At 35.6% G+C, this 72,089-nt stretch overlaps 1 protein-coding gene and 1 pseudogene across 1 annotated transcript; both read left to right on the plus strand.

Moving 5' to 3' along the window:
• The first annotated feature begins 18,556 nt into the window (after positions 1-18,556).
• LOC143601751 (telomere repeat-binding protein 4-like) lies at positions 18,557-21,200 on the plus strand. The gene is made up of 7 exons (XM_077079066.1): positions 18,557-18,729; positions 18,816-19,527; positions 19,605-19,840; positions 19,940-20,148; positions 20,235-20,546; positions 20,640-20,703; positions 20,836-21,200. Exons 1-7 carry the CDS (start codon positions 18,646-18,648, stop codon positions 21,004-21,006), a joined length of 1,788 nt encoding a protein of 595 aa, XP_076935181.1. The 5' UTR covers positions 18,557-18,645; the 3' UTR covers positions 21,007-21,200.
• A 4,609-nt stretch (positions 21,201-25,809) lies between these two features.
• Positions 25,810-27,859, plus strand: LOC143601750 (scarecrow-like protein 9 pseudogene; annotated as a pseudogene).
• Positions 27,860-72,089: the final 44,230 nt, after the last annotated feature.

The raw sequence follows: 72,089 nt of genomic DNA on the forward strand, positions 1-72,089 counted from the left end.
GATGCCTCGGGAAGGCTGACAGAACCTACCGTCATTGGCGGGGGAATACTTGCTCCAACTCCACCCTGGAATGCGTCAACATCCACACCTACATAAGCAAAAGTGTTAGAAAAATTTATTTTAAACAACAAATCTAGACAAGAATTATGGGGGCACTTACGGGGTTTCTTGAGCTTGAACGCACGGACGAGCGGGGGCGAACCCGATGGAGCCGGCCTCTTGACACCGGTAACCGTCGTTGCCGCTGCCTCCTCGGAGGTGACACCTGCAGCCTCCGGAGCGGTGGTCTCTTCACCACCGGGCTTCCCCGCCACCTCTGCATTATCTGACTCCGAGTCAGATAGGACTACCCCGGGTCGGCCGTAGAGGCCACCTTCTCCTTGCCCTTCCCGACGGCAGCCTTTCTCTTCCGCACCAGTGGAGGACCTTCTGCGGATTCCTCAGAAGAAGAAATGTCATGAACTCCAGCAGCAGGCACAGCTTTGAGAGGTTCAGGGTAGAAGATAGGCTTACCTGGCCGTCGGTGGCTCAGGATCTCTTGGCCTGGCGGGTAAACCTCCACGAACCGACCCGCAGTCTGCTCGAGGATAGGCAACTCGTTCTCGTCCAGAGCACGAGTACCCATCCGCGCAGGACCATCTTCCTCCCGCGGATTCAGGAGCGACTGAAGATCGTTACCCTCTGAAATCAACAAGAAAGTTAGAAAAAATCGTAGTCAGCAAAAAAGAAACAAGACATACCATAAGGGGTAGAGTTCGAACCATATTCAAGGACGATCGGAACCTTATCCGCATTCGCCGCCTTCCACACCCGGCTCATCCCCAGCATCACCATCGCCGACTCCGGAAAACGGAAAACCGGGGACTGGACCCGGGAAATCTTCGAAAACCATTCCGCCTCCTCGTAGTTAAGGGCGGGAAGGTTCGGAAGCGCCTGGCCATTCTTAAACTTCATGGCGATGGGGACGGCTGCGAGCGGATATGAAGAAGAACTCTCTTCTCCATGAGCGAAGACTCCGCTCGGTGGTACAAATCTTTAAACCCTTTATACGGGTTGTAAGAGTGTACCACCCCTGGATGCACCTCCAAGTGTAGAAGGTCATCAGACGGTCAACAAAGGGCTCAAGGCCCAGTATCCGGCACACCCACTCAAAGTGCCGGACCTTGGCAATGGCCATGGGGTGCACCTCTGTCAGGTGCACACCGTGCCTCTCCAGGACACGGTACACAAACTTTGTCAACGGAAACCTAAGGTTTCCGTAGACAAAGAATGCAGCATAAACCCCGATCTTGCCACTAGGGGCATCGTACACAGTATGGTGGGGTTCAGGAAACTCAGGCTCGAGAGACTCGAGCATGAACTTCCTGACGATATACTGGTACAGATCGATAGGAAGAGAACACTGGCACTCGCCAGCAGTCTTCTGATCATCAGTATCATGAGAAGACATGGTGGAAAGAAGAAAGTGATTTCGGGAAAATGCTTGCCTGAAAAGGGGAGTATTTGCCGGAAATCACTAAGAAGAAGAAGAAAGGTAAAAGTGTGAATTACAGATAACTCTCTCCCCCTTTATATAGTAATCGCAATTAATGCGGTGAATTTAATGCGGAGGAGAGAGAAATCAAAGGTGCAATGAAACTATGACACGTGGCAAAAAGCAGGCTGGCAACAGCTGTTGAAAGGACGTGTGCCAGTAATTTCGCGGCCACGCGCCTGAAAAATCACGCCCACGCGCCTGAAAAAACGACTGGAATGACCATGTTCTGTCACGTCACCATAACTTCCTGCACGTCCTGGCACAGTCAGAAGAAACTGTCGCACGACGTTTCAGAGGTTTGGACTGTTCTTATCTTTTCACCAACTCTTCGAATTTCAAAATTCAAAATTCGAAAATATTAAAAAGTAAGCGGGAAAATATCCCTTACCCCTTGGCAAACAAGTAACCGTAAGACGGCTGCGGGTACAGTGTTAAGGCAAAACCCTTCACATACCTAGCACCCGCAGGGAATTGAAGCCAAGGAAAACTTGGCAAACAAGTAACCGTAAGACGGCTGCGGGTACAGTGTTAAGGCAAAACCCTTCACATACCTAGCACCCGCAGGGAATTGAAGCCAAGAAAACCTTGGTAAACAAGTAACCGTAAGACGGCTGCGGGTACAGTGTTAAGGCAGAACCCTTCACATACCTAGCACCCGCAGGGAATTGAAGCCAAGTACCCCGGCAACCAAGTAACTATAAGACGGGTGCGGGTACAGTGTAAAGGCAAAACCCTTCACATACCTAGCACCCGCAGGGAATTGACGCCAGGAATACCTTGGAAGTAAAGTAACCGTAAGACGAGCGCAGGTACAGTGTTAAGGCAAAACCCTTCACATACCTAGCGCTCCGCTGGGAATTGAAACCAAGAAGGATCTTCTGGGCAATGCTTGCGGAAACGGAAGTAACATCCCCGCATAGCGGGAACGTCGAGAACTACGTTGTTTGAAGCTCCAAGATGGAATTGGTGGTCTTAACATAATTGATCACTATGTTCAAAACTACCAAAACCTCATGGAAAATACATACAACTGGGACTCAACGCTCCTGACTTGCGAGGAGGTTACAGACCTACCCGCATCATACCCAGAGACCAAGCAGGAAACTCGGGCATTTCTGCAAGTGACAAGGACTTCCCATGGAAAACCTTACAAAACCCTTTTCAAAACCCTTTGCTTAAGTCCAAAAGTTCACCTCACTTTATTAAACACGCATGAGAAGAACATTGGACTGGGGGGACTTGAAGAGGTAGGTCCCAGCAGAGACCGGTTGGTCCCGCAAGACTCACCTTGAACAGGGTTGTCTGCGCAAAGACCATCTGCTCCCGCAGGACCCACCATGCTCATAGAATCTTACGCGCAGTACGCAAGCTGTACACGCAGGGAAAGCCGCCCAATGGTGAAGTACCCCGCCTGTTCCCGCAGTTGCGGATACAAGCCATCAGGGAAGGCTACCCGCAGACAGCAAGGCTACACGTACAAGATTAGCTACTTCAGCAGTCACGTGAAGGCATGAGCAAGGCGGGAACAATCCCGCCCAAATGAGCCAGTCTGATTCTGAAAGATCTTTTGTACCATACCTACCAAGGTATGGATAGGACAGACGATCTGACCAGAACAGCCCATGGGCCAATCACAGGGTGACAGCTCACCGACAACAGTGCGAGGAGGAGCACCCTCTAGTACTGTTTGTCACTATTAGCCGCTGCCTACTCACCAACTCTCACTGTGGAGCAGGCGCAGCCTACAGTTGGTGGAATAGTATTACTGTTGGCCGTAACCTATTCACCAACCAGCATGGCCTGCGTACAATCCACAGTCAGTAGGACGTGCATGGTCTACAGTTGGTGGAATAGTGCAGCCGACTTTATTACTGTTGGCTGTAACCTACCCACCAACCAGTATGGCCTGTGCGTAATCCACTGTTGGTTGAACAGGAATACTATTCAGCCGGCTGTACCTTCTAGAAAACCTACCTTCGGCTATAAATACTCCAATATCTTGGAATGGTAAGATCATCTACTATCTCATATAACTTGATAACTGCTCTAATAGTATTCACATACTTTTATATTCAAAGAGCAATATAGACTGATTCTCACGCCGGAGGGTGGTCACAAGGAGGAACCCCCCCTTCTCAGTGACGAGCTTACGGTGTCTGTTTTGCAGGTTCCCGGAAGTACAACCTACTCTGCTGGACCTAACCTTCGTGGGAAACATTATCTAGCCCCCAGATTACCCATAATCTGCCCGGGGTCACTTAGTGTTTCTTCACTTATAAATTATATACATATAACACAAATGTATGCCACTATTGTTGTCTAAAGTTCGTGTAAAACTCTTTTTCACCTATTTTGTTTAACTAAAGTCACTTCAAACCCATTTACAACTATTTTGTCTTATTTCATATATACATGAACTTTATATGTATCATTACCACTCCTTACTGTATACATGTATCCTCTGTGTATCCTAGTCACTTTTAAAGTATGTAAATGCACACCCTTTTGATGCAAGACGCCTTTCTATTGCCAAACTTAAAACATCTTAGTCATATTTTCATAAAAAACCATAAGCATCATATACTTTGAGCTCATAAACTCATTTATAATAATAACATAAATATATATATAAGAGAGATTTCTTTTGAGAACCATTTGAGTTTTAAAAACTTGAAAGAACTCAACAAAACAATTCTTTTTTTTATTTTTTTTACATATACGTAATATATGTAGGTTACATGTACGTAAAAAAATTACAGATTTTTTTACGAACCGAGTCGACTTATTAAATAAGTGTAGCGGACGTTTAAATTAGTGTAATCGCTGTACATCATTATTCTCTCACCCCTACTTTAATTTTTTAATCATATTTAATCTTAACAACATAATCTAATCCATTTAATTAAATGTGTGCTGAAGAATGAAATTTTTGAGAGAGATTATTTGAGAAACTTATTGAATTTTAAGAACTTAAAAAATATTAGTCTACCATTTTAATAAAAATAACAGTCTTTTGACACATTACTTGTCCCACCGATCGATCATGCGTTCATGCCCATTTCAAAGGTCCCATTTTCGTGAATATTATTAGCCCAACAAGTTTAAAAGACCATTTAACTGGCTAATTATCTTAAGTAATAAGTATTAGTCCACCAAGAAAAGAGAAAACTCAAAATTCCTCTAGAATAGTCAATTCTCATGTTAGAGATGCGCATCAAAACCGGCTTGGGATTCGAAAGCGGTTCCAAAACATATGATCAATACCAGGACCATTTGCGTGAAATCGGTCCCAATCATATCTCATCCACCGATTTGAAATCACTTTGAGACAAGGTTGCAAAAGTCGCTATGCATGCCCTAGACGGTCGAGTGGGAAGTTGGGTGTACTCAGAGTACTCGGGGAATATCCGGAGAGTACTCGAATATGGTAAATATAATAAAAACAGTGGCGGACCTAGTTCACAACTAGGGGTAACCTCCGCTACCCTTTAACTTTTCGTCGGCAATGCAAAAAAGTTTTTTTTATCGGTTTTCATATTTCCTTACCCCTAAAAAAATATTACGTTACCCATATTTGTTTAAAGCCCAGCCAATTTAAAAGTTCAAATCAATTAAAACCCAAACAAAGTTTAAAGCCCAAAGCAAATAAAACCCATAACCCTTTTTTTCTTTTGTTTGTGAACGAGAAACATAAAACAGAAACAGGCTCAACAGCCTCTTTAGCAATATGTTTAAATGAAGAGAGAGAGAGAGATGAAGATGATGATATCGATCCAAAACCAATTTCAAATATTCCAACTCCAAATTCAAATATTGTTGATGATATGTAAGAAAATAAAGATATCGGTCTACGTTCAAATATTGGAATGATATGCAAGAAAATAATAATATTGGTCTAAATATTCCTTTGGCTTCAAGCCCTCAATATGAAATACAATCGATTTGAATGATCTGTTGAAATTATGGACAGGTTCGGGTAAGCCAATATGGCCAACCGAGTTATGACCCGTGAGAGTTACACCTTGGACAATGAACTAAAATCCGCTTAAATTGTTTAACCGGTAAATGACGAACATAATCATGACGAAATTATTATTAATAATAGTTATAAATAATATATAGTTTATTTACTAATTAAATAAACTGGTTTGGGCTTTAAACGAAAATTGGACTTTGAGGCCCGGTTCGTATTTAATCATGATAATCATTTTTGATTTGATCATGTTATAATAATAGAAGAAAACGATTTCTTGTAGCAGGGGTCTTCCAACCTAAATATAATATTATATCTATATTCAACAAAAGGGTTTTAGGCCGGCTATTACGAATCTCGTCATCATTATATTTAAAAGGGCTGCTGTGTCCGCTGTTGCTTCTGGTTAGCCGCTGTCACGCGCCGCTGCCACCGTCTACGCGCCACCAGCACCCGTTCGCGTTTGGTTCGTTACCTAGCACCGTTCTTTGAACCTCGGTGTCTCAACTGGTTATTTATTAACCGAGGTAAACTTAAATATATCGTTAGTTATAATAATATATTTATCGTTTGACTCATACTCGTATTGTCTGTAACCGGATCCTGTCGGGTTTAGTTTCGGTGCTGATTAATTGTTTACTTTCCGCTGCCTATATTTATTAATTAATAGGATTAATTATTATTTGTCACGTTTATTGAACCGGGTTTAATAAATAAAATTTTGACTGATCACCACTGGTACCCAACATGATCTTCCTTTGGATCCCTCTGATAGACCACGTATTGCTAGTTATCATCCTAATTAAATAGACGACATAAGAAGAGCGTATATTGTTAAAAATGTTTTTCAACCACGATGTGACATTCCTCGATTTCGGGTCAAATGGTATTTATTTTGTATTTGTTTTTATGTTGTAAACCGACCCGATTTATATCCCGAACATTTCAAATATATAAAATATTGGATTTTATGTTACTAAAACATTCCCGCTTGTCTAATTTTAAAAACCCCTTTTACGGATTCGAAAACGGACTTAAAACGCTCAAGATACATCAAAAACGAACTTCCGGACGCGAACCGACGTGCTGACCAGCAGCAACCCCATTTTTGTTTGTTTTTTTTTTGTTGTTGTTTTGTGACTTGTCTTAACCTCTCTTGCATGCAAACCTTGATATCACACCTAATGCTTGACCCTTTCAACCCACCCTATATATAAACCCTATCCCATTCATTAATCCTTGCTCATTCATCTCTTTCTCTTCCAATTCTCAAGCATTCAAAGGTGCTCTTCATATTTTTTTGGCAGTCTGACTTTCCAAAGTCAAACTGACCATAGTCTTACATTATAATCAACTTGTTAACATTTATTTATACTTGAAGATTATTATACAACATATATAATAGTACCCTTTGTACCTTCTGTGGGCATTTCTCCGGTCTCGGTCGGTTAAGTGTCCGGCCTATAAGACAAAGCTACATGGAGGACTCGTAGTAGTCCTTGATTATATATATTTTCCGCATCTAACTATCAAACTTGTTATACTTGTTTAACTTCTGCTCATCTTAGTTCTATTTTACATTTTGAGTTCCATGGTTATGGGTTTATAGACACTAGCCTCGGTTATTCCGTAAATAGCTCCAAACCGGAAGCCGAACTCTTGTTTACTAGTTTGTTTAAATAGTTGTATAAACATGTTTTATGTAAGATTTGAGTTTCTAAAATCATTTTAATTAGTTCCATGGTTATGGGTTTGTAGAATCTAACCCTCGGTCTTATCCCGAAACAAGATCCGAACCGGAAACCGAACTTTCGTTTAAAGACTTTGTTGTTGACTTTTTGTATGTAAAACTTTGGTATTATTATTTATAAATTATTTTACAAGTTCTATGATGTTTGGACATGTGGTAACCATTCTTGGCCTTATTCCAAGATAAAAACCAAACCAAACCGAACTAAACCAAGTTTACTCGCTTAAGACACACAAGTGTGTTTTTAACCATTAAAGCTTATATATTTCTTTAAAAATACTTTATAAACTGATTTTAATTATTTTCACAAAGTACTCGGAATGTTGAATCCAACTTGATCTTATAACAAAGTTTGGACTGATTAAACCGAACACTCGCTTAACGAACGTTGTTAGTTTTAAAACAATAGAACTACATACTTGGTTAAGTCTCTTTAAGATTTATTGAGTTATCTCGTACATTTATTATTTTGGGAAAGTTGACTTTGGGTTTGGTCAAGTCACCAAGACCCGAACAGACCACCCGAACACTCGTTAAAACCCGTTTTAGTATCTATATTATAAAGGGACTTTCTTTCTTGCATTTTTACCCACCTTATTACTTAACATAGGTTGAGTAAAATTAAGGGGTAGATACTTTAACCCGGTTTCGAGCAAACTTACATTTTTAAAGGACTATTATTATAATTTCTTAAATATTTACATTTTAAACCTTAAACTTTAAATTGTTTACATTTCTTATAATTTATTTTCGTTAAAAGGCTTCCAAGACAACTTTTCTAATACAAGACTTCTTCTCCTTTAGGCTTCGTTTGTTAAACTCATCGTTCCGGTTAATCTCCAAATCATCAAATCTTTCAAGTTTATTACTTGAATGTGAGTACTTTCATCCCCCGTTTTCACTCTTTTATATTTTGGGGGTGACATTGCAAACTTATTCAAATCTAAATGATTTATACTTGAGTCTTAAACCACAAACTTTATTGTATACTTTACTTAAATAAATGCTCGATTTGGTGATTATATGCTTGAGTGCTAATGTGTTTACCGCTTTTGGATGGTTGATTCATAAATCCAAGTATATCTGGCATACCCTTATAGAAAGGTGTCGTTAATGTATTCTTATTAACGATTTCTTACAAAATCCGAGTATATTTGGCATCTCCTTATAGAAAGGTGTCGTTAATGTATTCTTATTAACGATTTCATTTATCTAAATTGTTGCTATTATTTATTGTTTTGTATACAAGTTGTGGAATTTCATATTATATATCTATTGTTCAAAAACTATGAAATGACTCACCAACCTTTGTGTTAACAAAATCTATTTATGCAATGTTACAGGTTTGACTTTAGGTTGACTCGAGGACTTGAAGAAAAAACGTTATCGAGGCTATTAGGATATTAGCAAAACGAACATTATATTATTTACTATGATTTGAATTCGGTTATTGTATGAACAAGTTATGTGACTCTTTGTGTTTTTATGAATTTAAATGAGTTGATTAAATATTGTCACTTAATAGTGTCGTGTGGGATGAACAATCGGTTGCGCCCCGACGTTTCCGTCATGTTCGGGGTGTGATAAATGTTTTTCAACCACGAGGTCATGACTTTAAATATACAAGCTATGCTAGTGGCCAGAGACATTTTAATGTAAAATGTTTTGATAAACACGATTGGTTGGAATATAGCACCGCATAAGAAAAAGCATATTGCTTATGCTATTACTTGTTTAATGAAAGTGTTGGTAATCAAGGTGGAAGGGAGACTTTTGCAAGTAGATGATAAGATGAACACAAGTTAGTAATGCTAGCTTGGGGTTGCAAGCATGGGACAGACAACAAAGACATAGCATGCAGTTACTTTCAAAAAAATTTTTGTGTATAAAAACATGCATTTTATTATATGATATAAAACTACTGTAGCATGTTTAGAGGTTTAAAAGGTTCAGCTTCGAAACAGTTTTGAGTTATGCACACTTTTATTGACGTTCTGCAATAGAGTTCTGGATTTTTACAATAAAATCATAGTACACCAACTTCATTGTAGTGTGACCAATGTTATCATACTAATATTATCTTCTTAAGGCAAGAATGAAAACATACTTTAGTGTAAAAGACAATTGTATCTTAATTCATACATTAATTTAACGAAAAAATTATTTTTATTTTATCAATTTGCTAAAATTGCCGTCAAGTATGAGAGAATTGATAAGCTAATAGAAAACGAGTATCGCGTTGCGCTGCCGTATCGCACAGGTTTCTGCTAGTATGAAATAAACGTATATTTTGTTTTGGTAGTATGAGTTTGGAGCTACCTGAATCAGTCGCTTCTTAGCTTTGACCCATCACGATGCACAAGTAATGATTATTTTGCGAGTTATTGTTTGTGTTTTTTACCATTCTTTCATACTCCTACTGATTCGTATTTTGAGTTGGTGGCATGCATCATTCTTTCTCACCTGAGGATAAACTTGTCTTCGTGTCCTTCGAGTAAAGAGCTTTAGACTTTTTGTTGAAGATGACTAGTGTTACTGGCCAACACCTTCTTTGCTCACATTAGGATGCCAAATTGCACTACAGTAAACACCTTGTGATTTTTGTGGATATTTCCATGCATCACCTACGAGGCTACAATCTCAACACATGGTTCTTAAACACTGTGAATACGGAGTCAAGTTTGTCGGTCTTAGACCATCCGTACTGCCTTCCCCACCTATACCGCCCCCCCCCCCCCCTTCTCTCAAGAAACACCTTCCAGGGTAGCCTTGGGGGGTGGGGGCTTCAAATGTTGTTTTGGAAAGCACAACGTTGTTTTTTAAAAAACTCAGTTTGTTTTATTTAAAATAATAATAATAATAATATTGGGGTAATGATTGAAACGGAGTCTTAACTAGTCCGGTTCAGTTCCAAGCTGGTTCTTGCCAATCTTGTTCAAATTTCGATTCTGGTTCTCAAACCGGTTTTCTTTTTCACCTCGAGAGACAAGAAGAATAAGCCGTAAATGGGCTATATAATAGTGGGTGAAACAACTCTTTTTCAATGGGTTTAAGCCCATATAAAATTTTCAATTTTATTAAAATCTTTAGGGCCACGGTTAGTATATCAGAAAATAATTAAATTTTGAATTTCAAATTTGGTAAATCAAACTGTTTCCAAATAAAACTATGAAATTAATAGTATCTGTTTACTTCTTTAGGGTTTGCAAGTCCGAAAATATAGCCGTTACCGATTAAAACACCGACTTCCGTTTTACTTGTAGGGTAAGCTACCAAATTAGTATAAACCATACGAATACCATCACTGTCTACTCATTCATAACTTTGTCTTGTCTTCCTTCACCCACTTCAAACACCATGAATCCCTACCTTCACCGCAACCTTATTAATCGAGTCCAATACGTGGATGAAGTAGCCATCTTCAATATCAATAACCCCTGGGTTCGGAATCAGAACCCTTATACACAACCACAAGTAAACTTGTTCAACCCATCTGCCCACCTTCACCCGTTTGAACGATTTTTAACACAAAACTTGATCTTGCACGAGGCCGAATCTGCGCGACAAATCAGCCCTTCCCGTGGTCCGGGTTTACCAGATGAAGTGATTTCCAAGCGTCTCCCTGTCTACACTTTACAAAGAAACTGTGAGCGGGATACTTGTTCCATTTGTTTGGGTGAATACGAGAGAAGCGAGAAGATCGGGAGAGTTGACTGCGGTCATCGGTTTCATGCAAATTGTATCAAACGGTGGTTGAAGTCCAAGAACGAGTGCCCGATGTGTCGGGCGACCGCATTGACCGTATAGATGTTGGTTTTGATTTGTGATGTTTTTTTTAACGTTTGGTTTGAATACTATTCTTGATATATGAATTCGATTTATTGTTGCTTTTATGTGTCTTGCTTGTACAATTTATGTGTTTTCCAGGTATTAGGATTAATTTGAACATCATAGTTTTTATAAAACAAATAAAAAAGACTATATGCCAATAATAACAACACAATCAAATACTCTCATCAAACTTATGTGTCTTGTATTAAATGAAGAATTGCTGCTTCTTAAGATGTTAATGAGCTAGGACTACTGTTGGCTGGTGAATATGATAGGTGTTATGGTCCTCAAGGTAAATATGTTTGGTTTTAAAACTAGGATTATTAATTTTATATATACCTTACAACCTTGGAAAGTTTCTTATATAGCCAACCAAAAGAAAAAATTATCATATGTACTGACTTTTTAGGTAATAAACATTCTTATAAAAGGTAATTTGTGGGTCCAATTTGAAAGCGCAATCTGTATATTAGAGGGTAATCGTTAATTGATATGGTGGACAGTAGTAAATCTATTGTGTGAAGTTGCTCCTATGAGTCTGTTATGATAATGGACTGCTTTGTGTGTAGAATGTACTCCTGTAGTTCCATATGATTTTCTTGTCTTGGTTGCATAACAAAATTGTGTACATATTAATATAGTTTTGTTTTGGTTCTAGAGTTAAATGGGGCTATATGTGAGTACAATTCCAGATATAGGACTGGTGGGTTGCGTGAGTGTATGTTAATTGTTATTGTATGACATCTTAATTGAGCCCACTAGAGATATAGGTTAGCAACTTAATTAGAGTTAGATTTTGTTTTGGGCTTTAAAAGTCTTTAGGGCTAGGTAGGTGACAAATCAGGTATTTTCTGGAAATGAAACTGGCTCTGGTAGGTGTACAAAAAAACTGTTAACCGGAAACGGAATCAAACCGCTGGTTCGTATAGTTTGGGTATTTCATAATCAAACCGGTTTTTTTTGTCTTAAACCGGTTTTACTGAACCGGATCAGTTTGACTAGTTATGCTTAAACGGTTAAACCAGTTTCTAAACAGAACCGGTTTGGGTCAAACCGGTTTTGAAAATACATGGTTTGACCATATCGGTTCATAAAAATAGTTTTCTTAGGAAGATAAGAATATACCAACCTTTGTTCTTATTTTGCGTACTCCATCGACGCCTCACATCTGTTTAAACGTGATCAAGCGGATCTCGATTCTCCACCGTTGTAATATTAACCGCTCAAAATTCAAAATCCCCAATTTCTCTTTAAAAACCCTAATAATCACACAGTCCCATCAAAAAAATCAAAACACTTTCTCTCAAATCTTGACGTCAAAACCCTAACAATGTCTGGACGTGGGAAGGGAGGAAAGGGGTTAGGGAAGGGAGGAGCAAAGCGTCAGCAGAAGGTTCTCCGGGATAACATCCATTAGGAGGCTGGCCAGGAAAGGGGTTAAATGAATGCTTGTATTGAGTCCTCTGTTCCTATAATATATTCTGATTGAAAGTTTGAATTAGGGGTTTGTAATTGATGAAGCTAATGGAATGGAAATGAAATGTTTGCATATTGAATTTGCTTAATGCGAGCCTAATTTTGTAATTTTATTTTGTATTTGGATTTATCTGTGTGTTAAGATTGTATTAGCTTTTTGTATATTTCCTACTGGTACACGCCTTTAATAAGTCCCTTGTATGAAGGCACCTGAGCTTTGAAGCAACACAGTATGTATTAAAACTAGATTATTTAAATGGTTTTATCATGATTATCTTGTGACTTATTAATCGTTTTTTCTCCCTTCTTTCATGTTCCTACTGATTCACGTATGAGTTGCCCTACTGATTGAATTGTGGATTCTCAAAGTTAAAGTATTTTTGTTTGTGGGTAACCAAAACTTGGGAATATGTAGTTCTCAAAGCAACTTATGAAATGTATTGAAAGTCATACCTCGTTCTGAATTTGATTAGCTTTAGGCATTTTTAGATCGAATCAAACGGGCCTGTTGAACTTGAAACCGAATATGCCAAGTATTTATTTTATCCATCTTCATTAGGCGCCTTACCATGGGTAGATTGGTCTAAACTTGAAACCGAGTTGAACTTGACTGCACAATTTGGAAAGGCTTAAACCAAAATATGCGTGGGGTACATACACATTAAAGAATGGGAGAGATTTGGTAGTTGTAATAGCTTGTAGTTAGCACCGGTCGCATCGTGTTCCTATTTCACTGGCTGCAACTTCTCATATTGCGACCCCTAAATATATAATTCCGGTAAAGCAATCCTAAAAGTTGAGTGTCACTAGTGAAGTACTCGTCAGTTGTGGATTCTCCAGGAGGTTTCTGGGTGGTGAGGATGCAGGTTTAAAACTGCAAGTCAATTTTCGTATTTACACAATCATTAATGTTTTAAGTTATGATTTTGTGCTGAAATCGATCAATTGATTTGATTACACCCGGTGTATGTTGCTTATGATGACGATGAATGGGGGTTCGTGCCCATGATGATAAGCACACAAATTTGTGAAGGATGTTGTTTGAATTATTGATGCTGAATGGTGCTCAAGTTGGTTCATATTAGACTTCTTTATGGAAGAAACGACAACAATTTAGGTCGATCTTCATACTTGAGCTTTGAATATCGGAATTTTATATGCAAATTTAAGCCCTGCTTGCGGTGCGCGCATATAATGTATATATGTGTGAACCCTCGGGTGGGCAAAAGTGAAATTGCACTAATTTTGACGTTATTTTACTAAACTCGTGAAAATAACATTAAAAATAGCGGAAGGTTAATCAGGCATCATGTGGTGGCGTTGATAGCCGAAAGACAAGGGTACATGCACCGATCAGCCGATGATTGAGTTCTATGTGCCTTATGTCCAAGGCTTGATGCAAAACTACTATCGAGCCGGGGGTCTCACCGGAAGCAGTCTCTCTATCCCTATGGGGTAGAGGTAAGGCTGTCTACATCTTACCCTCCTCAGACCCTACCATAGCTTTGCTATTGGTGGGATATACTGAGTACGATGATGATGATGATGATTATATGCAAATTTGACAAACATATTACATAAAACAACTGGTTATTAATTATATTTTCAGTCAACTTATACCTAAATTGGGGAAAGTTGCAGCTGCAGAATCAATTTTCGAATTAGGTCATCTGATTTGGTGTCATTGTTCATGACAACGGAGTATACGAACCTTCTTGCAAGCGAGTACTCTGCTCTGGATGTGCAAAGGATTGATGACACAATACTTCCAGGTGTTATGTGTACAAATTTAAGGTTTTTGCCTTTGAAAATTATCCTGTTTTGTTGGTTAAGACAAGAGTTGAGGAGCAATCATTCACACACTAATCTGACCGTAACATATAGATAAAGTCAACCTTTTTTATACCACAGCCATCATGGGCGACTAATGCTTGTTACAACGAGTTTGAGAAACAGTGGAATACAGTTAGAGCCGACTCAACGATTTTGGAGGCCTAAATCGAAATGAGATTTTGTGACTCTTTTACGACAATTGTTTTAAAAAACCAAAAAAAAAAGTGCTAATAATGAGTCCAGAACTCATGACTTGCAAGTTAGCAACACACAAGCTTACCACCAGACCAATAGACATATTTGTTTCTACTCCGCCGATTAAATATATATCTATATATAATGTTTTTTATTTTTTTAATTTGAAGGCCTTAACTAAGTATGAGCCGGTCCTGAATACGGGTTTGCAAGTTTTTCCAAATGAAGTATTTTCCGTGGAGTTAACCAGACTGCATATATAATCGAACAAAAGGAGTAAACTATGAATGCTCCCAATGAATCTTCACTCCAGATCCAAGAATCGGATGTCCTTTGGAATTAATGAAAGTGGTAAGCATGCTTCCAAAATGCGTAGCTTCCAACATATCATTGTCAATATTGGTTGTGTTAAGCTAAGTGTCGGGCAATCTAAATGAGTTACGTGATTTTGATGATGCATATACAAATAATGTTGAAAGATACAATGGTAATGTGTTTGTTGCTCAATTCAATATCTTCTTTATGATTAGTATAAATGATTTGTTTCTTGTTTTATGGAAGAATTTTTATGTTTGGAGCTTTGGGCCGGCTGGATGCTTATATGTCGGGCTGGATGGCTGACTTGGGCTTGCATATTGAAGACGGGTTGTGCCCAATTTACGACTTGACCCACATGGTTATATGCACGGGTCATATTTGTTATGCATGGGTCACCCGGATATTATGTCAAGTCTATAATAATTAAGGAGAGTATATGTTAGCGCTAATGTATTTAAGTAGGAAGAGAAATAGGAAACACAACACGAGGATGAGGATATGATCAAATCATTATCCTAAATGATAATTACCCCCCCCCCCCTCCCTAACAATCATTGATGAGTTAGATGACTAAAGCAACCTATGACCTCCTCGAGTCTAGAGGGTTAAGGTGATGAATGAGCCAACAAAACTCTCACAAATATAATTTGCATTGTGAATTTAGGAAGAAGAATGGACCAGGATATGGTGTGTGAAAATTAAAGCCAAAGATCTCTAGTTATAGGCATGAAGTTCTTAGAGGTGCAACCAAATTATGAAGAGTTGCAATGGCTTTATCCTAACCAGATTTAACTACCAAAATTGTTGGAAAATGTTGTTGAATGAACCCAACATTGACCAACGCCAAAACCTTAATTATATCTCACTTTGTGAACATCACAACACCAAGTTTGCACACAGCGCATCCAAGCATTGACCAACGTTGGTTGGTCGTTGAGCCGTTGACCAACACCTATTGTTGGCCTACACACAGGTTGCCATTCTAACGATCCGATCCACAAATGTTTTGACTTGGAACTATTAACTGTGGCTATGTTTTTCGTGTCGGGACTTTTTATGGCGTTTGGTAAAGAGTATATTGAAAATATGTTGGGTGAGTTCTTTATTAGTAGAGTCCATATTTACTAGGTACAAGTTAAGTTATAATAGGATTGCGACTTTGCTTGTAGAATTACTTGCTTTTCTATCCCATAGGCATCAAAGTGTTGGTGATTCTTGGGGCTAACTTGACCATAACTCTAGATATTTAGTGGTGCAAAAGATATGATGAACAAAAAGTTTTCCAGGGAGTCTTTCTTGATTAGAAAGATAGTCCAAAATGCTATCTCCTACTCTTTTGAGCAATTACCTTTTTTTAACCAAAACAGAAGAAAAATGCAATAAGTTGTAAAATGACTTGAAAAGTCAGTCTATATTTAAACCGATGTGAAACAAAAAAAATGAAATGAAAAGACAAAAATACCCTCAAATGGACGTTTTAATTAAAAGAAAAACAACGATTGTCTACTCCGGGGACTAAACACATTAACAATTGTTAAGCGTTGGGAGCTAGAGATCTGTAACTTTATTTTAAGAAAATGACAAACATGGTAACACTAACCCACTAGAATGATCATTCATGCATTTTAGTTACTCTGAATATAAGTATAGTTGTATTGTATATATTATGTCGAAGTTCGTTTGGATTCATCATCCAAATAGAATTTAATAGGAGAAAACGTAATGGTTATACCAACTGCATAAAACCTAATAGGTAATTTGACAATTAATATGGTAATAATTTCAATACCTGTGTTCAAACTCATTAACAAGCTTCAAGTTAAGTTTATGGTCACTCATGACATATTTAGCTTTGTTTGAAGTTAAGTTTATAATGGGTCCATCTTGAGTAACTAGATTGATTCACACCTTATTTTGGAGCGAGAAACTCTTTCAAAGTTTATTATAGTACAAGCAATTATTGTATATGCTAAAAGTATTAGTCCTTTTCAAATTCAAATATGTGGTGTGCCTTTTTGTATATTGAAAACTAGGATAGAGCTCGTGTGATAGACGGGTGGTTAAAAAAATCAAACCAAAAAGTTAATTTTAATAATATAAATAATAACATATCTTGTAAATCTATACCAATTAAGAAAAAGATAAGGTTAATATTAATTCATCACTTGGTAAGATACAAACATTTTAAAAGTAAGGTAGTGAGTTCGATTCTCACCAACAAATTGTAAAAATGAAAACTTGTGTGTAAATTATAATTTTAAAAATTGTTGAGGTGGAATCCTATATGGATAGCTTAGTTAAAGGCATGAAGTGAAAATTGTAAAAATGAAAATTTATGTGTAAATTATAATTTTAGAAATTGTAGAGGCGAAATCCTATATGAATAATTTAGTTAAAGGCCATATGGATTTGCATTGATTTAATATAGTAGTTAGATGGGTTCGAATTTGATATCATAATAAAAGAAAATTGATATGCAATTCTAAACCAAAATTTAAAGATGGGTTTGAAGGATACCCATATACACATTAATCCATTTCTTTGAAATGAGTATAGTTAAATTAAACAAAACCATCAAGAGCATGCCTGAAATTTAAATTTAGAAATCAATCACACCTTAATTACTATAAAATATTTTTTACTTGTTAATGCAAACACAAAATGCTTAATATGACTTAAATTGTCTTATTATATCTAGCTTGGTCCTATCATACTCTTGTTGTATAAAAGAATTTAAGAACTTGTTGGTGTGACGCATTCATGCTCATACCTAAAATCCAAATCTTGAAACCCGTCACATCTTAGCCGCTGAAATCAAATTTTACAAACACAAAACCGTTAATGTTTCTAAAATAACCATATCATTTAATTACATTCACCTCATCTATTCCCATCGTATAAAACCATCAACAACATACCTGCTTCCACAACACCACCACCCCATTCTTTTGCAAACAAAAAACCTTCCGACGAGGTAAAACCTTTACGAACCAAACCCACCGCCTCTCTCCTATCCTTCTCCGCCCAACAAACAATCCGTAAAAAGGACTCCTACCTCGAAAATCTTCAAGTTCCATCGCTCACACCTTGCAGCTCAGCGTCACATCAGTTTCGGATCACAAAAACTTTCATCTTACTTACCCAGGCAAATTTACCTTTCTACCCCTTAAACTAAAACACATTACATACCCACCCCACCCCTCATCGGAATCTATGGTAGATGTCTACAAGTACAAAACCACATCCCATCTCATCAATTCATTCATTTAAGTAAATCAAATCCCAATTTCCAATCAATTTCAATCCACTTCTCAATTTCCTCATCACAAATCAATCACCCCCAATTTGCTGTTATCAAAATCGAACAAACGGTTACGAATCATCACAATTCAGGTAACAATTTCACCCCGATCTCTCCGATTATTATGTCTTTACCCGAGATTTGCTCCGATCTTCGTGGGTTTAACCTAAACCCTCGCTTTTTGTACCCGATCCCTTTCATTCGCAGCCCAATTTTATGATCTGATTAATTGGGTCAAACAATTATAAACTTTATTATGTCTGGTTCAAAAATGGTAGTTTTTTATCATGTGGGTGGGTGGGTCTTGGATTTTTCTAATAAAGTTTTGATTTTTGATTCGTAATCTGGGTTTTAATTATTATTATTATTTGATTTTGTTTATTAATTACAAGCAGGCCTGAGAAGTTATTAGCATGCTTAGTTATTAAGATATGGTGTTGAAGAAGAGGATATATGATGGAGGATTTCATGGGTTATTGGCTCCCGTGATACCGAAGGCGCCGAGATCTTTAAGGGTAAATTTTTACATTTAATTTATGAATGTTAGTTAAATGTTAATTGAATGTTAGTTAATGACGTTTTATTTGTTTCGTTTTAATAGAGGCGTGTAGAGAACCGATCGTCTGAAGATGGTGAAATTAGCGGTTTTGAGTTGTTAGCGACGGTGGCCGAGAATTTATTACAGGAACAGGAGAGTGAAAGCTCGACTTCTAGTGTTGGTCTGAAAGGAAAGGACCTAATTAGCAACCGTGAACCGCTTGAAGTCAAAGTCAACTCTGTGACGCCGGATCGTCATGATCCCGCCAGCGGCGCGGAGAGCGAGCATGTTGCTCAACCCAGTTTGAAAGAATCGCCACACTCCGAGAATGATTCTGGTTTGGATCATGCTTCTATTGTTACGAATTCTGGTTTCGTGAAAAAATTCAACTCTAGTTTGATAATGGAAACCATTGAAGACGAACCGGATACTATGTATGGTGTTAAGTTTGGTGATAATAGAGATGAAATGCAAGTCGAGGCCGTGGAGGAACAAAGTGGAGGGTTGACTTCGGTCAAGATGTACAATGTGAAGGACCGTCTGAAACCATCTGTATATACCGGCGTGCCAAACAAGTCGTATGCTAGTGTAGATGTACCCTTTTATAAGGATAGGGGGAATGTGAATATTAACATTAGAGATGATGATGATGAAAAGTATTTTTGGTATAATAACCGTAATAACACCAGATTGAGGGTGTTTGGATCGCGATCGCGTGCAAGATATAGAAGAATGAGGAAAATGATGCCTGCTAGATACTTCCCAAACAGCACTAGTAAGTGGAGTATTATAGATTTGTTATGGTATAGTTTCGACTTTTGTACAGCGTTAAAGTTATTTATCTTTCTTCAGGTGGTGGAGTCAAATCATTTTATCATAAAAGGAAGAAGATATACATGAGAGAACGGTTTAAAGCTGATGCTGCAATTAAGAAAAAGAAGTTATTCGATCATAGGTCAAAAGTTTCATATATAAAGGAGGGAAGTTATGAAAGCATGTCTAATTTAGTGAAATTTAGCATAAAGTCCTTCAAAGTTCCAGAATTGTACGTTGAGGTCCCCGAAACTGCAACCGTGGGCTCACTGAAGGTATTATTTATGGTTAAAAACTTAGGAATGACCCGTGAATTTTATTTTTTTTTTAATTTAATATGCATTTCTTGATTATGCAAATTGTTTCTTTTACAGAGAAGTGTGATGGAAGCCGTGAAGGCGGTTTTAAATGGTGAATTACATGTAGGGGTAGTTGTACAAGGAAAGAAAGTTAGGGATGACAACAGGACATTACAACAATCTGGGATTTCACAAAATTCTAACCTTGAAAACCTAGGATTTACGCTGGAGTCTAGTTTGCCGGAAGCTTCTTCGTTTCCTGCGCGGGAAGAAACTCCATCTAGGTACTACATTCTTCATACTTTATTGAATAATTTAGATAAAAAATGGAAATTTAATGGTTATTTGTTAATACTGTGTTGTCTTGCAGGCCTATTATTGATGGGTGTTTCTCAAATTCTTCCTCGGGTCATCCCCCTCCGGTAACTAGTTTGTCCAACGAAATTGAGAAGAATGTTGAAAGTAAAACTTTTGCAACTGAAGTTACAACTCAAGAGCTGGTGGAAGACTCGAAAGCTCTTGTGGTTGTTCCGCCAGTGAATGCTGAGGCACTCTCGGTTCTCCCGCCGAGTGAAAAATCGACCAAAAGATACGAGTTTTCACAAAGGAGAACAAGGAGACCGTTTTCTGTTTCGGAAGTTGAAGCACTTGTTGAAGCTGTTGAAACCCTTGGAGCCGGAAGGTGTGTATATTAATATTTATATAATCAATATAATTATGTTCAGATGATAAATATTGGTTTTAATAAACGTCTAATTGAAATAATGTTTTGCAGATGGCGTGATGTTAAAATGCGTGCTTTTGATGCTGCGGACCATCGGACTTATGTTGACTTGAAGGTAACAAATCTATCTTTTGCAGGTTGGGTAGCGGGTCAGTCTGGCCGGCCTGGTTAAAAAGTTTTCTTTTTAGCTTATTTTTCTGATTTGACCGGGTTGACCTTAATCGAGTTATGGATATCTTGATTTCAGGATAAATGGAAAACATTGGTTCACACAGCAAGCATTGCACCTCAGCAAAGAAGGGGTGAGCCCGTGCCCCAGAATCTTCTAGACCGTGTGTTGGTTGCACACTCGTACTGGTCTCAGCATCAGGCTAAGCAGTCCGCGAAGAGTCAGAAGACTTTGGAGGCTCAGATGTAAAGTTAGAGATGATGATGAAAAATGTTAGTGGGGGTGGGTTAGGAATCTTGATACATTTGGTGGGTCTGTAAATTGTTAGGGAGTGAAAATAATAAAGGCAATCTAACATAAAACTGTAAAGATTGCTAGTCTGATTTGGTAGGTACCTTTGTGTATTTTTGTAAATTTTCTAATGTTTTTTTTTTTTAATTTCATTTTGACATTTTAGAATTGCCTGGATTAGTTTCTGTTTCTTGACCGCTTACATTTAAATAGTGTTAAACATGTATCGTGTAGTTACACATGTTGGTGTGAATTTAAGAAGACAACAGTACGATATCCGGAATAAGTGTGAGGAGGGTATCTGGAATAAGTGTTGGAAATTGATTCGGATATCCCATCCTTTTAGGGCTGTCAATTTATGGCACGGACCTGTTAACACGACACGATATGAAACGGGTAGTAGCAGGTTTGGGTTTGAGTTTAACAGGTCTCGTGTCTTAAACAGGTTGACGTATTTAAGACATGTTAAAATTCGTATCCTAACAGGTTAAATAGTTGTTAACTTGTTAGTAACCTGTGTAGATTTTTTATTAAAAAAATATATATATACACTCCTAAAGTCATAAACCTAAAGTCATACTTATATACAACATTTCACTCATGTCTGTCAAAACCCGCTATTATTTTTAATGGATGCTATGATTTCCTTTTATAATTTTTTGTTTCAAATATGTTATAGATTTGTGTTTTTTTGTTTCATATATGTTAAGGATTGTGGTTTTTTATTTCAAATATGTTATGGATTATGACATTATGTATTAATTAAGACTTTTATGTTTGTTTTGAAATTTTTTGTTCCATTACACATGTATTATTCATTGTATGTTTAAACAGGTCCTTTAACAGGTCTTAACATGTTAACCTGTTACTAAACAGGTTTGTGTTCATGTTTGGAAAAAATGACAGGATTAGTTATCGTTTCGTGTTCATGTTTAGTACCACAGATCATCGTGCCTTATCGTGTTGTGCCCGACATGTTGTGACAGCCCTACCACCCTTATTATACATTATAGAGAGTTTGGCACTTACTAGCCTGTTTAGGAGGTTTACCCTCATAACATAAGGCCTTTCACCGGAATAAAGAGGTTTTACCTGTTGGAAATAAATTGGAATGATTAGATAAACTAATTATTAACAAGTTCAAATAGTAGAGATTAATGTGATATCGATACTCTAAAATGTATGGTTAAAAACTTGAACTTTGGTGAAAAGGAGAATGGGCTTGTCCCACATTGATAGAAGAAGAAACTAAGAAGTGTTAAGAAGGATTCACAAGATTATATTCTTGTATGACAAGACACACTTAGTGGCATTAGCAAGGGTGCATAGCACACGACTCGCACGTGCATGGGCGCAATGACACGTTTTTCACTTTGCATCACCACGAGTCACATTAGTATTTTTGTAGGTATGGGACCAGCATGCCACGTGTTAGCGATTGAGCTCATCTCAGTTCAAAGAGTGACATGTGTCTGATGACACATCACACACACTTCACCTACTATAAATAGAAGGGTGTTGGGCATATTGAAGACATAGCATACAACAACCATTAGTTCAGTTCGTTTAGTATTACCAGCCACAACCAAAGTTCGATCTAGTTCGTTTCATTCAAGATCTTGTATATTCTAGTACATATATAGTTCGGGTGCTAGGTTAATCCCGACAGTACATACTGCTTCGACTGTTGTACCCTGGGAGACAGACGAGTTCACCTGGGTGGCCCGAAATCGGTTTTAAGAGACCTTTATTTAACAGAACTCCTCAGCCAACACCCGCTTTATTTGGCTTTATTGTACTCTTTTCTTAGTTTATTTCATGTAATTTGTTATTATGTAAAATTCTTTTGCTTTATATTGTAATCGATATTAATGAAAATTTATTGTTTATTGTTTGTCTTTTGTTTAATACCCATTCCATGAAGCTAAGAGTAGGTTAGAACAGAAGAAGTCTACAAGAAGGCAATCCAATATGGTGTTTTTCCGGCTTGAAGTAATACATTTTGTTTAAAGTGCCTTGTGGAACTTTGTTTCGCTTCATCCGTTCCATTGGAGACGCGATGTTCGAACCTTCTCCAACGGCAAGGGTTAAAAGGCGGAGAAGCATTAGAAATTTCATTCTCCTCCGACACCTAAACGACAAAGACATGTTTAACTAAATGTGTTTTGTTCAGGTGTAATTGACATGTTGAAATCATTTAACACAAGAAGACATGTTTTAACATGATGTTTAGTGTTGATCTTATAAAAATAATATTTAGAGCAGTACTTATAAATGATTGGTTTATTTGGTTGTATATAAAATCATGAATTTGTCTACTTTAAACTGTTTAAAAAAGGGCACATTTCGGCCCTTTCTAGGCCCACATTTGTTGTGCTCAACAAATATTAGAAGTAGATGGTGACATAAACGTTTAATGATGATTGGTTAAAGTTTAATATAAAATAATTCACACTATGGACCTTTTTTTTAATAAATGCGGGAACACTTACTGGAGCTCACTTGATAACAATCAATATTTTAATAAACTCAAGGCTTATATTTGTATATAAATATAGTAATATGTATAACTTTGGTTAATCGTGTGACACATAAGGTACATTTTATTTATTTAAATTATCACCTTTTGTCCTTTTATATTAATAAATGGTAAATTATTGATCGGATCGAAGATCACAAACTGATGTGCATTTATACCTATAAATCTTCATATTTCTTAATTCAATTGTTTAGATATTTTATCTTAATTCGGTTAGAAGATAAAATATAAGTTACAAGTGGGATATTTCGAGAATGAAACTATCTATGTATCAATTTGCAAATAGTTTTTGAGTAAGAAATTCATTTATAAACTTATCACAATCAACTATTCACTTAAACTGTCATGATCATGAATGTATAAAATGTATGTCATATTTGTCTTTGCTTGTGTATCATACTTTGTTAAAAAGAAGCGACTTAAAAGCATGCGATACTATTTAAATTGTGACGATAACTTGCGTATGATATTATTATATGAAATTTAACAATTAAGATTAAATCAAATAATTTGTTTTATATGAAATTGTTTAAATTACGTATTTAATAAATAAATAAATTTAAAAGTAAATATACAATTCAACAATTTACATGTAAAATAGTGATGTTTTTAGTTGCTATAGTGATACAAGTGACGTTGAATGATGATAATGTGATTATTGAAGGTGGTAATTATGATGGTAGTTCGTGATTGCTAAGAAATTCGAGTATATATTGTGTAACACCTTCTTCACATCACAAGCCATCATAGTTATTAGACATACACCGTCATTTTAATTTCTTTTATGAGTATGCTATTCATCCTATTTATATAATGAAACAAATAATAGTTATTAACTTATTACACATATCCCATCATTTTAGTTTCCTTTAGATCTATGTTATTTAGGGCCGTCCAAACCGCTCGTCGCTCGAACTCGCTCGCCGCTCGCTCGAAAATTGCTCGAAAAATGCTCGCTCGTTTTTACGCTCGATTGAATACGAGCCGCTCTGCTCGGTTCGGTTTGTAAACGAGCCAAGCAACGAGCAAAGGTCTGCTCGGTTCGATTCGGCTCGAATATTTTTAATTTATTTTATATATAATTATATATGAACAAATATATAAATATATAGACAAAACACATAAATATAAGATTACAATAATTTTTACCCCTTAAAATTTTTCATATTCCGTCAATTTTATAGTTTTATTTGTTCGATTCAAGTTTTTAGAATACTAGAAGTTTGTTTAAATGATCATTATATCTCACTTCAAACTTATTTTTTAATAAAAAGTTACAATATATTACATGTTTGTCTAGAAACTACTAATTTATTTATAAAATATATTATTTACAACCTTCAAATTTGTTTTTTATTGAAAATTTTAAAGTGAAAAAGAAATAAATAATGCTCGAAATCGCTCGACGTTCGTTCGAAAAATGCTCGATTCGATTTTGGCTCGTTTCGGTTTTCGCTCGGTTCGAATTTCAGCCGTTCGGTTCGGTTCGGTTGTAAACGAGCCAAGCAACGAGCAAGCCTTCACTCGGTTCGGCTCGGCTCGTGAACAGCCCTAATGTTATTCAACTTATTTAAATAATAAAAATATATCTCCAAATCAATCTTGGTAAATTAAAATGTCTAAACTTATTTAAAGTACCAAAAACTTAAATTAATAATATAATTATAACCTATATATGGATCATCTATGCAGACACATTTTTGCGTTTGTTTACCTAAATGATTCGCATGTATACCATACCATTCGATGCCAAGAAACATCGTTTTATTAATTTCAGCCGCTTTAAAACAACTATTCTGTTTAAGAGAGAAAAGATTAGTTTTTTGATAAATTTATCAATGAAACTTTTGTATAATAAAGTTGCATTAAAAAACCTCGTATAAGATAAGCATACAACTAAACATGTTATTGTTTTCTGAATGGCACAACTAAATGTGTTACTTATAATAATACCAAAAAAGAAAGAAAGTATCAACTAACATATAATATTCAAGTTCCCTATGTTGCAAGAGATTAATAAGTCAACACTCAACTCAAAACTCCCAAAAATCATTCCGTGTTTCCTTCTCTTCGTTTACTTTCTCCCTAAAGCATCTAGGCTTTGTCTCTGGTAACTAATTCTCTATGTATTTATTTACATTTTATTTATTTAGTCTTTCATATTCAATCTCTATTAATGCTCACAAATGTGTTTTTGATCCTGGTAGTATACACACAAATTCACATAAAAATTGTTACACAAAAGTTTACTTAAGTTAAAACTTTGTTAAAAATAAGCAGGTCGCAACGGTATATTCCTATCCAGAAGCAATGAATTGCAACGAATATGCTTCGATTCTATCGGATCAGTATATTCTAAATGTATTGAACTTCAACGAGCCATTTACGGATTGGAATCCCGTGAATCATGTACCTCAATCTGGATTCAAAGATGAAGCTGATCTTCATGAGGATTCTGATTTTAGTGATCTGGTTTTGAAGTATATTAACCAGATGCTAATGGAGGAAGATATAGATGAGAAAAACTGCATGTTTCAAGAGTCCGCCGCGCTTCAAGCGGCTGAAAAATCATTCTATAATGCTCTAATGGTGAAAGATGAAGATCATAGTCAAAGTCAAACTCAAAGTCAAAGTCAGCATCTTGCTGCTGAATCTATAGCTCTTAGATGTGATGTTACTGAATCTTGTTATGCACCGAACACATTGATTGGTTTTGATAAATTTGATTCGCAGTCTTGGTTTCATCCATCTTTGGTTGATGGATTTGTGGATTCTCCTGTGAGTATTTTAAGCTTCCCAGATATGTTTTGTGATAACCGGTTTTTGCGGTTTCAAAAGATGATGATCAAAATGGAGAAGAAACATGAAACTAGCCTTGTTTCGGATCGGTCTAGAGGTAGAAAGAATCCTTATTTTGAAGATCTTGTTGAAGATGAAAGGAGTTTAAAGCAGTCTGCAGTGTATAGCGAGCCAGCCGTTAGATCTAAGATGTTTGATGATGTGTTGCTATGCGGTGGAGCGAAAACTCACCCTTCTCAATGTGAGTTTGCTCGCAAAGAGACTGCTAGTAAAGGTCAAACGGGTCAACCCAAGGGGTCAAACGGGGTTAAAGCCCGTGCGAAGAAAAAAAGTGAAGTGGTGGATTTAAGGTCGCTTTTGAGTCTATGTGCACAGTCGGTTTCCACTAATGATCAGCGTGGTGTGACCGATCTACTGAAACAGATACGAGAGCATGCTTCACCAACGGGTGATGGGATGCAAAGATTGGCCCATTACTTTTCTGCTGGGCTTGAGGCTCGTATGGCCGGGTCAGGAACCGAGATCTACAAAGCCCTTTTGTCTCGGCCCACTTCAGCTGTCGATATACTCAAAGCTTACCATTTGTTTCTCGGGTGCTTCCCGTTCACCAAAATATCACATTTCGTTTCGAACAAAACTATTATGGGTGTTGCCCAAAACAAAACAAAGCTTCACATTATAGATTTTGGAATTCTATACGGTTTCCAATGGCCCAGTCTTATACAAAGACTTTCAATGAGGTCCGGTGGGCCACCCGAGGTTCGGATCACTGGGATTGACTTCCCATGCCCGGGCTTTCGACCGGCCCAACGGGTTGAAGAAACGGGCCGACGGTTAGCAAATTATGCTGAAACTTTTGGTGTGCGGTTTAAGTTCAAAGCGATAGCACAAAAGTGGGAAACGATTAGCATCGAGGATCTTGAACTCGATGATGAAGAAACGCTTGTTGTAAACTGTGGTTACCGGTTTAGAAACTTGTATGATGAAACAGTTATGGTGGATTGTCCAAGGAATAATGTTTTGGATCTTATTAGGAAAACGAGCCCGGAAATCTTTATACAAGGGATTGTGAACGGGTCGTATAATGCGCCTTTTTTCCTAACGAGGTTTAGAGAGGCTTTGTTTTTCTTTTCCTCTTTGTTTGATATGCTCGACGCTACTGTTGACCGTTTGACCGAAGAGCGGATGTTGGTTGAGAAAACGATATGGGGGCGTGAGGCGATGAATGTCATTGCTTGTGAAGGTGGTGAGAGGATTGAACGGCCCGAGACTTATAAGCAGTGGCAGGTTAGGAATCAACGGGCCGGGTTTCGACAGGTGGCGATTGATCGAGAGATTGTGAAGAAGGCTAAAGATTGGGCGGTTTCGGATTACCATAAAGATTTTGTTATTGATGAAGATGGTTGTTGGATGTTGCAAGGGTGGAAAGGGCGTGTTTTGTATGCAATTTCTTCATGGAAACCAGTTTATTGAATGGATATTAATGTATGCAATTTGTTTAGGGTTGTAATAAAACTGTTAGTAGCCATTTAACATGTCTCAACTTGTATTGTTACTGATAATGGAATAGATGTAATGTAAAATCCAACAAAATGATTTGTTCAAGGGCTCAGTTTCTGTTGTAAGCTTATTCAATAATGTCATGTTTGAGGAGAAACCAATGAGCCTCTATAATCTGGTTGTGTTAGCAGTGGCGGACACATTAACGGTTGCCACTGACTTCGTTAAGTTTAGGTGCTCGAATGTCTAACAACTCGATAGAGAGTATTATTGTGGGATCCGAGTTTGATGTTTTGGGTTCTACTTGACTACTTAGAACAACATAAAAAGATCCTAAGAAAATAAAGGATGAAATTCTACATAAAGTTACACATAAAAAGAATAAACTTATATTCAGTAAATCTCACAAACAACATAACCTATCACTGGGTTTTACTTACAAGAATATACGAAAAAAACCGAAAACAACAAAATTTAATAATCGACTTGAGTTTGAAAAAAGCTTAAGAAGAAAAACACATTCAGTCAAAAAAAGATTTGAAAGGGGTCACTGACTCAAACGGTCAAACTAGCTAGATGAGATTAATGAATAAAGACTTCCAAGTCTCCAACTATATATCATACTAGTTTGAGACCCGTGTATTACACGAGGAATTAATAAAACTATAAATTAAAAAATGAATGTTATTTGTTAATGATTATTCAAATTTTATAAATTATAGGGCTACTTTAACTAAAAGTCTTCTTGAATTTCCGACTACAAAAGCAAAAAAACATAAAGAAAAATTAAATAAATAATAAGTAATTTACAATAGTATGTGTAAAAGCATCTTTTAATTATTAAACTTATTTTTGAAAATAAGATAATTATATTTACATGTATGAAATTTTCATATTTATTTTAAAGTTGGAAATTATAATCCATGTTAGTATAACATAAGCGATTGTAAATAGTAAGACATAATACTACTATTTATTTTCAACCAATTCTTAAAGTTTGATTAAAGTTTAAAAACATGTCGTTTAATGTTAACAGTCTTAAAGCGATTGTTAGTAGTAACATTTTAAAAAGTAATAATAAAAAACACAAACCATAAGAATTAAAACATGCAATAATTAAAACATAAACCACAAGAATTGTAAATTTCAAATAGTGCGTGCATAAACAAAAAACCCAAACGTGAGTAAGTAATCAAAATTCAAAGCAGACGATATGAAGAAAAAAAAATATTCTTAAAAAGTGTTTAAATGAGAAGGTTTTTCTTATTTTTCCATTTTGGGAATCAAGAGCTTGGGCTTGCCATTTTCTTCATCACGTTGTCCCCGAATGAGATTTGGTTGTAGACTGAGTCGGGGGATGATCCACATCAATGACATTCCTTTTTAAAGTGGGAGTTGAACAGGTCGGAGAAGTCTTCTCATTGTTGTATGCGATGTTCTTTCCTGTGTTTTTTTCCACTGCTTTGAGATTGTCATTGGTCACCGACATAACATCCTATTAAAATAAAAACAAAAAAGATGTCGTAACAAATACAGGTGGGCATACAAACTGTTTCGAAAACTGAACCGTAACCGAACCGGTTTGAATCCAATATTACAAAAACCGGTTTTAGTTATAAGCCACGGGGTTAGGACCGGTTTGGAGGTTTTTTTTAGCTAAAACCGGTTTGAACCCGATATTTTGGAATTGGTTAGACAAAAACATGTTTCATCTGGTTTAAAACCCGTTTGTAGCTCAAAACTAATTTATAGCTCACATATCATATCCATTTATAGCTCATTAACCATTCCATGTAATGCCCGGTTGAAATTTGGAATCAATTTAGGAAAATAGGAAATATCAATTGGAAATCAATATACGGTAATTAGTTCCAGTCGTAATGGCAGTATCAATACATAGATACCAACACTGATCGGCTAATATCAATTGACGTAAGTGTTGATTGACGTACGTGAAGACCCAAATCTATTGGTAGCATATGGTAAGTAAAAGATTCTTGGTAATGCTTTGGTTTATAGTTTCTCAAGATTATAAAAAAAGATGATGATATATACAATCTGTCAAAACTGCTTTACAAAATATAGGCCTTTAAAGTATAAAGAACCGGACGTTCAATGAATTGCTCGGGTTTAAACCGAAATGGGTTTAAACCGAAAACCAGTTTGTGCACCTCTAGTAACAAATGTGTCAACTACTATTTTAAAAAGAAAGCGGTAAATAACAAATATTGTTTAATAATTTATTGTTGTAGTATAATAAAGGAAAATAATTTAAAATGAAAAGTGACATACCTTTACACTAAATGTGTCAACGGACGCACCAATAGTAATGGAGTCGGATTCTTGATGCTATTGAATAAATTAAACAAACAAATTTAAGTAAGACAAACAAATCAAAATATCAATTGATAATTGGAAATAATTCTTCGTAATAAAGTGTTGATTGGACATGTAAAGTTTAAAATATCAATTAAAAAAGTGTTGGTTCACCATTCTTTTAGGCAATTAGCAAACCAAGGATGGAATAATAATAAGTTATTGACGAAAATAAAAGATCATTTCTTTTGAAAATTATTAAAGTTGAAATCCAAGCATTGGTGAAAAATAATTGAATAGAAAAAGTTCCATGAAGTTAAATCCCCAAAGAAAAAATTCTAAGCAGAACAAATCTAGACTTTAATTAGAACATATAAACTTTAATTTAAAAGATCAACATTTTTAGTCGTCAATATTGCTTTGACTTTTGAACAGTTATTAAGTCAAATTCGACATTTACAAGTTACAATCTTAAAAATTAATACAATATAATTACTAATGTATTAAATACATAATTAAATTGAATTGATTTTATCTAGTGAATATGAGTTAGAAAAAAAAAGAAAGACATAAGAGCATGACAAGTATCAAAATATGATACTCTTTTATTAGAGTACTAAGATTTTGTTTCAGTCACCCACATCATCATGTGAAAAGCTTATCTTTTGAAAGTTAAAACCCTACTAGATCAATCGAAATTCAACATTATACATTACTATGAAACTAAATACACAAATTGTTGAGTGACCCATATGTCACATCTAAAGCAATAGAACTCGATTCACTTTTGTTGAATTTAGCCTAATTAGAAAAAACAGGACCTAATCAATAATTCAATCATCAACATGTGTTTTTCATTACGACATAATCGTTTTCATTATCAACAGGACATAATAAATGATAATAGTATCTTTATAAATCATTTCCTTAGAGAAAGATGAAACTCTTTTAAGACAATGTGTAACAGAGAGCTATAAAATGGGGGGATATTCAACACGTGATGCCACGAGTGCTATCTTTATTTTATGGGAGTAGTGGTGTTTAAGTAAAAAATCGCTTCCCTTGAATAAAATAATATTTTTCAAGCCCCAACTGGTGAAAAATCTATATCGCCCCACCCCTCACTTATCGCCAAAATATCAACCGGGGGGGGGGGGGGGGGGCTTGCTGCCCAAAAACCCTCCAACTTGTCGCCCACTATGCATTCCCTAATACGTCAAATTCAGCTTAAAGATTATGTTTTTATTTTAACAACCCGGTTCTATTTCTAATTTTAAACTAAAAAGATAATGATAACGATTATGTTATGAAAGACAAACTTTGATGATTGAACCGAAACAAAATTATACACAATAACTAAATATTACCACATAGGACCGGCAAAAGGGTCATGCCAAGTGGATGCAGGTCCTGGGTCAGAACAGGCCGATTCAAAAACGGGTTGTTTTTGTTCGGGGCGGGACATGATTGGGTCAAAAGGGGTCGGTTTGAAAGAGTTTCGATCCAGAATGAGTTCGGGCTGGAATAGATTTCAATTCAAAACGGGTTGTTTTTTATTAAATCATTGTAAATTTCGGTTGCGCGTCCGTTACCGGGTTACGCATATGATGTCGTGTCACTCGTTTATTAACGTTGGGTTGCGCATCCCATATCAACTTATTCTGACAGGTTGAGAACAACACCTGTAAGATCCCGAAAAAAAATCCCATATTTATTTTGGGCCAAAGGGGTAAATTTTGAAAGTTAAGAGACCAAAAATATTCTCTAGACAAGTAATGGGAAAGAAATGAAATAAGAAAAAGGCATCTTATGTTAAAGAGATAAGAAAAATACATCCCATATAGAAAAAAATGAAGAACATGGTAGTATTTTACAAGGGTATAAATAAGTAAGGAAACTTCACCCCACATGGAAGGAGGAAAAGAAATGGAAGCACTTTATAAGGAAGGAAGTTTCCATAGTAATATTCTTATGTGGCTAACCACTCTCCCTAGTCCTAGCGGAAGGTGCGAAGCACCCGACGCGCATGGACTCGGACTCGGGCGATGGGCATAATGTGGCGTTTTGATGGCGCACTTCGCACGCTCGCATCGCCACGAGCCGCTTTAGTATTTTTGAAAAATGAAAGTATGATCAAGAAGTGACAAGTTATCAAAGACAAAGGACTAAAAATGAAAAATTGATTCCAGGAACCCATCGCGCTACGCGATGAGCCCAGGAACAAGACCATCGCGCTACGCGATGGAGTCTTACGACTCATCAAACACGTGTCATGACGGGGAGACACGTGGCAGACGTTAGGGCTGAGTCAGCATGCCACGCGTCATTCCCTGACATCGTGCTATGTGATGCCCAAGGAGAAGGGACCATCGCGCTACGCGATGGTACCCAAAATCAGCTATAAAAGGGAGGGGATTCGGCATTCCCATCTCACACCAAATCACACACATTTTCACACACATACCCTCGGTTGCGTGCCGATCTCGTGGAACGTGCCAAGCTCCGAAGCTCTGACGGTTTGAGCTCTAGAACGCGATAGAGAGTAGAAGTGCTGCTCGATCAATCTTAGGCATCTAAACTCTAAATACCCGTGTGAGGTAGGGGTTCCGCTTGTGTATTGTTTTTTTATTATAATGGCTTAGACCATAGTCGGGAGTATAGCCCGAACCTTGATTATAGTTAAGCATAATATACCTTTTCATAAGTAAAGGTTATAGTCAAATTATTGTTTCTTTGTGATTAAGAAACGTAAGGAATAAAATAATATTTCTTTATGATTAAGAAATGTAAGCAAAGGTTATAGTTAAATTAACGTTTCGTAGGTCTGAAGCTAGATCGTTGATCTAGATATTTATACAAAGGTTGTTCTCGTACTATAGGTCCGAGATAGAAAGAATGCATAAATCAGTAAGATACACGGATCAAGAACAAAGGTGAATACGTCCAACCTTTTTATAAATGTGTTTTACGACGTGAATACATCTAAACTTTGATAGCGTAAATACGCCCAACCTTTTATAGTATAAATATGTTTTATGATGTGAATACGTTTAAACTTCTTATATCGTGAATACGCTTAATATGTTTAAAGTTTCTTTATGACGTGAATACGTCTATGCATTGTTTTAAAGATATTTACTCTTTTAAAAATATGGAGGGTTATCCATATGTAAAGAGTCAGAAAAGATTTTATATGAGGGTTGGTATGAATCCTCTATCAATCAATCAATCATACTGTCACACCCCAACCTAAGGCGGAAATGCGGGGGCGTGATCCGATTGCTCACAGCTCGAAGATACTATCATAATATAAAAGTGACAATATCTAATTAATTATTTTATTTCAATCATACACACAATATCTAAATACAATAAAAAATTTAAATATACAAATATAAGCTCAAGTAAAGGTTAACTTGATTATATCCTAAGGCCTCGTCTGCATGTCCAACTTCAATCTTCAATACAAGCAACCTGTATATGCGTAGAAAATGGAGTTTTATCAACATAAAGTTGAGTGAGAATATCACCAGTTTTGACATAACAATATAAATAAGCATGATGTGATAAGTGTGGTAAATAAAATCAAACCATAAACAAGTATGTAGACCGTTGCCAAGCGAATCGGGCATTGGTCACCAGCAGGAACACCCGCTATGCGATTGATTAAATAGTAATTCCAGTATGCGATTGATTGAATGGTACACAAGTAAGCAAGTAGCAAGTATGTTTGATTAAATCACTCACAAAAACACGTATGCATTTGTTTGAATATATATAGTATGAAATACGGATACGTACGCATACGTCCCCAAAACGTTTAGAAAAGTTGGTAAAATAGGGGAATGATAAACTCACCTTAAGCGATTACTAAACGCAATTAAACGAGCTAATGAATAAGAGAGTCATCCACTACATGTCAAACGATATATATAATTCAGAATCTAAGATTTTAGGAATGATAATACAATTAAAAACGAACTCGTGGTCGCTGGAATCAATCCAAACGGACGTTTAGAACTCAAGTTATGTTTGTTTTAAGATTTAAGCGAGCTGGTACTGACCAGAATCCGAACAGTGAGTCGGAAGTCGGGTTTTGGTCAGTAGTCTTAAAATTACGTTGCGAGAATAAAAGTCTTCTGGACTAAATGTTGAATCCGACCAGAAGTATGAGAAAACGGATAGTCAAACTAGTTGACTATTTTGCCCTTTATCAAGTTTCAAAGCAATTGACCAGTCAACACCCTTCAACCACCAAAATTGATTGAAGGTTATTGACTAGGGAAGATTTATGAATGATTTTATAGTTTATAACTTACCCAGAAAGTCAAAGAACAAAGAGATACGATGAGTCAAAGGTCCACATGCATGCAAAGTCAAACGAGCAAACTTATGTCTTCAACCGAATAAGCAAAAACTGAGAAGAATGATGACGAACAGAAGATAGGATGGCTGGAGTACGTTCTCTAGGGATCATATAATGTTTTGTGGCAGATGAATGGGACTTGTTTATATAGAAATAGCAAAAACGAACTATTTATGGACTTTTTACTCGTTTAAGCAAGTATATGTGATTTAAGGGAAAGAATCATCGAAATATTCATAAAGATCTGATCTTGGACAAGGAAAAACGAATTAGAACTTGTATTTTAGTTATATTATGATTACTTGGTCCTTACTTCTCTCAAACGTGCCTAAAATAAACGATTTTATACCTTAAACGAGCTAGAAAACGAAATAAAGTTAAGCGATCTGTGCAGGGTCTCCATAGCGCGCACGACGGTGAGGGTGATGCCCACCGCGCAGCGCTCCGGCCTCCATAGGGGGGATTTCATTTTTTTACAACTTTAGTCCTTGTAGTTTCATAAAAGTTCAATTTTTGAATATTTTAGAGTTAGAACAAGGAATTAACATCATGGAAAATATAAAGGGTGAAAAATGAAAATGTTAATCATTATTACTTATAAATATGTAATATTATTATTAATAAAGATCCGAAATAAGTTCCCGGATCGGTTATATGTAAACAATTACGGGTTTGAGAAATCCGAAATGTTACACATACCCAGTGGATCCCGCCAATAGCAAAGCTATAAGTAGGGTTTGGAGAGGGTGGGATGTAGGCACACCGTACCTCTATCCAATAGAATAGAGAGGTGGCTTCCAGAGGGTATGAATCCTCTATGTTTATGAAATGTTTACTCTTTTGAACTATGGACTGTTATCCATATGTAAAGAGTTATAAAAGTACTTACATGAAGGTTGGTTCAAATCCTCTAAAACATTTTGATACAAGGTAGTACTAAACACTCAGGCTAAAATACTGTCACACCCCGCTCAGAGCCTGGGCGTGACAACCCAACGTTGGTACCTGTTTTGTAAATACATCAGAACTAAAGGTTGTAAAGCGGAAGACTTTTAATAAAATATTATTATATTCAAATTACGGGGTTTGAAACACCCGTTAAGTTATACAAAAGTGTTTGGATATTAAAACCATGATTTACATTATTTTAATATTAAAACATCCTTTGAGCCATCAGATCGTCTAACGGCTATCCTCTGTTTCCAAACACCTATCCTTCAATACCTGTAAAACAGTTATATAAAAAAATACGTCAGCAACACATGCTGGTGAACACGCTGACTCAAAATATTTTAAGTTACTTAATTATCCCCTCGAGTATCTTGTGACCCGACCCATCGTGACTTAGGAAACAACCAAGTTAAATATACTATTATAAACCTCTAGTTATACTTGAAACCTCTCAGCGATACTGCAGCATCGAGGTCTTGGCAACTATTCAATATACACGAGATAATCCCCTCTCGGACATTACTTGGGTCCGGCGCAACGTGGCGGAGGCATTAGCAAGTGTGGTGCGGTGTGCCCACCGTCTGCCCACATATGTAAGGATCCAGACAAATGTATACAATAGCCTGAGGGTCAGTAATACTTTTGTTTATAAAGTTTTAGGGATATAATCCCATGCAAACATTCAAGACTTTGTTTTATAAAAAGTTGGACGTATTCACCTTTCTTCTTGTTTGGTGTTTCTCACCAATTTGTCTCGTTACCTCGGACCTATAATACGAGAATAACATTTTATAAGTACTTAGATCAACGATCTAGCTTCAGACCTTTAGTCCGATTGCATAACCTTTACCTTGACATTTTATCTCTTTATAAATATAAGGACCTCTAGTCCTTTCTTTTTTCATCATTTATAAACCTTTGTTTCTTCTTCGTGAAGAAAACATATATTTCAAATTCTTGTTATAAGAAATATAAAATCTTTATATAAAATAAAGAAGTATTATTTTATCTATAATCTCGACTTTATAAAATCTTATTTCCACTTTATAAAATCAAGGTACGGCTATATCCCTGACTAGGGTCTAAGCCATTTATATTATAATAATCGTGCAGAACCCCTACCTTGAATGACTTATTTATAGAAATGCTTGTGCTTTACTTGAACAACACTTCTACTTGAAGGTAAGTCGAGAGGGTATTTAAGTAGGGTTATGGCACGCATTTCGAGGTAGGCTTGTCGGGACATCGCCATCTCGGGTCATGTCACGTAAATCGAGACAATGTGTAATTGGAAGTGTGAGTTGGATGATGAGGACCACCCCCCATGGCCGGCCTATTTATATAAATTTTTGTGCACATTCGCGTATCGCGAAGCTGCACTAGCTTCGCTGAGTCGCCGCATAGGCTTGCCATGTGTCGCAACGTGTCGTTCCTGTCTCTCCACGTATACTGCATCTTCGCGTATCGCGAAGATGCACAACTTGGATTCTTCGTGTATCTCGAATATGCAAAATTTTGAATCTGTTCATTTTTAGTCCCTGGTCTTTTGGTAACTTGCCATATCTTGATCTTATCATCATCCAAAAATACAAAGGCGGCTCGCGGCGATGCGAGCGTGCGAAGTGCGCCACATTGCGCCCATCGCCCTTCACCCGAGCCCGTGCCCGTGCGTGTCGGGTGCTTTGCACCCTCCGCTAGGACTAGGGAGAGTGCTTGGCCACTTAAGAATATTTCCATGGAATGTTTTCTCCTTATAAAGTGCTTTATTTTTCTTTCTTTCTCCGATGTGGGATGGAGTCTCCTTACTCCATTCCTTAACATAAACTACTTCCATTCTTTGTCTTATTTTTCTCTTTACATTTGCCATGAATATTTTTAGTCCTTAAGTTTTATTAATTTGTCAAATTCGAACCAAAATTTTTGTGATGTTACATCCTCCCCACCCTAGAATGAATCTCGTCCTCGAGATTCGCTTAGAACAGATGTGGGTATTTCTTCCTCATCTCTGATTCTAACTCCCAAGTAAACTCAGGTCCTCTTCGGGAGTTCCATCGTATCTTGATTAACTTTAGCCTTTGACGTTTAAGTTGCTTAACTTGGAAATCTTCCACTTGTAGAGGTTGTTCTACAAATTTTAGATTTTCATTGATTTCGACATCTTTCAAAGGCATGGTTAGAGTTTCGTTAGCCAGACACTTACGTAAGTTAGAGACGTGAAATACATCATGTATTCCTTTCATCTCTTCTGGCAATTGTAAGCGATAAGCAACAGTACCGATTCGTTCTAATACCTCAGATGATCCCACAAAACGTGGACTTAACTTTCCTTTCTTGCCGAATCGTACAACTCCTTTCCATGGTGACACTTTTAGTAAAACCTTATCTCCTACTTGAAATTCCAACGGTTTACGGCGAACGTCTGCATAGCTCTTTTGTCGATCTCTTGCCGTCTTAAGTCGTTCACGGATTTGCAACACTTTATCCGTTGTTTCTTGGACTATTTCGGGTCCAGATATTCAATTATCTCCTGTTTCGGACCAACATACAGGCGTTCTACATTTTCGCCCACACAAAACTTCAAATGGTGCGGCTTGAATACTTGTGTGATAACTGTTGTTATACGAGAATTCCATCAGAGGTAGATGATCATCCCAACATCCGCCTAAATCGATCACACAAGCTCGAAGCATGTCCTCAAGCATTTGAATTGTTCTTTCGCTCTGCCCATCAGTTTGAGGGTGATAAGCAGTGCTAAGATTTAACCGAGTTCCTAACGCTTGTTGGAAACTATTCCAGAAATGAGACGTAAATCTACTGTCACGATCAGATATGATAGATAATGGCACACCATGTAATGCTACGATGTTGTTTACGTAAATCTGTGCCAATCTATTCATGGAATAAGATTCATTGATAGATAAGAAATGAGCGGATTTAGTTAACCTATCAACGATTACCCAAATAGCATTATGTTGTCGGGTAGTCTTAGGGAGTTTTGTAATGAAATCCATTGTTATCATCTCCCATTTTCATATAGGAAGTTCAGGTTGTTGAAGCAAACTTGAAGGCTTTTGATGTTCTGCCTTGACTTGTAAACATGTTAAGAATTAAGCAACGTACAAAGCAATATCTCTCTTCATCCCATTCCACCAGTAGTTTGGTTTAAGATTTTGATACATTTTATCACTACCAGGATGCATCATGTACTTTGATTTATGAGCTTCACTCATGATCCTTTCGCGCAATTTACCAGCAATTGGTACCCAGATTCGGTTCCCAAGTCTGAGTATGTTATCGTCTCCTTTTATTAAAGAATCAATGGTGCCGTTACGTTTTTTTTCGGAAATATGGTTTTCTTCAATTGCTTGTTTCTGAGCTTTCTTGATTTGCTCGATTAGATCTATTTGTAGTTCAAATCTCAAAGCTCGAACCCTTTTGGGTTTCTCATGTTCCTTTCGGCTCAATGCGTCAGCTACAACATTTGCTTTTCCTTCGTGATAGATGATTTCACAATCGTAATCGTTTAAGGTTTCCATCCATCTTCTTTGACGCATGTTAAGTTCCTTCTGATCAAATATATGCTTTAGGCTCTTATAATCAGTGTACACGATAAACTAGACTCCATAAAGATAGTGTCTCCATAACTTTAAGGCAAAAATTATGGCACCCAACTCTAGATCGTGAGTCATATAATTCTTTTTGTGTACTTTCAATTGACGAGAAGCATAAGCTATTACTTTCTTTCTCTGCATTAGTACGCAACCTAAACCTGAATGAGATGCGTCACTAAATATGATGAAATCTTCCGTACCCTCTTGCAAGGCCAATATAGGTGCATTTGTAAGCTTTTGTTTAAGTAAATCAAACGCTTCTTGCTGCTTGGTTCCCCACTCATACTTAACGTTCTTTCGGGTTAGTGAAGTTAAGGGAATTGCTATACGGGTGAAGTTTTCGATGAATCTTCTATAATATCCTGCCAAACCTAGGAAACTTCGGACCTCGGTTGGCGACCTAGGAATCTCCCATTTAGCTATTGTTTCAATCTTTGCAGGGTCCACTTGAATTCCATTAGCGTTAACAACGTGACCAAGAAATTGCACTTCATGCAGCCAAAACTCGCACTTGGAAAATTTTGAAACATTAACTAATATTGAAATCCTTTCTTTTATCATTTAAGTTACACTTTTAGTTATTATTTGTTATTATTTATTTTACATATTTTTAAATTTGCTTTAAACAAGTTTACATATTTTTAAATATGCTTTCTTATTTTTAATTAGGTTTACATATACTATTAAATATTTAAATAAGATTACATATTTATAAATATGCAACATAATTTTTAAAGTATGTAACGTACTTATAAAAAATATGTTTTAAACAAGTTTACACATTTTTTAAATACGTTTACCTGTGTTAATTAGGTTTACATATATTATTAAATATTTAAATAAGATCACATATTTATAAATATGTAACATGATTTTTGAAGTATGTACGTATTTATAAAAAATATGTTTTAAACAAGTTTACATATTTTTAAATATATTTATTTATTTTTAATTAGATTTACATATATTATTTTTTTTAAGTGTGAAACAAATTTATTTAGTTTACCTATTTGTAATTAGGTTTGATATTTGTAAAAATATTATTACCTTTAAAAATATATTATTAAAAAAGTTCACACATGCTCACTACAAAATAAAAGTATTTCACAGACTCACTACAAAAATATAATTGGTGTAAATAATTGAGAAGAAACTCGGCACTAAAGATTTTGGAAAAAGATAAATGTCATTTAGTATTAATAAAAAGCAAGAAATAGACTAGTGGTGGTACTCAAAACTCTTTTATTTGTTAGACAAGAATTTAAAAGTCGAGAGAGAAACATGAATACATCACTATATCACTGGTTAGGAATGAAGAGACAATCAAAGAGATAGAATTTAAGAGAAAGTGACCTAAATGCCCTTTTAGATACAAGACATAAAATTGGCTTACATATGATGTGGACAAATGTAGACCACTTATTGAGTTTTTATGGGTTTTCTCAAGTAACATGGGTTTTCATTTTAAACATCTCCTCTCTCTCTCTCTCTATATATATATATATAGGAAAAGAGTTCAAATAAGAACAAAAAGTTTTTTAAAAATGGTAAGAATCAACAGATTTTTGACATGTAGCATGATAACCTATGGTGAAAGAATAAATCTAGGAAACTATGTCGGTTTTTAGTGATTTTAAATTTCAACCATTGATTAACATGATCAAGTGGCTATGATTTATTCCTAGCCTTCCTAGGAAACTATTTATTTTTACTATAACCCTCCCCTATATAAATAAGAATAAAGAGTTTCTTAGGATTAGTAAGAACCAATAGATTTTTGACATTTGGTATTAAAACCTATGGTAAAAGAATAATTCTAGGAAACTATGTCGGTTATAATGGTGAAAGAGTAATTCTAGGAAACTATATCGGTTTTTGGTAATTTTAAATTTCAACCATTGATTAACATGATCCAATGGCTATGATTTATTTCTAGTCTTCATAGAAAACTATTTCTTTTTACTATAACCCTCCCCTATAAATATATATATATATATATGGGAAAATGAATATGGAGTTGTTAAGCACCCAACCTTACATGTGAAACCATCAAACTATATAGTTTTGGTTAAAAAGTTTCTAAAAATACTAATTTTATTCTTTCCTTAATTCTTTTTCCTCTCCATGAGTTTATCAAATTTAGAGTAAGCCTGATTCTTAATTTATCATCATCCATAAAAACAATTAAAAATAAAACTCTCTATTAATATCGAAGAAATTGAATTCTCATGTCACAAAACTATTCTTGGTTTTCAAGTGAATTGGTTTCAATTGTTTTCCAATATAAATGAAGGAGGTGAAAGTTATTTTCAAACCACTTCCTTCTTGCTAATATAATATATATTAATTATATCGTCTTCATCTTCTTGACAAATTAATCTTGGGTTTTACTTATAAATGCTTTCATCTACAATGACGAATTATGAATTGGAGGTTTTCTCTAAGCTTGATAAACTCATGGAGAGGAAAAAGAATTAAGGAAAGAATAAAATCAGTATTTTTGAAACTTTTTAACCCAAACTACGTAGTTTTGATGGTTTCACATGTAAGGTTAGTTGTTTAATAGTCCTATATTCATTTTCTCCATATATATATATATTTATTTATTTATTTATTTTCCCCATATAAGGTTAGGTTAAAATAAAAATCCACTTGAGTTGTGAAAACTCTAGAAACTCATTCTCAACCACATGTTTAATTAAAATTTAAATCTTGTGGTCCACAATTAAAGTTAATAAAAAATGTAAACATATATATAACATTTTCTCTCTCCTGAAAACATATATAAAAATTAGTAAAAAAATGTTAAAAAATAGCAAAAAAATGTTTTTTTGATTTTTGATGTTTTGTATTAAATGTAACAACACATATTACGTGTGTAACAAAAACAAAAAACAAAAAAAAAACAATGTTACATAGGGTTTTCATGGGTTTTCACAACTCAAGTAAGTTTCATTTTATACTTCCCATAAATATATATATATATATATATATATATATATATATATATATATATATATATGTATGTATGTATGTATGTATATATAGGGGAAGAATATTTTGATAACCATGTTGAGTTGTAATAACTTAAGAACTCCCATTCTAGGTCACACATTTAATTAAATGAATTGGAATATGTGGTTGAGATTAAATCTGACAAAAAAGTAAAAGTAGGAGAGAGAATAAATATGTAACTGATTACACTAACTTTTACGTCCGTTACACATGTGTAAAATGTTGACTCGGTGCGTAAAAAATTATGTAAGTTTTTTACGTGTATGTAACCTACATATATTACGTATGTGTAAAAAAAATTCGAAAAAAAAATCGTTACACTAAGTTCTTTCGAGTTCTTAAAACTCAAAGGGGTTCTCATTTGAAATCTCCCATATATATATATATATATTCAAATATTTTTATTCTTTTACTTTTATTTATTAAATAATGCTTAAAATTACATTACTACCCTCATGTGTCTTGCACATTTTCAGATTTAACAAGAAAAATTAACTAGGTTAGTGTCAAATGACGTAACTTGAAAGAGATTTGTAACATGAAGTATGTTTTCTATCATTTCTTTTACTAAAAGACGTCTATTGAGAAAACGAGCAAATATAAAGGACGTCTTTTGCTATTCTGTCCTTAAGAAAATATTCACGACTGAAAATGAAAAGTTATAAGTGAAAATACAAGATTTTCTTTATGAAGTACATGCATGGTTTATACTAAAGTGTAAAATAAAGACACGGTGACAAAAGTGTAAAAAAATGGTTTTTTTTAGTGTAACTATTCATACTAATAGAATAATTACTCTTCTTTGTAAAACTAACTAGAGTTTTCATAATACAATGATATTTATTTGAATATAAAAGATAATTATTTTACTTATACTAACAATTATGTTACTTATAAGTAGAGTTATTACACTACAATGATACCATTCTAGTTATACAAGGTAACTCTTGTACTTGTATTAACAATTACGTTACTTATAGCTCGAGTAATTACTTTTCCTTGTAACTATAGTAACAATACTACAATTATACTTACTCGGGCTATGTAAAGTAACTACTCTTATTATATCACAATTACACTACTTACAAGTAGATTAATTACTTTTTTTATTGTTAAAAAGTAATTACATTATAAAATCGACTGTTACGGTAAAAAAAAGAGGCGTTAATATGTCTCTGTGGCGTCATCCTGGCGTTAAACTCCACCACACTTTGAAATTTTCCAGGCGTCACCTAACCTTCACCCCAAAGTATTGGCGCCGACTCTTTTTCCTTCTCCCAAGATATAACCGTTGTTATTGGTGGGTTGGTTTATATAGCTGTTGGTCTATATTGAATCATTAAAAAAATAACAAAAAAATATAAAGAAATAACTATTTAAACACACAAAAAATTGTTCACATTTTATACGAAACACTCATTCTTTATCTCCAAAACTCTCCCACTCTTTACAAATTTATTAAAAAAAACTATGGAATCAAAAAACCATGGAATCGTCACTGTTTAATTTTTTCGACTCGGATTTAAAAGACGAGCTGACGGTTTCGGCGGTTCAAGTGGGGATCCAATTTTCACTTGAACTCGGTCAAACCTCACGAGAAGCCGCTCATAACATAACCTTAATTGTTTTTGAATTTTTTATTTTATTATATCTAATTAAATAAAATAATTGCTAAGAAAATAATGATCGTAAAATGATTAGAATTTTGGTTAACTAAATTCCCTTCATAAAAGTTGTTTTTTGTGTTTGTTAATTAATATTCCACTGTCTACATGAGCATTTTCATTCTACCGCATATCTACTAACTAAAAATTACACTAAAACCTATTACTTTTTCTCTCTCCATTTCAATTAAATAATACCTTTTAATACCTTTTATCATTATCTTTTCTCTTTCCGTCAATCACAACCACTTTCAAAATATATTAAAAAATTATAGAAGATGAACAGTAACTTTTCAAATATACAGAAAAATCATTACTTTTTCTAAAATATAAATACTCTTTACTCAAAACACCCTGAATCACTATCTAAATTATAAAAACACCTCTCACATAAAATAAGGGGTTGGATGAGAATGCTCTTAGAGTAAGGTAGTATCACTTTTGTATTAACTAACCCCCATCGTAACACATAATCTAATGATACTTACCATATTTATATAAAGTAGAATAATTACTCTTGTTATATTAGAACTACAGTACTACACTACTTATACCATATTTGAATATTTACGTTATTGTCACCACTGGGTGTTGCGTTTCGTTTTGTACCCATCACACGATTAACTTTAAAAGGAGTAACATTTGTATTTTAACGTTAACTATACCATATTATACGTTAGTTAACTGCTCTCATAATATCAAGTGTAATGTATGTGTTACATATTTGTATGTATTTTTTTTCATTTTTATACACAATATTGATTCTTGTAGATTTATGGGCGTTCACAGTTTGATTTTGATGGTGTTTGTATCAAACAACGAGTAAAATTAACTGCTCTCATATTTTTTTTTCATTTTTTTAACGTTAACCAAACCATTAATTTTTCTTGTATGTCAATGACCTTTTGTTATCGAAAATTGAGACCGATACGTTCAAATTTAAACCAAACCATTAGGAACTGTTTGGTTTCAATTCATTTTCGCAGTTTTGACTCATTGGACATTAGTACAGGTTGTCCAAACACATCAAATATATAATAAAAAGGGAAAATTATCATAAGGGACCTTTTTTATAGAAAGAAAAAAAATTGCCCTTAAATCTCCATTATTCCAGAAGTGTCACAGGAAATTTAGACTAGGGTGCCACTTTAAGAAGCGTTCCGACGGGATTCCTCCTCAAATTAAAAACTGTCACGTATAATCTTTCTGACAAGGCCGAACAAAAACTTCTGAAAGTTGAGGGAGCCGGCAAATTCATCCCTTAAATGTTCAGCTCAAAAGCTGTCTTCCCCGACTGTTTTTTTTACCTGTTCCGTACAAATTCCCAACTTTTTGATATTTGTGCCTTTTGAAAACCCTCTGCTAAGACGGATTTAAGAAGAATTTGGTCCGAGGAGATATCTTGCTGTTGTTGATATGAGTATTTGTTTTGATAATTTGAAAGAAATGGAAGTGAAGATGAAGGGAAGGATGAAGTCGTCTCCTTGGATCAAATTCTTCTTAAATGTGTCTTTGTAGATGGTTTTTAAAAGACACGAGTATTGAAATATTGGGAATTTGTACGGAGCATGTAGAAAAGAAAAAAAAACAGGGAAGACTGCTTTTAAGATGAACATTTAAGTGAAGAATTTGGCCGGCTCCCTCAACTTTCAGAAATTTTTGTTAGGCCTTGTTAGAAACATTGCACATGTCAGTATTTAATTTGAGGAGGAATCTTGTCGGAACGCTTCCTAGTGTGGCGTCCCAGTCCATTCCCGTGACACTTCTGAAATAATGGAGATTTAAGGGCATTTTTTTTGGTCTCTTTTGAGAATTTTACCTAATAAAAATACGTCTGATTACTTAGAATGTTTTGAAGCTTTGTAAAAAAAAAATCATTCAAAATGTGATTGGGCTGGCTTGTGAATTTGACTCTTAGTTTTGAGATTTTGTTAGACTTGAGTGTTACGTATGTTGACTTTTAGTTAACAATAATAGTAAACAAATGGTAGCTACTCTTTTGGTATTGTTGTGTTGTTGCAAGCTGAACGACTTGAGTTTGAATCTTTATTCAACCGGTTTTTTATTATGTTTTATGTGTAGTTTGAATTTTCGATCGGCACCACACGTCGAGGGAACCTCTAGTAAAAATTATAAAGAGTTAACACGAAGTATTTAAAATTCGTCAAAACTTATGATCTATTTTGTTCTACAAGAACATATTTTTGTATAAATCATAATTGCTACGGTTGAAATTTTTTGAATCGGGCAGACTGAAAACTAGAAAAAGAACCAACCAACTACCGGTTTGAATAGTTTAAACTGATTAGTTAACACCTACATACCGTTACGCATAAGCTAATTTTATGCGCCTGAAAATCTGAAATCACTTGGCAAAAGCTTGGATTCTTGGAAATTGAACTTACTTATTTTCACCAACTTATAACTTATTAACTATTTGAAAAAGTACAAACAATGTTTGGGATTGTTTTTGATGTAAGAGAGAAAAATTAATAAGTTATTATACTTTTGTAACTTACTAACTTATTGAAAAGTTATAAGTTGTTTTAAGGAATCCCAAACACCCACTTAAAATCCTGAGTTATAAGTGGTTTAAGGAATCCCAAACACCCCCTTAGAATCCTCTGAATTGATCGTTGGCCCATCATCACCCATGATTCCATGAAGTACGTAGCTACAGTTTTAAAATATCTGTAATTACAGGCTATTCAGCGAGCCCAGGCCCAATCTGATTTTAGTCATTAACTAGTTTCTTTTTTTTCCACATAGAATAGAATTAGTAGAAACTATATATACAATAACTTATTTCGTTGTCAACGGAAATACCATCTTATATTGTTTCTAACTAAAATATCTATAACTCTGTAGTCGTATTTTGATTTATCATCATGATGTCTCATCCTACCAATGATTTCTTGAAGGGACCACTTCTAAATGAATGCTACCCATGAAGAGTAAAACGGGTCTGATTTAACCTGGTTTCTGATTCAACTCGGTATCAAGCATATTCGGCCAGCCTGATGTATAATGGTTTAGGCAGGCAAAATAACTCGTTAAATCATTTGTATCCGATTTAACTAGCTTGACTGTCTGGCCCAACCACAAAATATTTTGCATAATACATATTCTGTAAATTTGAAATATGTTAGTGAGTCAGTGTACTTTAGGTCGCCTACTCATTTGGAGTAGTGAGACCAATATATCACAGCCAGTACTAATGTGTTGATTTGACAATAAATATCACATGTGACATTTCCAAAATTAGATGGGAAAAATAATCAAACAAGAACATCCAGACAAATAAAAAACGTGAGATCAATATATCACATGTGACATTTGGAGTAGTGAGACCAATATATCACAGCCAGTACTAATGTGTTGATTTGACAATAAATATCACATGTGACATTTCCAAAATTAGATGGGAAAAATAATCAAACAAGAACATCCAGACAAATAAAAAACGTGAGATCAGAAAATTGCATGTTACTTCACGTGTGATTAAATTCATTTATATGTACTCGAATGTACAAAGAGAAAGTAAAAGTATTGGACATGAATCCCTTATTTTGGGTGAAAATGGAATAGTATAGATGAGCATCATTCTCAATTTGTTATGTACATTATATATGCATGAGCCATGATATAAACATTTTACATCTTATACAATACTTTAACGCTTAAATTTTTCTTTTATACAAAACATATATGTGCGCACATATGCATGCATATGTAAAAGATTATGTTTCAAAAAGTTTATAATGCATTGCTTTTTATTAATCCTAAATATCATATTTTGGTCGCTGCCAATGAATTGGTTGTTGACGGTTCCATCTTTTAACGTAATAGTTCTCAACGGTCCGCGAGTAACAGAATCCTAATGTCGTTAGTTGTAGATCGTCGAAAAAATGTTTTTGGCCGGAAAACTCACATTTTTTTGGGAAAACTTAACATTTTCGTCCCAAACATCTTTGTACCTTGGATCGGCCTTTAGGAACCTTTTTCTAGTAAAAGCTCCAATTATTGAGGTCGCCAGAACCCTAGAATTATCGTCAAAATTGGTTGGTGGTGTTCAAGTGGTGGTGGTTGGTTGGTTGGTGGTGGTGTTCAGGTTGAGCTTTCCGGCAAAAAATGTGACTTTTCTTCCAAAAAGCATTTTTCCACGACCTGCAAGTAACGACGCTAGGATTCTATTAGTTACAAATACGTTAAAAGATGGACCCGTCAGCAACCATCTCGTTAGTCGGGACCGGCAGCGGCCAAAAGATGATAGTTGAGACTAAAAAAAATCAATATACCTTAAAACAATTAACATTGTAATCATATTATATAACTTAAATGATGTTTACATATTACATTAATCTTTGTAAGTATTATTATGTATTCTAAATAATAATCCCTTCCAACTAATATAGGACAGACAGTTTGTTTACGTAATATCATCAAGTAAATTTAGTTTCACATTAAACATACTTAGTTTGTATCTAAATACTTACTGCATGATTGGCGTAACTAATTATTTGTGCGTGACCCTATAAGATCACATGTTATTAGCCTCTTAGTCTTGTTAGGCATTGTTGATATATATTAGTGGATATGTAGTTGTCGTATATGTTTAGTTAGTATATATGTTAGTGCTTAGTTAGCGCATATGTTTGTCTATAAATACTTGATTGTAATCACTTTTAGAACTCGAATGAAAATCATGATTTGAATTTTACATGGTATCAAAGCGTCTTGCTTGATCCGATTCCGCTTCATCATTCGATCTCGGTTCTCATTCCATTTAATCTCATTTTTTTGTGATCATCTTATCTTCTTCATTTGATCTCATTTCTTTGTGATCATCTTATCCTTTTCTTCTCGATTCATTGAATCGATGTCATTTCATTCGTTCCGCTTTCGGTTTGAATGTCGATCTTTCATTCGATCCTCTTCGGTTCAAATTTTCGTTTTATTCATCAGCGTGTTAATGATTGTCTTAATCACTTCGTCCGTTCGGACCTCATTTTCTGGTGTGTTCCGGCGAGTTATCCGGCGGAGATTTTTCGGATGTTAATCGGTTGTTGATTGACGTCTAAGTTTGTTTAGGATTGATGTATGAGTGTATTTGTGTTCAAATATGAGTTCGATGAGAAGTTTTTATTGCTTTTGCGGTTTTCCGGCGACATTTCCGGTGGAAACCATTTTTCCGACAACAATAACAAAATTTTCCGGTGATCTTCGTTTTTCAGGCAGACACTATAACTGATGTTTCGGCATGGATTATACATCAGTATTGTAACGATAATCTGTTCATCTATCAACAATTGTTATTTTTCATCGGAAAATGTTCACAACAACATTTTCCGGCGTAAATTCGTTTTTCCGGCCACCTAACTGTATTTTCCGGCAGCCATGACCTTAGCGCATATGTTCACCATGTTCTACACTTCCAACGCATATGCTACTTAGCCTCATAAACCTCCGAATATAATACACGCCATCATCAACCTCCGGATGCCGTATATGTTCATCTTCATCAACATTGTCCGGTATCGCTAATGGTGACGACAGAGCATCACAGATCTGCTTATCGTTCTCCTCCAGTATCTTCAACCACTCTTCAACTTGTTTTCCATGCCTTCGCCGCCGTCGTCCGTACTATGCTCCGGCAAAGGAAAGTTAATTTTCAAGTTGGAGTTGAAGCATCTCCAACTTGGCGGGGGGGGGGGGGGGGGGGGGGAGGGTTGGGTTTGATATATATTAGCGTATATGTAGTTGGCGTATATGTTTAGTTAGCGTATATGTTAGTTAGCGTATATGTTTGTCTATAAATACTTAATTGTAATCACTTTTAGAACTTGAATGAGAATCATAATTTGAATTTTACATGCATTGAGCACATAAAACAAACAATTTGACAGTCAGAAGATTGAGACGACCTTAGTTGGAGGTGGTTGAGGAAGATGAAAGCGAATTTTACGAAGTTTAAGGTGAGAGTGAACCTTTCCGAAGACATTACCAATTTACACGTTGGATGGAAAATGCCTAAGTAGCTCGTGTGGTGGACCCATAGCTCGTCCACATACCAAAAGATACATCAAGAGTTACGGTTGCTTATTATTATGGTTGTGTGGAGAAAATATAGAAAGAGCTTACTTACACATTTCCACTTAACTGTGGCCACTCAAGTTCTCTTTGGCTTAGCAATGCATTACTATATATGCACGTAGACTAACTTAGGATTTTCTTTTGGTTTAGGATTGGTTTGTACGACGACTACCGTCTCCAACACTAAATAATCAACTCAAGTGGATGTGATGTTCTTACATGATAAACAAATGATGTCACATAGACGTATTTAGATGGTGCTACTGTGCTAGTGAGGCCCCTGTCCTAACATGACAAGTACTCTATACTACCCTCTATCTCTAATATATATATACTAGATTTTATCTCCCGTACTATGTGGGTTGTTTTACATTATCCGTTTTTAATATATATATATATATATACTAGATTTTATCCCCCGTATTACGGGGGTTGTTTTACATTATTCGTTTTTAATATTTATATATGTATATTTGGATTTTAATTTTATTTATTATAAGAAAGTTAATAATTAATATACTTGAGGTTTGATGATGAAATGGTTTCACAAATAAATGATATGTTATAATCCGGTTTAAAAGCTATCTGGGTTTGGTAATACCCATTACCCGTTTATTTTCTTTATTATAAAATTGTTTCTTAATTATAAATAATATCTTTTTTTAAAATAAAATAAGATATTAATTTTTAGTATATTCCTATTTTATAGGATTTTCATATCAAATATTTGATGAGATTATTTTTTAATATAATGAGATGTTATAACCCGTTTAAGAGCTATCTAGGTTTGGTGAGACCTTTACCCATGAATTCGGGTCAAATGTGTGAGAAACCTTCATTTACAAATAAAATAATCTGATGGCTTGAGAGAATGGTTGTTTTACATTTTTCGTTTTTTAATATTTTATTTTTTGGATTTTAATTTTCTTTATTGTAAGAAAGTTAATAATATACTTAGGGTTTGATGATAAAAGGGTTTCATAAATAAATGATATGTTATAACCCGTTTAAAAGCTATCTGGATTTGGTTACCCATGACCCGCTTATGTTTTTTACTATAAAATTGTTTATAAATTATAAATAATATCTTTTTCTTTTTAAATTGGATATTAAATTTTAGTATATCCCTATTTTATAGGATTTTTATATCAAATAATTGGTAAGATTAATTTTTAATTTAATGAGATGTTATAAACCGTTTAAGAGTTATCTGGTTTTGGTAAGACCCATACCCATGAATTTGGGTTAAATCAATGAGAGGCCTCCATTTAAAAATCAAGAAAATCTGATGGCTTCCATAAAAGGGAGAAGCGATCACATCGCGACACATAGGATTTTTGGGTTTTCGTTTATATATATTATATATATATATATATTTGGATTTTAATTTTATTTATTGTAAGAAAGTTAATAATTAACATACTTGAGATTTGATGATTAAATGGTTTCACAAATAAATGATATGTTATAATCTGGTTTAAAAGCTATCTAGGTTTGGTGATACCCATTACCCGTTTATTTTCTTTATTATCAAATTGTTTCTTAATTATAAATAATTTCTTTTTTAAAATAAAATAGGATATTAATTTTTAGTATATCCCTATTTTATAGGATTTTCATATCAAATATTTGATGAGATTAATTTTTAATATAATGAGATGTTATAACCCGTTTAAAAGCTATCTGAGTCTGTTGAGACCTTTACCCGTGAATTCGGGTCAAATGCGTGAGAAGCCTTCATTTACAAATAAAGCAATCTGATGGCTTGAGAGAATGGTTGTTTTACATTTTTCTTTTTTTAATATTTATTTTTTGGATTTTAATTTCTTTATTGTAAGAAAGTTAATAACATACTTAGGGTTTGATGATGAAAGGGTTTCATAAATAAATGATATGTTATCACCCGTTTAAAAGACATCTGGATTTGGTGACCCATAACCTGCTTATGTTTTTTTACTATAAAATTGTTTATTAATTATAAATAATATCTTTTTCTTTTTAATTTGGATATTAAATTTTAGTATATCCTTATTTTATAGGATTTTCATATCAAATAATTGGTAAGATTAATTTTTAATTTAATGAGATGTTATAACCCGTTTAAGAGCTATCTGGTTTTGGTAAGACCCATACCCATGAATTTGGGTTAAATCAATGAGAGGCTTCCATTTAAAAATCAAGAAATCTGATGGCTTCCATAAAAGGGGGAAGCGATCACATCGCGACACATAGGATTTTTGGGTTTTCGTTTATATATATATATTATATATATATATATATATATTATATAGGGTTAGGTTAGAATAAAAACCCACTTGAGTTGTGAAAACTCTAAAAACTCATTCCCAACCACATGTTTTTAATTAAAGCTTTATGGTCCACAATTAAAGTTAATAAAAAATGTAAAAGTAAATTTACACTTTCTCTCTTCTGAAAACTTATATAAAAATTAGTAAAAAATGTAAAAAAAAATAGCAAAACATTTTTTTTAAATTTTTCGATGTTTTGTATTAAAAGTAAAAACATATATTACGTGTAAAAAAAAAACGATGTTACATAGGGTTTTCACGGGTTTTCATAACTCAAATGGGGTTTTATTCTATACTTCTTCAATATATATATATATATATATATATATATGGGAGGGATATTTTGAGAACCATGTTGAGTTTTAAGAACTTAAGAACTCAATTCTAGGCCACACATTTAATTAAATGGATTGGAATATATGGTTGAGATTAAATCTGGCAAAAAAGTTAAAGTAGGAGAGAGAATAAATATATAAGTGGTTACACTAACTTTTACGTCTGTTACACATGTGTAAAAAGTTGACTCGGTGCGTAAAAAATTCTGTAATTTTTTACGTGTATGTAACTTACATATATTACGCATGTGTAAAAAAAATTGAAAAAAAATCGTTACACTGAGTTCTTTCGAGTTCTTAAAACTCAAAGGGATATATATATATATATATATATATAATTGCCTACGAATGGAGGCCTCACGTCGCTCCCCCCGTTCTTGTCATAAGATTGCTCCATTTCCAAATGGTGGTCTCTCATTGATTTGGATTTTTTCTAAGGATTTCGTGGGCCAACGGGTCTCATTCGGATCCTCCAAACCCGGGTATGAAATAGCCCGTTTATTTCACAATTCTTTCCATCGAAACCCTAATACCTTCAACCAGCCTCTTAACTCCATGAATTATCCAAGGTCCTATTTCGTCAAGCGATGGTAAATTTTTTGGGTTTTATTTACATTGAATAAACTATATTTGTTAAACATTAATGTTGTTTCATTGTGTGTTTAGGGCTGCATCTTTATCGGCATCGGTACGATTTTTCCATTGATGAATTCTCCAATGTTCTGATTGTCAAACGAAGGTAACTTTTTAGGGTTTTATTTACATTGAATAAACTATATTTGTTTTGTTTCGTTGTGTTTAATTAGGGTTAAGATCAACCGGCTCATGTTTTGTTTGAATTATTTGTTACTGTGAATTTTATGGTTAAGATCAACCAGTTCATGTTTTGTTTGATTGATTCTATGATATTTTACATTTAATTTTTTTGTTATTGTGAATTTACATCATTATAAGTTTTTTTGTTATTGTTATATCACAACATTGATAATAATAAAATCCATGCATATTTATGGTTCTATATTTTTCACACCCTCAAAATCCACTAACGGAGTTTTACCGTCAGAGGGTGTGAACTAACAGGATCGGAATCATTAGTTATAATCAAACCATAAAAACAAAGTTTCAAAACCATGAAAACGTTTACGAGTAATTAAATGCGGAAGCGTAAAAACCATAAAATAAATGTTGCGTCACGCATGACGACTTAAACCCAATGATAACAGTTTTAAAATAGTTTGCATAACAAAAATATTTTCAAGCAATGCATGATTCTATACCGCGCGCCCGCCTCGGTTACCTGAGAATAACATACTAAAAGTGTCAACACAAGGTTGGTGAGTTCACAAGTTTATATAAAATAAAGCATTCAGCGTTTTGCGTTAAGCGTTTTGCGTTACAGCGTTTTGCATTACAGCGTTTTGCGTTACCAGATAGTGTTATGTCAATTATATATCTATAGGTAGCTAGCCTATAAAACAAGTATCACTAAGTGTTCGACACCGAAGCTGACTGTTTATCATTTGCCTTGCCACCAGGTCATCCAGACCATGGTATGTGTTTAGCCAAGATTACACCCACTCGACCTCCAGTCGAGTTTAGCGTTGGGTGGGGTTTGTCAAACCCAGTAGTACTACTCAACAGTGACTCGCTATTATCCAAATATTAACCGGTTCGATGTGAATGAAGGACTTTAGTTAACGCTTTTGCCACTTAGTCTTTACAAGTGATATATAATCTATATTAACAAAATCTTAAATGCGTTTTCGGAATATGTTATCTCCCCCAAGTGAAAAGCGTTTAAAAAGTTTAAAAAAAAGGGGAAAGTGAAACTCACTGTTTGCGAAGTATTCCCAAAATAATTCACCAAGATGCGCGTCACAGAAAAACTCTCTCTAGCGTTCTAAAACAACAAAGAGATTTTTCTAAGTGTCGGAATATTATCGAGTCTCTAGACCCGGCACATAATACCTATGCACATAACATGTTTCGTGTTTCGTTTGTGAATCGTGTGTGACTTTAACAAATGTATTTGTGATACGTTACATGTGTAAGCAATTATTTACGTGTCATGTATTCATAAAGTACATCACTAGCAATTACTCCCCGTAAGGGCAATTTGGTCAACACATAACAATTAACTAGCCATTATTCCCCACGAGGGCAATTTGGTCAAATCATGACAATCAATTAGCAATTATTCCCCGCAAGGGCAATTTGGTCAAAACATAACAATTATATAGCAAGTATCATGTTTCATGCATTTTCACAAAATTCAGCAGCTAGTTTCACCGAGACAAAAATTCTACTTGAAAGATTGTACTATCTCACCGATCATAGTATCACAATTAATTTACCAAAAATCATCACAAAAGCATATATATCTTAGGTTTCCAGAACATATTTTATTATATTTTTATTCTACATAGGTTTCTCACAATCATCAAATCATTACAGCAAACTCATAACAGTCAAATTCATGCGCAACAGAATGTTATTTGAAATTCCCGTTAAACGAAAAATCCAATAAATGCAAGACCACTTGGGTTAGGTTACTAACTCAATAAGTCAACTTCCAGAAGTGGAACCAAATTCAATTGGTCTCGTAGTTCATGAGATATAACATTTACAAAACAACCAAACAGCAGTTCTAACAACTCAGCTTTGCACAACGTTTTGTAAAATCATAAAAGTTAACTTTTACACGTCCAAAAATTGCAAATTTATATTCTTTAGAAACTAGACTCAACCTAGTTCACTGTAGTATCAATAATCTAAACCAATTCTCACATTTACACCCCGTTACAGTCAATCAAACATCAACAACACAATATGTCCAGAAACTGTTTGCATCCAAACTCAATAATTTAACTATCTATGGACCACAAATCATTCATATAACACTCTAGACTCCACAATCACTATCCATGCACATCAATTACACATTACATACATGATTAGGGTGTTTGTTTGAACTCAAATCAAAGACACAACAATTAACATGTAACAATATCAATTCTAGTTATCAAATCATCATCAATACATCATCAAATCAAACAAAATCATATGAACACACTAACATATAAAAATCGGAATCTAGGGTTTGTAATTAACCCAATAAAAGTCAAGATTAAGTATAAAGGATGCATAGGATAGTCGATTATACGTTCCTAGCACTTTAATCTTCAATCAAAAGTTGAAATTGATGGTATGTATGTGTGTGTATGTCGACGGCAGCCAAGGAGCCAGGGGGGGGGGGTTCCGATCGGGGTTGTGTAGGGAATGGGGTAGAGGTTAGGGTTAACATATTATAAATAATAATATGTTACACTTTGGCCCCTCAACTTCTAAGTATTACTTATCTAGCTTAAACTATCTTGTTTACATCTTGAGTTAGTGTTTTAACCAATATTATCACATAACACATAAGTCTAACACCTAATTATCACATAATTATTGTTTTGACGTTTTTCGTTTATTCACCAATCATTTGCGTCAACTCGTTTGCGTTTCGGTGCAATTCCCGAAAGACTACACATGTAGTAAGTGTTAAGCGTCATTTAAACCCTAGTTTAAATGTAATGAAGTGTGCGTTATAGATTCAGTGATCTTAAGTTTGAATTGACGCAGTTGAGTTAACGGAGTTAACCTGAAATTGACGATTGTCACATCATTCCCATGTTAAAGAATTTTCGTCCTGAAAATTTGAGTCAAGTCGTGATGAGTGTCTGAAAAAGTAAGAAAAATTTCAGTTTGTCATATCATCCCCTAGTAGAAAGAAATTTCGTCCCGAAATTTAATTCATACCTCCGGTGATTTCTGACGGTTTGCCGGGTTTCGCGGTTTTCTGTGTTTGGTCAGCTCTTCAAAAAGGTGAGGATACTTTTTCATCATTTGGTCCTCGCGTTCCCACGTGAACTCCGGTCCACGTCTCGAGTTCCAACGAACTTTAACGATTGGAATTTTGCTGTGCTTGAGCGTTTTGGTTTCCCAATCCAAAACCTCGACTGGTTCCTCAATGAAACGTAACTGTTCATCAACTTGCAGTTCCTCCAAAGGGACTACTTGGGTTTCATCAGATAGGCATTTCTTCAAATTGGACACGTGGAATACATTGTGTACGCCACTGAGTTCCGTTGGTAGGTCCAGTCGGTACGCCACCGGACCAATGCGCTAAGTTATTCGATAGGGACCAACATATCGTGGGTTGAGTTTGTTTCGCTTACCAAAGCGAACCACACCTTTCCAAGGTGAGACTTTGAGTAACACTCGATCGTTCACTTGAAATTCGAGAGGTTTTCGGCGCTTGTCGGCGTAACTCTTTTGGCGATCTCGTGATGCTGCCATGCGATTTCGGATTTGAACAATCTTTTCCGAAGTTTCGAGTACCAGTTTTGGACCAGTGATTTGGCTGTCACCCACCTCTGCCCAGCAGAGTGGTGATCGATACTTCCGTCCGTACAACGCTTCAAACGGCGCTGCTTTAATATTTGCGTGGTAGCTGTTATTATACGAAAACTCTACCAAAGGTAAGTGAGGTTCCCAACTTTTTCCGAAATCCAATACGCATGCACGCAACATATCCTCCAGGGTCTGAATAGTTCGTTCACTTTGCCCATCCGTCTGAGGATGGTATGCTGTGCTCATATCAAGACGGGTGCCTAGTGCGCTTTGCAGCGACTTCCAAAAGTGCGAAGTGAAACGAGAATCTCGATCAGAAATGATTGAGACAGGCACTCCGTGTCTAGACACCACTTCTTTCATGTAAACACGAGTCAGTCTCTCCATTTTGTCCGATTCCTTAATCGCTAAGAAGTGTGCAGACTTAGTCAACCGGTCAACGATCACCCAGATGGTATCGCATCCCGTCGGTGTCTTAGGTAAACCCGTGATAAAATCCATTGAGATGTGTTCCCATTTCCACATTGGGAGTTCCGGTTGTTGCAGTAGACCAGATGGTTTCTGGTATTCTATTTTGACTCTGGCACAAGTCAAGCATTTGCTCACGTAGGTGGCAATGTCGGCTTTCATGTTCGGCCACCAGTAAAGTGCCTTTAAGTCATGGTACATTTTATCTGCGCCAGGGTGGATAGAATATCGGGACTTGTGGGTTTTGTCCATCACCAGAGTTCTCAACTTTCCGAACCGTGGAACCCAAATCCGGTTCTCAAAATATCGGACCCCTTCCGATCTGGTTTCAAGTTGCTTGTTCATGCCCCGCATGAGTTCCGATGGAAGATTATCATCTTTCAATGCTTCGAGTTGGGCATCGCGAATCTGGTCGGGTAAGTTTGCATGAATCTTGAGTTGCAATGCTCGCACTCGTCTGGGTTTATCTGTTTCTTTTCTGCTGAGGGCGTCGGTCACTACATTGGCCTTGCCAGGGTGATACTTGATGGCATAATCATAATCCTTGAGCAGCTCGACCCAACGACGCTGTCGCATGTTCAGCTCCTTCTGATCGTAGATATGTTGGAGACTCTTGTGGTCGGTGTAAATGGTAAACTTGGTACCGTACAAGTAATGCCTCCATATCTTAAGGGCAAACACCACAGCTCCGAGTTCCAAATCATGGGTCGTGTAGTTCTTCTCGTGAACCCGTAGTTGTCGAGAGGCATAAGCTATAACCTTCTCGAGTTGCATCAGCACACAACCGAGACCTTGTATCGATGCGTCACAGTGTACCTCGAAATTTTCCGTTCCCTCGGGGAGGGCTAGAATAGGGGCGCTACAGAGTTTGGTTTTCAATAGTTAAAAAGCGGATTCTTGCGCTTCACCCCAATTGTAATTAGTGCCTTTGTGAGTCAAAGCAGTGAGGGGTTGAGCAATCTTTGAAAATCCCTCGATGAAACGTCGGTAGTAGCCGGCCAGTCCTAGGAATTTCCGCACCTCAGTCGGAGTCTTAGGTGCTTCCCAGTTTTTGATGGCCTCTACCTTACCGGGATCGACATGGATACCATTCTCGTTGATCACATGTTCTAAAAAGTGAACCTCGCGAAGCCAAAACTCACATTTCGAGAGTTTAGCATACAGTTGTTCCTTCTTCAATAATTCCAGAATTACCCTTAAGTGTTCTTCATGGTCAGTTTCGTTCTTGGAGTAGACGAGAATATCATCAATGAAAACAATCACAAACTTGTCGAGGTACGCCTTGCATACTCGATTCATGAGATCCATAAATACGGCTGGTGCGTTGGTTATGCCAAAAGGCATAACCGAAAACTCGTAGTGACCATACCGTGTTCTGAAAGCCGTCTTAAAAATATCTTCTTCGCGCACTCTTAGTTGGTGGTAACCAGATCGCAGATCGATCTTCGAGTAGTAACTCGATCCTTGAAGCTGGTCAAACAAATCATCAATTCGGGGTAAAGGATAACGGTTCTTGACCATCACCTTGTTCAACTCCCGGTAGTCGATACACATGCGGAAAGTCCCGTCCTTCTTTCGGACAAACAAGACAGGGGCTCCCCATGGCGATGAGCTAGGTCGGATAAAACCCTTATCCAATAAATCTTGCAACTGAGTGGACAACTCCTGAAGCTCCGCCGGTGCGAGCCGATACGGGGCTCGTGCTATGGGTGCTGCACCAGGTGTCAACTCGATTTGGAATTCGACTTGTCGTATAGGAGGGAGTCCAGGAAAATCCTCCGGGAAAACTTCCAGAAAATCTCGCACAATCAGTATATCTTCAATTCGCTTCTCCTCCGCGGGTTTCTCAACAATCTGCGCCAAAATTGCCGGATGACCCTTTCGTAGGTACTTCTGCGCCTTCATAAGGGTAATGACGCTGGTGGTCATGCCGCTTCTCTCACCTCGGATCGAAATGATCTCGCCGGAAGGGGTAGTAATGTGGACTATCTTGTCGTGACACATAATCTCCGCTCGGTTCTCGGATAACCAGTCCATGCCGACCACGACATCGAAACTACTAAGCGTAAAAGGAATAAGGTCAATATCGAAAACATGACCTGACAGTTTTAACTTACATCCCGCAAGTACGTGAGTCGTTACTATAGTCTTACCGTCAGCTAATTCAACAGGAAACTTAGCATCTAACGGTGTTGGAGTTAAGTCTAAGAGTTGCCTAAAGGCCTTCGACACAAAACTCCTATCAGCTCCAGTGTCAAACAATACAGAAGCAAAACAATCGTTCACAGGGAACTTACCAGTCACCACGTACGGATCATTGCGGGCTTGACCCGACCCAATTACAAAAGCTCTTCCTTTTCCATTGCTTCCACCATTACTGCCACTTCCATTACCTCCATTGTTGTCGTTCTGTTTCAGCTTGGGACAATCTTTCCTGAAATGACCTTCCTGCCCACATTCGAAACATCCCTTCGTCGTCATAGGTGGTTTAGGAGGACCCTTTGCCGCAAGGTCTCCTCTACATTCCTTCGCCTGGTGACCCATTTTTCCGCATCTCTGACACTTGACACGGTCACACGGGCCAGCATGATGATAGTTGCACCTATTGCACTTCGGATATTTCCCAGCATATCCGCTCGAACCCTGCCCACTACCGTTGTTGTTGTTGTTGTGACTCTGATTGTCAAAGCTCCGAGTGAATTCGGGCTTACGGTAGTGTTGTTGCTGTGGGAGGTTCGAGGATGAGGATCTGGTGTTGTCAAACTTTCTCTTTCCGCTACTCGGGTTGCTGTTGCTGTTGTTGTCATTACTCGGGTTGTCACGGGCTTTAGTGGTTGAACCCCAAGGTGGTAACGCACCTTGGGTCACAGCTCGATCCGTCAGTTTGTGAGCTAAACGGATCGCTTGTTGAATCGTGGCTGGTCTGGAAGACGTCACCATGCCCTGAATTTGTGGTGCAAACCCATCGATATACATTTCAATCCTCTTACTCGGCGGATCTACCATCCGCGGACACATCACCGCTAACTCGTGAGAACGGGTAGTGTAGGCTTCGATTTCTGAGCCCACCATCTTCAGTGACCAAAATTCTGACTCTAACTTCGAAATCTCCTCTCTCGGACAGTACTCCTCTCGCATCATGTTCTTGAACTCCTCCCAGTTCATAGCGTTAGCCAGTTCCAATCCAAGGATCTGCACGTTCGAATTCCACCAAGTGAGGGCAGAATCCTCAAGTGTTCCAGCAGCGAATTTGACCCTACTGGCAGGGGGACAATTACACATCTCAAATGCCGACTCGGCCTTCTCAGCCCAACGCAGGAAGCCTATAGCTCCCTCAGTGCCCTTAAACGTACTGGGCTTGCAGTCAAGGTAATTCTTGAAGGTACACGTTCCACTTGGACCTCAGGCTTGGTTCTGAACATGGGCGGCTAAAGCGGCCGCCGCATGGTCGTTCAGCAGAGTTTGGAGTTCAGCTGCAGTCAAGTTGATGTTACCACGTCCGTGTCCAGCGTTTCTTCCAGCCATTTCCTAGAATCACAGTATAAAATGTTAAACATGAATTTTTCTTTCATATACAACACACCATACATGTAATAAAAAGATAAGTAAGAAAGAAATAAGAAACAACATCACATCACAACCATATATTAATCTAGTTAATAATTCATGATTAAAACCATTGTATTCGCTACAAAGTATTTCCAATCAATCCTTAAAATCATAGAAAATAATAGTTCGGATGGAGACAACCCCTCCATCTAGGTGTCATCATCACTAGATGTCATCATCTGAGGACACCTCTGAGTGTGCCTCCTCCTCAGCCGGTTCTTCCTCCGGTTCTTCTTCGGGTTCCTCCTCGGGATCTTCCTCGGGATCCTCCTCAGGCTCCTCTTCGGGATCTGCCTCAGGCTCGGCCTCAGGCTCTGCCTCAGCTTCAGCTGCATTCTGAGCAAGTTGCATTTGTAAGACATCGCAACGCTCTAGAACTATCTCGGTTCGGGTCCTTGCTACTTGGAGTTGCTCTTGCAAGTCTATCATCTCGGCTTGCATCTTTCTCATAATCTTCATCTGTTGATCACTAGCCTCTTGCATTTCCTTCATTGCCGCTGCCATGCGGGCAATTTCCTCCTTAGTCTCGGTTCCGTCTTTTAACAGTCCGGAAACGTTCGCTCTCGTATAGCGCATGTAACCCACATCACGCTCCAAACATGAAACAACAGCTGCGAGAACTCGCTCTACAGGTTCGGTTATGGGTGGTAGGGTGTTGGGATAAGCAGGGTGGTTCGGGTGAGGTAACGGGGGAACTTGTTCGCGATAGACCATACGTTTGATCATATTAGGGTACCACTCCCAGCTAACTTCGTTTTCGTACATGCCTCTGGATAAGCGGTACCTCTTCGGTGCGGGAGCTTCGAGTTCCGGGACTACACGGGGTGGCGATGCGGTAGGTAACTGCGGTTCCTTCCCGTGAGCATGAGTCATCGGATCAGATGATGATGAGGATGGCGGCGTCGACATTACTACAGGTAAGCCGTGTATGCGCGCGCGTATGAGTGAAAGAGGTAAAGAGATAAGATAACAAAGACTACACAAATCTATGCAGTGCGTATCATTATAACTAATGGGTCGTCGCAGTTATAGTCTAGTATGTATGCAGCTTCTAGTTCGCTATAACCAATGGCTCTGATACCAATCTGTCACACCCTCAAAATCCACTAACGGAGTTTTACCGTCAGAGGGTGTGAACTAACAGGATCGGAATCATTAGTTATAATCAAACCATAAAAACAAAGTTTCAAAACCATGAAAACGTTTACGAGTAATTAAATGCGGAAGCGTAAAAACCATAAAATAAATGTTGCGTCACGCAGGACGACTTAAACCCAATGATAACAGTTTTAAAATAGTTTGCATAACAAAAACGTTTTCAAGTAATACATGATCCTATACCGCGCGCCCGCCTCGGCTACCTGAGAATAACATACTAAAAGTGTCAACACAAGGTTGGTGAGTTCACAAGTTTATATAAAATAAAGCGTTCAGCGTTTTGCGTTAAGCGTTTTGCGTTACAGCGTTTTGCGTTACCAGATAGTGTTATGTCAATTATATATCTATAGGTAGCTAGCCTATAAAACAAGTATCACTAAGTGTTCGACACCGAAGCTGACTGTTTATCATTTGCCTTGCCACCAGGTCATCCAGACCATGGTATGTGTTTAGCCAAGATTACACCCACTCGACCTCCAGTCGAGTTTAGCGTTGGGTGGGGTTTGTCAAACCCAGTAGTACTACTCAACAGTGACTCGCTATTATCCAAATATTAACCGGTTCGATGTGAATGAAGGACTTTAGTTAACGCGTTTGCCACTTAGTCTTTTCATGTGATATATAATCTATATTAACAAAATCTTAAATGCGTTTTCGGAGTATGTTATCTCCCCCAAGTGAAAAGCGTTTAAAAAGTTTAAAAAAAGGGGAAAGTGAAACTCACAGTTTGCGAAGTATTCCCAAAATAATTCACCAAGATGCGCGTCACAGAAAAACTCTCTCTAGCGTTCTAAAACAACAAAGAGATTTTTCTAAGTGTCGGAATATTATCGAGTCTCTAGACCCGTCACATAATACCTATGCACATAACATGTTTCGTGTTTCGTTTGTGAATCGTGTGTGACTTTAACAAATGTATTTGTGATACGTTACATGTGTAAGCAATTATTTACGTGTCATGTATTCATAAAGTACATCACTAGCAATTACTCCCCGTAAGGGCAATTTGGTCAACACATAACAATTAACTAGCCATTATTCCCCACGAGGGCAATTTGGTCAAATCATGACAATCAATTAGCAATTATTCCCCGCAAGGGCAATTTGGTCAAAACATAACAATTATATATCAAGTATCATGTTTCATGCATTTTCACAAAATTCAGCAGCTAGTTTAGCCGAGACAGAAATTCTATTTGAAAGATTGTACTATCTCACCGATCATAGTTTCACAATTAATTTACCAAAAATCATCACAAAAGCATATATATCTTAGGTTTCCAGAACATATTTTATTATATTTTTATTCCACATAGGTTTCTCACAATCATCAAATCATTACAGCAAACTCATAACAGTCAAATTCATGCGCAACAGAATGTTATTTGAAATTCCCGTTAAACGAAAAATCCAATAAATTCAAGACCAATTGGGTTAGGTTACTAACTCAATAAGTCAACTTCCAGAAGTGGAACCAACCCAATTGGTCTCGTAGTTCATGAGATATAACATTTACAAAACAACCAAACAGCAGGTCTAACAACTCAGCTTTGCACAACGTTTTTGTAAAATCATAAAAGTTAACTTTTACACGTCCAAAAATTGCAAATTTATATTCTTTAGAAACTAGACTCAACCTAGTTCACTGTAGTATCAATAATCTCAACCAATTCTCACATTTACACCCCGTTACAGTCAATCAAACATCAACAACACAATCTGTCCAGAAACTGTTTGCATCCAAACTCAACAATTTAACTATCTATGGACCACAAATCATTCATATAACACTCTAGACTCCACAATCACTATCCATGCACATCAATTACACATTACATACATGATTAGGGTTTTTGTTTGAACTCAAATCAAAGACACAACAATTAACATGTAACAATATCAATTCTAGTTATCAAATCATCATCAATACATCATCAAATCAAACAAAATCATATGAACACACTAACATATAAAAATCGGAATCTAGGGTTTGTAATTAACCCAATAAAAGTCAAGATTAAATATAAAGGATGCATAGGATAGTCGACTTTACCTTCCTAGCACCTTAATCTTCAATCAAAAGTTGAAATTGATGGTATGTATGTGTGTGTATGTCGACGGCAGCCAAGGAGCCAAGGGGGGGGGGGGGGGGTTCCGATCGGGGTTGTGTAGGGAATGGGGTAGAGGTTAGGGTTAACATATTATAAATAATAATATGTTACACTTTGGCCCCTCAACTTCTAAGTATTACTTATCTAGCTTAAACTATCTTGTTTACATCTTGAGTTAGTGTTTTAACCAATATTATCACATAACACATAAGTCTAACACCTAATTATCACATAATTATTGTTTTGACGTTTTTCGTTTATTCACCAATCATTTGCGTCAACTCGTTTGCGTTTCGGTGCAATTCCCGAAAGACTACACATGTAGTAAGTGTTAAGCGTCATTTAAACCCTAGTTTAAATGTAATGAAGTGTGCGTTATAAATTCAGTGATCTTAAGTTTGAATTGACGGAGTTGAGTTAACGGAGTTAACCTGAAATTGACGATTGTCTCAATATTCTGTAAATGTTTTTGTAACTTTCATTAACAACTAACCTATACTACATTTGACCTTATAGAATGGTTTGCAATTGATGATGTTTAATTTAAAATTGAGGTTATTTAGATAATTTAATTATGATTGTAGTAGAAAGTTATACTCAATACTGTAGAAAAATAAAGTTCTAATTTTCCGTCATATCATTTGTATTGCATTAAACTTTCATCAGCTGGGTTATAGTTCAATTGTGTTTGTTTATGTTTGCAGCACAATGTTAATAAGACTATAATGAAACGATAGTTTAATATGCAATTAGTTTATAGACAAAATGGCAAAAGACGTCCTTTACGATTGACCCGATTTTCATTAGATGTCCTTTAATGAAAGAAATAGCAAAAGGCACACAACATGATTCAAATTCCTTTCACGTTACGTACTTTGTCACTAACCCAGTTAAATTTTTTCGTTAAATCTAGTCATGTGCAAGGCACACGAGGGTAAATTTGTCTTTCTACCTTAAGGGACTATTTGTGTAGATTGCTTAAAGTTTGGGCAAAAAAATAAAAATTAATAAAGATATAAAATATATATTTCTTTCTCTATTCTCTCTCCTCCCTCTCTCTCACACTCTCTCCTCCCTCTCTCTCTCACACTATTCATCACCACCATCCACCACCACTCAACCACCACTGATTCATCCCTCTCTCTCACACACTATCTCCTATCAACTCCCACCGCCGGCCACCACACCAAACCCAAACGCCGGCGGTTGAATCGGATACCATAAAAACCCTAGATCTAGAGGGATGAATTGGACCATATCAGGCCTGAATCGAAGAGAAATTATACCTGAATCAAAACAAATCAAAGTTTATTTGATGAACCAGGCATAAAAGATCCAAAATCAACCCTGAAATTGGGGTTCGACATCATCTTCTTCGGCAACCCCTCCGACGACGACGGAAATTGGGCAACGGGGTGTTGGCGGCGAGTGGTGGTGATGGTGTTGGTGTTGGTGGAGAGTGGTGGCAACGGGTGGCTGGTTACAGGTGGTGGCGGCCACGGGGTGTTTTGGAGGCTGACGGTGGTGGAGTGAGCCGGAGATTGGGGGTTGGCGACGGGTGTTGGCGGCGAGTGGTGGCGACGGGTGGCTGGTTACAGGTGGTGGTGGCGACGGGGTGTTTTGGAGGCTAACGGTGGTGGAGTGAGCCGGAGATTGGGGGTTGGCGACGGGTGTTGGCGGCGAGTGGTGGCGACGGGTGGCTGGTTACAGGTGGTGGTGGCGACGGGGTGTTTTGGAGGCTGACGGTGGTGGAGTGAGCCGAAGATTGGGGGTTGATAGCTCTGGCGATGACGGAAGTAGATGGTGGCAGCGGTTAAGTAAGTGGTAATGACGTCAGGTGGTTGGTGGTGGTGGTCGACAAGTGGTTATGGTTGTTTGGTTTTTTATTGTGGTGGTGGATGTTACAGAGTAGAAGAAGATGGTGAAGAGAGAGAGAGAGAGAGAGAGTCTATCTTTTTTTTAAAGTTTTAATTATTAATTATTAAATATATAAAATTACCAAAATACCCTCATGTGCCTTGCAGATGATCATATTTAACGAGAAAAATTAACTAGGTCAGAGCCAAAGGACTTAACGTGAAAAGGATTTGATACATAAGTATGTTTTCTGCTATATTTTTGCTAAATGACGTCTACTGAAAAACGATCAAACGTAAAGGACGTCTTTTGCCATTTTGTCTAGTTTATATTTAGCATTGCAGCAGATATTACTAATCTAAATTTACTAATAAAAGAAAATAATGAGGATGATGTTGCAATCCCACATTCATTCTTGGTCTAATCTCTCTTCTCATTCATTCTATCTATCCATGGGTTATGGGCAAAACCATTTTGGCAAACGGGTTATAATTTCCTTTCTAATCATTTATCTAATTCATCTTATCTATCCATGAGTCATGTGCCAAAATAATTTTGACAATTGGGTTATAATTTCCTTTATAATTCTCCAAGTCCTCATTTTATTTATCCTGCATATCTATGGGTCAAAACAATTTTGACAAATAGGTTGTAATTTCCCTTTTAATTTTCTAATCTCTCATCTCATTCATTATAGTTATTTATAAGTAATGAGTAAAAAAAATTTTGGCAAATGTTTTATATTGTTGTAATAGATCATCTCATTCTAATTTGTGAATTTGAGATTATATACTTCTTATTATTTGTAGTATATATTTTATATTCTTCTTACCTTTTAATTTTGTTTATTTCTTTCAAATAATTTACCTTATTTATTTTTATTAACTAACAAATCCTGTGTAATACACGGGTTCAAAAGCTAGTAACAATATAATCCTAATGAGGTAATTTATATTAGTTGTTTATGACTTCATCATAAACTATAATTATTAGTTTAAAAATATTAAAACATTAGTAAAATCAATTGCTATTCATAATAATAGTTAATCTGTTAAAACATCATAATTGCAGTAAAATATTATTAATAACAAAACAACTAATAAGAATTAAAAAAACCATAAATCTAAGATTTATTTATTAACAATAAATTTTAATATCTTATATAAAGATTTAATATATTATAAATTATATATTATATATTCTTTGTTATAGAAAATATTTATTATATAGGAAATCTATATTTAAACATAATTTTAAACTAATTAAAAAAACATAAATCCAAAGTTATTTACTAATAACTAAATTTATATTTATTATATAAACATAATAATATATTATAAAGTATATATTCTTAATTATAGATAATATCGTTCTATTTGAATGTTATATAAATTCTATTTTATAGGAATTCTATATCAAAATACAATCTATCTATAAATATGGCTGAGTTTTTCATTATTTAATTATAAGTCACCTTCTTCTGCATTCAATTAATCGGTTCTTATTCATATTTCAAGGTTCGTTTTCTTGTTTTTTGATTTTATAATTATTGATCCTTTAATCTAAACTGTAATCATAACACATAGTCATCTTTAAGTTTATTAAGTTGTTTTGTTGTTATTAATCTCAACTGCTAATTAAAATTGTCTAATTTTACACACGTAAGAAATATTATGAATATTTAATGTAAATATATAATAGAACATTAATAGATTCTTCAAAACATATTAAACTTAAAAACTGATGTTTTTCTAATTTGAGGTTTATACAGGACAATGGCAGCCAAGAATTACAAGTTATTGAATGATTAAAATGATGTTGATGAGAACTTGGTTGTGTTAGCAAAGGTAATCAGAAAATGGATGAACCATATTATTGACAAACGTCTACCATTCTATCAATGGATTTAATCTTAAAAGACAAAGAGGTAAACAAGGCTGTATACTACATATGATTAGAATCCGTGTTTTATAAATATCATACAATGTTTTCCTATTTATTTTAGGGTAATAGAATTCATGCTTCAATACTGAAGCAGATTATGAATAGCTTTGAGAAAAAGATAGATGATTATGTCTGTTATGAAATTTCAAAAGCAAAGTTTTCAGCATATGTTGATAGGTTCAAGTATGTTGAAAACTCAAAGAAACTAACATTCGCAAGAACCACTAAAGTAAAGTTCTATGAGGATTTTACTGAAAACATTCATGGTCTTAACTTAACAACAATTGAAGATTTACTTTCCAAGTCAATTTCAGTAGATACATACATAGGTTTATAGCTCAAAATATTAATAATTAATATGTTCATATACTAATGCTAATAACTTTATTTGTTTTAATCTTTAAAACAAATGTAATTGGAATCATTAAAGATGATGTTTATGTTCAAGATATCACAAAGATAAATGGTGAACCTGCTAAAAGGTTGAAGATCAACCTATATGATAGCAAGTTAGTAATTTTAATATGTATCAATTTTAAATTGTTCGCTTGTTAACAAACTTCATATATGCTTATTTCAGTGATAATAAAATCAGTATGACTTTATGTGATGCACATGCAATGAGCCTTCAGCCTTTTATTGAGAGAAATTAAGGAAAAGATCCTATTATTATTGTTTTACAATTTGCTATGTACAAACATTATTTATGATGGTTAATTACACATCTATATAATATATTAAGATGTGTAATTTGCTACGAACTATCTTAATTTAATTAGCATACGTGTATATATTTTTATTTTCATGTGAACATGGAGTTTGTAATGCTCTTAGCATTACAAAATTATTTATTAATGAAGAAATTGGTGAAATCGGGGAGTTTAAAAAAAGGTTTAAGTTGATGTTTAATTTTTGAAATTTTATATGCATTTGAAACCAAATATATATATATATATATATATATATATATATATATATATATATATATATTATAATCTAATAATGAAAATTTCATTCTTAGTTTGCTTGAGTCATCTAAGTCATCTGGAAGTTCCGTTATATCTCGAATAACTGTTCGTGATGCATTGTTTGAGAAATTCGTAAACAGCACAGAGTTCACTAATATTGCAGAAGTTGTGGACATCACAACCGCAAGTTAAAATCTTAATAATATATATATATATATATGCTTATCAATTTAATTTTTCAATTGTTTAATACTAATTTATTAACTTATATTAATTTGTTTAAGCCAAAAAAAGTTGTCATTTGTGGAAATCTAACACCATCAGTTAACTACAAGAGTTGATACTATGTTGGATGTAATATATGTACTCTTCAGCTTAAGTTATGTAACAATATAGTCATGAAGGAGAAATGGTGTCACACCCCAACCTAAGGCGGAAATGCCGGGGCGTGATCCAATTGCTCACAGCTCGAAGATACTATCATAAATAAAATGTGACAATATCTAATTAATTATTTTAATTCAAATGTACACACAATAATCAAATACAACAAAATAATTCAAATAAATAAATACAATCAATTAAATTTAAGTTTGTCTTAAATATAACCTATGGTCTTTACTAAATATCCATACTTCAATCTAAGAAACCTGCATATGCATAGAAAATGGAGTTTGTCAACAACACATGTTGAGTGAGATGATCACCAATTTTGAATCACTAAATAATAGCATATATATATAGTTGATAAATGATAAATGCGCAAACCAACCATGTGATAATAATCAATCAAATCATAACAAACATGCATATAACCAAATCGTGTGTGCCAATGAAATCGTTGCCAAGCGAATCGGGCATTGATTACAATGACCAAGGTTGTCGTTTTACCTTTGCCAAGCGAATCGGGCTCCGGTTACTAAGACGGTCGTATGATCATACTAATGAGAACCCTCTACAAGGGGATATGTTGGACCTCTTCGAATGCGCAAATTAAACAATTAAACATGTAGCAATTAGCAAATAGCATTCAACTGATATTCACACAATGATTATGTTTGCGATTTTGTGTATATATATAATAGAAAATATGAGTAAGTACGCATATGTCCCCAAAACATTTGAAAACAGTGTATAAAAAGGGGAATGATCAAACTCACCTTAGATTAAAGGCAAGCGAGTATAATTAAGAATAAACGAGTAAACGGATAAGTGAGTCGTCCAATACGCGTCAAACGAGATAAATGATCAGAACCTGAAACTTTGTGATATGAAACTATAAATAAAAACGAACTTAATTCCGCTGGAATCAATCCAAACGGATGAGTAGAACTCTAGTTATGTTGAATTAAACGTTTAGCGAGCTGGTACTGACCAGAATCCGAACAGCGAGTCAGAAGTTGGGTTTTGGGCAGTAGCCTTAAAATCATGTTACGAGAATAAAAGTCTTCTGGACCGAACGTTGAATCTGACCAGAAGCATGAGAAAACGCAAAGTCAAACTTGTTGACTGTTTTGCCCTTTAACGAGTTTTAAAGCAGTTGACCAGTCAACACCCTTCAACCACCGAAATTGATTGAAGGTTATTGACTAGAGAATATGTATGAACGATTTTATAGTTTACAACTTACTCGGAAAGTGAAAGGATTGATGTGGAACGGAAGTCAAAGATCCTAAAGCAAACAAAGTCAACGAACAAGTCATGAATCTTTAACGATTATGCAAAAACTGAAGGGTTGGAGGATGAACAGAGGTAAGGGACGGCCGGAGGATGTTCTTTAGGGTTAGATTAAAGTTTACAGCAGGGAATTATGATGTTTTTATATAGGAATAGCTAAAACGAACTAATTATGGGCTTTTTGGCCTGTTTAAGCAAGTAAATATGTTTTAAGGAAAGAATTACCAAAAGATTCATAAAGATCTGATCTTGGACAAAGGAAAACGAATTAAGAGTTGTATTTTAGTTATATTATGATTACTTGGTCCTTAATTCTCTCTAATATGCCTAAAATAAACGATTTTATACCTTAAACGAGTTAACGAACGAAGACGAACCAAGATTGGGTTCAGCGGGGCCACCGTGCTGCGCGGCCAGCAGGTAGGCTAGCTGTCGCGCGGCGCTCCGGAGGGTATGGGGGATAAGTTTCACACGTTGTCATATTTAGTCCCTGTATTTTGGTCTTTGAGCATTTTATGAACTTTTGATAATATAATAAGATTTAAACAGTACTATTTAAAGTACAAGGGCTTCAAGTGAATTATTAGAAACTTAAATATTTATAATTATTTGGTTTTTGATTAATAATAGTGATCCAAAATATTTTCGGGTCGGGTTATACGAAACGAATACGGTTTCAAAAAATCTGAGATGTTACAAATGGAAGGGGAAACAGTGATGAATCAGGTTATGGGAAAATATACCTATGAAGCAAAAAATGCAATTGCATTATTGTTGCAGCAGTTTCTAGGTTAGTAAATAAACTTTTATAAAAATATTTATAATTATTGTTTACATTAAAAATTTTCATTAATAACATTCAGGTATCGAGTTCCTTACGATGTTTAAGACTCAATAGAAACTGTGGCATTAACTTTATGGGAAGCATAGGCTGTTCCAATCTTTAAACTTACAGCTATGGATGTTTTAAAGAAATTGGTTGAGATAAACATTATTATATATATTCAGTTTAAAAAAAATTAAAAGTTCTTATTTATAAGTTAGTAATAAATTAAATTTTTTAATTTATGTACAGAATGATGAAGATACCGATATAATCCTAAAGAATTAGAGGATATTGGAGGTCAATATTTTGTTTTGAAGATCAATATTCAACAATACAACTTAAATAAACCAGATTCTTCATATAATATCTTTAGACTTACCAAGAATCCAAAGATAATAAGTGGATTAGAAGAAAAATATCAACTAAATATGGTAAGAATTAAATTATGTGTTTATATATATATATATATATATATATATATATATATAGGGGTGGGATCTATAGAGAACTCCTCTTAAAGAGAAACT

This window comes from Bidens hawaiensis, unplaced genomic scaffold, assembly GCF_021521415.1.
Source record: "Bidens hawaiensis isolate Kalapana, Puna unplaced genomic scaffold, B.hawaiensis_p1.1 tig00057047_1, whole genome shotgun sequence".
Taxonomy (NCBI): Eukaryota; Viridiplantae; Streptophyta; class Magnoliopsida; order Asterales; family Asteraceae; genus Bidens; species Bidens hawaiensis.

Coding starts and splice junctions, on each gene's coding strand:
- LOC143601751 (XM_077079066.1), top strand. CDS start 18,646: ATGGTGTTGAAGAAGAGGATATATGATGGAGGATTTCATGGGTTATTG. Junction 19,841..19,939: donor CAACCGTGGGCTCACTGAAG/GTATTATTTATG, acceptor TTTCTTTTACAG/AGAAGTGTGATGGAAGCCGT. Junction 20,704..20,835: donor GGACTTATGTTGACTTGAAG/GTAACAAATCTA, acceptor TCTTGATTTCAG/GATAAATGGAAAACATTGGT.